At 49.1% G+C, this 71,454-nt stretch overlaps 1 protein-coding gene across 1 annotated transcript; it reads right to left on the bottom strand.

Moving 5' to 3' along the window:
* Window positions 1–35,813: 35,813 nt before the first annotated feature.
* Window positions 35,814–71,145, bottom strand: ZW10 (zw10 kinetochore protein). Its single transcript, XM_060251343.1, has 16 exons — window positions 70,963–71,145; window positions 69,888–70,022; window positions 67,305–67,406; window positions 64,925–65,002; window positions 64,682–64,841; window positions 61,434–61,583; window positions 59,168–59,359; window positions 58,012–58,178; window positions 55,716–55,898; window positions 53,373–53,611; window positions 48,885–48,956; window positions 46,359–46,528; window positions 45,097–45,227; window positions 43,694–43,825; window positions 43,409–43,611; window positions 35,814–36,838 (listed from the first exon to the last, which is right to left on the bottom strand). Exons 1-16 carry the CDS (start codon window positions 71,098–71,100, stop codon window positions 36,718–36,720), a joined length of 2,373 nt encoding a protein of 790 aa, XP_060107326.1. The 5' UTR covers window positions 71,101–71,145; the 3' UTR covers window positions 35,814–36,717.
* Window positions 71,146–71,454: the final 309 nt, after the last annotated feature.

Raw genomic sequence — 71,454 nt, 5'->3', positions numbered from 1 at the left:
CAAGTGGTACAAAGTTAAAATCCAATAGCAGAATAGTAAAATTAACAAATTCAGAAAACCTTTGATCTGGGTTGCATTCGCAAACCATAAAACAGTAACATGTCAGAATGTGAGAATGCCTGTTAAGTATTCTATTGGTAATAAACCTGGGTCAAAAAAGAAGGCATTTCTTTCCCAGACGTTTTTCCTGTCCAACTAATTTACCTTTTAACATGCAACATAAATATACACATCATTCGAGTTTGCCATTAGGAAAAAAATACATTAAAATATAGTGGAAGACGGGTTTAGTATATGTAATGAGATAAACTGCCAATATCCCGTGTTTGAGTATGTCAATACAAAAGCGTTATTCTGATACACTATCCTAAAAGAGGAAATAGATTGGAATACTGTGGATATATCGTCATACTTGGTGAAAGTATTTTTTTTCCTAATGGCAAACTAGAATGATGTATATATTTATGTTGCATGTTAAAAGGCAAATTAGTTGGACAGGAAAAACTTCTGGGAAAGAAATGTCTTTTTTTTTTTACCACGTTTATTAGCAATAGAATAATTAACAGACAAACTGCAAAAAACTGCAAAGGCAGTCCTCATTTTGGGCAAGAGCTCCGGAACCTCTAAATTTTGCTGTACTCTTTCTTTGTTACCCTCCCCCCCCACCCCGCAAATAAACCTTCATTCTGGGCTCCATTGTTTAACCCCCCTGTGAGAATTGTGCTGAACTCTTAAGATTTGTCAAACTTTCTAATATCCCCCCCCCCCCAAAAAAAAAGGGAAAATAACGAAAACATCTAAAGCAGACAAATGGAAATCTTCCTCGTGCCACTGTGGCCACATAGGAGAAAGTCATTTTAAAAGCATGATGGGAATAAGAAGGGGCATGATGGGAATAGGGGAGGACAGTGGCTCAGGGGTAGAGCATCTGCTTGGGAAGCAGAAGGTCCCAGGATCAATCCCCGGCATCTCCAACTAAAAAGGGTCCAGGCAAATAGGTGTGAAAAACTTCAGCTTGAGACCCTGGAGAAAGAGCCGTTGCCATTCTGAGTAGACAAGACTGACTTTAGGGAGGGATGGTGGCTTGGCGGTAGAGCATCTGCTTGGGAAGCAGAAGGTCCCAGGTTCAATCTCCAGCATCTCCAACTAAAAAGGGTCCAGGCAAATAGGCGTGAAAAACCTCAGCTTGAGACCCTGGAGAAAGAGCTGCTGCCAGTCTGAGTAGACAATACTGACTTTGATAGACCGAGGGTCTGATTCAGTAGAAGGCAGCTTCGTATGTTCATATATATGCTCAAGGTTTTATTATGACAATTTTAATTCAAGAAGCATTTTAAGGAGATGCTGATATCATTGAGTACACCTTCCGGTGATGTCAGAGGTGTGCGGCGTATGTGCAAGTGAGTCATGCTAGTGAGCTTCAGCACCATTTTTTCCCTACAAAATGAACCCTGCTGCAAGTAGTTTGCTAATTGGAAAGGCCATGAGAATAGCTGGTGGTCGTGGAAAGTGCCCTCAAGTCCCAGCTGAATCATGGCGACCCCTCATGCGGTTTTCAAGGCAAGAGAGGGGCAGAGGTGGTTTGCCATTGACTGCCTTCGTGAAGCAACCCTGAGCTTCCTTGGTACTCTCCCCCTGAAATGCCAACTAGGGCTGACCCTGGAGCTTACGGTAGGCCCTGTATGAAGAGCCCTGTAAGCTCCAGGAGGATTGGCTACATCAGGAGGGTGGGGCCTAATATGCAAAGGAGTTTCTGCTACCAAAAAAAAACCCCTGGGTCCACCATTCAGTGTCATCACGGGGCATGCGATCGCTTTCTTCCAATGAAGTGTGTCGGGGACTCTCTCAGGAATAAGGATGCTCTGGCAGACATGCGGAGCAGGTTCCAGGCAAACTAGTGCATAATTGCAAAAAGAAAAAAAAAAGAAAAATCAGACCTCCTTGAAGGTTGCCCCAAATGTCTCAGGGGCGAGGTTATACAGGCTGAAGTAAAACAGGAGCAATCAGATCCCGTAGGTTGAGTTTTTAAACCCCATGGCTTTAGAAGAGATTGGATTTATATCCCACCCTATACTCTGAATCTCCGAGTCTCAGAGCGGTCACAATCTCCTCTACCTTCCCCCCCCCCACACACACACACACCACACCCTAGAATCATAGAATCATAGAGTTGGAAGAGATCTCCAGGGTCATCTAGTCCACCCCCTACACAATGCAGGAAACTCACAAACACCTCCCCCTAAATTCACAGGATCTGCATTGCTGTCAGATGGCCATCCCGCCTCTGCTTAAAAACCTCCAAGGAAGGAGAGCCCACCACCTTCCAAGGAAGCCTGTTCCACTGAGGAATTGCTCTAACGGTGAGGAAGTTGAGCCGGAAACTATTCTGATTTAATTTCAACCCATTGGTTCTGGTCCGACCTTCTAGGGCCACAGAAAACAATTCCACACCACCCTATATATGACAGCCCTTCAAGGACTTGAAGATGGTGATCCTATCACCTCTCAGTTGCCTCCTCTCCAGGCTAAACATCCCCAGCTCCTTCAACCTTTCCTCATAGGACTTGGTCTCCAGACCCCTCACCATCTTTGTCACCCTCCTCTGGACCCCTTCCAGCTTGTCTATAGCCTTCTTAAATTGTGGTGCTCAAAATTGAACACAAGACTCCAGGTGAGGCCTGTGGAGTAGGTGGGGCTGAAAGAGTTCTGACAGCAGCTGCTTTTTCAAGGACAACTCCTACAAGAGCTATGGCTGACCCAAGGCCATTCCAGCAGCTGCAAGTGGAGGAGTGGGGAATCAAACCTGGTTCTCCCAGATGATGAAGAAGATATTGGATTTATATTATCCCTATACTCTGAATCTCCAAATCTCAGAGCGGTCACCATCTCCTCTACCTTCCCCTCCCCCTGCAACAGACACCCTGTGAAGTATTTTTTATTTATTTTATTTCTATCCTGCCCTCCCCGCTAAAGGCAGGCTTAGGATGGCTCACAGGTTGGGGCCAAACAATGACCGAACAAGTTAAAACAACAATAAAACTTAAGAACAATGATTAAAACATCAATATCAATAGGTTCTAGTACAGTAGTTCATACAACAGTTAAAATTTCGGTGGTAGCAACGTAACTGGATGATCGGTATTAGATGTTCCCAAGGGACCCCAGATCGCCATGGCATGGTAAGAAATCCAGAGTGATGTTTAAATTTCTGGTTTATAGAAGATGATGAAGAAGAAGATATTGGATTTATATCCCGCCCTCCACTCCAAAGAGTCTCAGAGCGGCTCACAATCTCCTTTACCTTCCTCCCCCACAACAGACACCCTGTGAGGTGGGTGGGGCTGGAGAGGGCTCTCACAGCAGCTGCCCTTTCAAGGACAACCTCTGCCAGAGCTATGCCTGACCCAAGGCCATACTAGCAGGTGCAAGTGGAGGAGTGGGGAATCAAACCCGGGTCTTCCGGATAAGAGTCCGCACACTTAACCACTACACCAAACTGGCTCTCCATAGGCCTAATCCATTGCTGTAGAAGTTACCATTATGGGAAAGCATGGTGGAAGAGTGCTGTTTTACAGGCCCTGCGGAACTGTGAAAGCTCTCACAGGGCTCTGACCTCCTCCGGCAACTCATTCCACCAGCATGGGGCAGCAACGGAAAAGGCCCTGGCTCTCGTTGACTGGAGCCTAACTTCCCTGACGCTGGGAACTGCCAACAGGTTTTGAGACCCGGACCAAAGTGCTCGCTGGGGCATATACAGGGAAAGGCGGTCCCTAAGGTATGCAGGACCCTGACCAGGTAGGTGGGGCTGAGAGAGCTCTTACAGCAGCTGCTCTTTCAAGGACAACTCCTGTGAAAGCTATGGTTGACCCAAGGCCGTTGCAAGTGGTGCAAGTGGAGGAATGGGGAATCAAACCCGGTTCTCCCACATAAGAGTCTGTACACTTAACCACTACACCAAACTGGCTCTCTTTAGTGTCTTTCAGAGTCAACAGAGAGACATTCCTATTGGAAGTGCAGGCAGGGGGCCATCCCAGCTGGTTTCCAGTATGTCACGACAGCTGGGACATCACGCTGGGGACGTGGATCTGCAGGCAGCTGGGTCATGTACGGTGAGCCTTCCCTACCCACTGTTGGCCCAGACCTTGCACCCATCTTGGTTTGCTCCAAAAATTTCAGCAGTGCAGATAAGGTTGCCAAGTCCAATTCAATAAATATCTGGGGATTTTGGGGGTGGAGCCAGGAGGCTTTGGAGGTGGATCCAGGAGCAAAGTTGTGACAAACATAATTGAACTCCCAAGGGAGTTCTGGCCATCACATTGAAAGGTATCAGGCACCTTTTAAATGCCTTCCCTCCATTGGAAATAATGAAGGATAGGGGCACCTTCTTTGGGGGCTCATAGAATTGGACCCCCTGGATTGGCTACATCAGGGGGTTGTGGCCTAATATGCAAATGAGTTCCTGCTACAAAAAAAGCCCTGGCTGTCGCAACTCGCTCTGTGGGTGATTTGAGCCCCTCCATTCTCCTGGGCAAAAGCCGTGCCCTCTTGAACTGTGTCTGTCACTCCACAGGCTCACCCACCACAAAGGTGTGAACCTCACAGACGTGAAGGTGAATCACGCCCAGGACTTTGCTCAGCTTTTGCCAAACTGGAAAGGAAACATGGAGGACATCTTGCAAATCAGGTGGGTATCTGCAAGGCAGAGCCTGTGAGGTGGAAGGCCGTGTTTTGAAGACTGTGGAGGCTTCCTGAAAAAAGAGATCAATTTCCCGCTGTGTGCTTTGCCTTTTTCCAGGTAGATATATTTGAGATACAGGTCAAGAAAAAGTCGATAGGAGACATGAGAACATAAGGGCCATGCTGAATTAAGAGAGCCAGTTTGGTGTCGTGGTGAAGTGTGCGGATTCTTATCTGGGAGAACCGGGTTTGATTCCCCACTCCTCCACTTGCACCTGCTGGAATGGCCTTGGGTCAGCCATAGCTCTCAGAGGAGTTGTCCTTAAAATGGCAGCTGCTGTGAGAGCCCTCTCAGCCCCACCCAACTCACAGGCTGTCTGTTGTGAGGGAAGAAGACATAGGAGATTGTAAGCCACTCTGAGTCTCTGATTCAGAGAGAAGGGCAGGGTATAAATCTGCAATTCTTCTTCTTCTAGACCAAAACCCAACGTTTTGTTCACACATTGGCTTACCAGCTACTCCTAGGAAGCCCCATGCAAGATGACTGCAACAGCATCCTCTCCCCGCCACCCACCGGGCTCCCCAGCAACTGATCCAGAGAAGCAGGTTGCCTCTGGGGCTGGAGGGAGTCAATAGTCATCATAGCCACTGTTAGCCCCCTTCCTCCTTGGATTTGTCCCCTCCCCTTTAAAAGCCTTCCAAGTCGGTGGCCATCACTACATCCTGTGGCAGTGAGTTCCACAGAACAAAGTTCTGGAGTCCAAACTTTGTTCTGTTGCTTCAGTTCAACAACACTTCTCCCCACCTGAATCTATCTTCACAGTGAGTTCCACAGTTTAGCTATGCACTGTGTGGAAAACTACTTCCTTTTGTTAGTCAAATCTCCAAGGGTGGAATTCTAGCAGGAGCTCCTTTGCATATTAGGCCACACCCCCTGATGGAAAGAAAGAAAGAAAGAAAGAAAGAAAGAAAGAAAGAAAGAAAGAAAGAAAGAAAGAAAGAAAGAAGGCTGCTTTGTGGTCCCTAACTGACAGATTGCTTGTTTGTTTGTTTGTTTGTTTAGAGACAGATGTCCTTCAGGAAGAATTGTGGCCCTGAAATGTTCTGGTAAGACCCCATCTCAGTGGTAGAGCATCTGCTTGGTAGAGCATCTCCAACTAAAAAGGGTCCAGGCAAGTAGGCATGAAAAACCTCAGCTTGAGACCCTGGAGAGCCGCTGCCAGTCTGAGCAGACAAGACTGACTTTGATGGACCCAGGGTCTGATTCAGTAGAAGGCAGCTTCATATGTTCATCTTGGACTGCTCCGGAAACGACTGTTCATTTTCCCTCTGAACGTCTTCTTTCCCTCCCATTGCCTCTTCTTTGGCTTCTGCTGGTCCTCCCAGAGGGATCTGACTTTACAGACCTGGATCTCTCATCTTGACAGTTCCTGCTGACACGGCCTCCCTTTTAATAACACCCTCCAAGGCAATGCAAAGTCCATTCTAGGCAGGGCAGGCGTCTGCAGAATGGCTTCTTTGCAGAAGGGCCCGTATTTCATTCCCCATCAGGGAGTGGAGCATCAGCGGCAGCGTTTAGGGAAGGGAGAGTGTGCGGCCAGAGGGAAAGGAGGGTCCCTTTTGCTTCGGAATAAGAGGGTCTCATTGGGGGAAAGGGAGGCTGTTATTGGGATATGGATATTTTTAGGGGAAGCCATTTGAGCCAAGAGTCTCCCAAAAGCCACCCTTAACCTTGTTGGAGGAAAGTGCCGTCAACAGGCAGGAGACTGCTGGCAATCCCGGAAGGTTTTCAGGACAAGAGATAATCGGGTTGCCAACCTTCAGGTGCTGGGGCTGAAGATCTCCCAGAATTCCAAGAAAGATCCATCCCCCTAGAGAAAACGGCTGGTTTGGAGGGTGCACTCTATGGCATTATTCTCTGTTTAGTTCCCTCCCCTCTCCAAACCCAGCCTCAACCTGTAAACCTCCAGAAATTTTCCAAACCAGAGTTGGCAACCTTAAGAAATGAATAGGGGTGATTTTTTTTTTTTTTTGCTATTGCCCCCTTCTGCGTAGCAACCAGGGTTGCCAAGTCCTTCGCAGCCTCTGGTACCATAGAGCAGGGGTGGCCAACGGTAGCTCTCCAGATATTTTTTGCCTGCAACTCCCATCAGCCCCAGCCATTGGCCATGCTGGCTGGAGCTGATGGGAGTGGAAGGCAAAAAACATCTGGAGAGCTACTGTTGGCCACCCCTGCCATAGAGTATTCCCTCCCAAATTGCTAAAGCTTCCAGGGAAAGCATAGAGTTTTCCCGGAAGCTCCTAGAGTGGCTGGGGCGCGATGTCGCCGGTGTGCAACATGCGATGATGTCACTGCAGGCCGGTGGGTTGGGAACCTCTTGGGTGGGGGGCCGAGAACTTGACAGCCCTAGTAGCAACCCCGGCCTTCCTCAATGGTCTCCCATCCAAGTTCTAACTGGAGCCAACCCTGCTGAGTTTCCAAGGTTGGACTACCTGGACCATCCAGATCGGGGTGGGCCTTTAACTTGGTACTGCACATTAGGGCCAAGAATCCCAGCTGCAAATACAAGTTGATGGGGAGGGAACTGGCAGAGACTGACCAAGAGAGAGATCTTGGGGTCGTGGTAGAGACCTCATTGAAAATGTCAAGACTGTGCGTTTGCAATAAAAAGGGCCAACGCCATGCTGGGAATCATTAGGAAGGGAATTGAAAACAAATCAGCCAGTATCATAATGGCCCTGTATAAATCGATGGTGCGGTCTCATTTGGAATACTGTGTGCAATTCTGGTCACCGCACCTCAAAAAGGATATTATAGCATTGGAAAAAGTGCAGAAAAGGGCAACTAGAATGATTACAGGTTTGGAACACTTTCCCTAGGAAGAAAGGTTAAAACGCTTGGGGCTCTTTAGCTTGCGGCTCTTTAGCTTGGAGAAACGTCGACTGCGGGGTGACATGATAGAGGTTTACAAGATTATGCATGGGATGGAGAAAGTAGAGAAAGAAGTACTTTTCTCCCTTTCTCACAATACAAGAACTCATGGGCATTCAATGAAATTGCTGAGCAGTCGGGTTAGAACAGATAAAAGGAAGTCCTTCTTCACCCAAAGGGTGATTAACATGTGGAATTCACTGCCACAGGAGGTGGTGATGGCTACAAGCATAGCCAGCTTCAAGAGCGGATTGGATAAAAATATGGAGCATAGGTCCATCAGTGGCTATTAGCCACAGTGAGTGTGTGTGTGTATGTATACACACTGTGTATATATGGCCACTGTGTGATACAGAGTGTTTGACTGGATGGGCCATTGGCCTGATCCAACATGGCTTCTCTTATGTTCTTCTGTGACACAGAGTGTTGGACTGGATGGGCCATTGGCCTGATCCAACATGGCTTCTCTTATGTTCTTCTGTGACACAGAGTGTTGGACTGGAGGGGCCATTGGCCTGATCCAACATGGCTTCTCTTATGTTCTTCTGTGACACAGAGTGTTGGACTGGATGGGCCATTGACTTCATCCAACATGGCTTCTCTTCTGTTCTTATGTGACACAGAGTGTTGGACTGGAGGGGCCATTGGCCTGATCCAACATGGCTTCTCTGATGTTCTTATGTGACACAGAGTGTTGGACTGGATGGGCCATTGGCCTGATCCAACAGGGCTTCTCTTCTGTTCTTATGTGACACAGAATGTTGGACTGGATGGGCCACTGGCCTGATCCAACATGGCTTCTCTTATGGTCTTATGTTCTTACTGGTGCAAAGTACCATCAAGTCACAGCCAACGTATGGTGAGCCTGTAGCAAGGCAAGAGAGACTTAGGCAGGTGGTTTGTCATTGCCTGCCTCTGCATAGCAACCCTGGACTGCCTTGGTGGTCTCCCGTCCAAGATCTCACCAGGGCTGACCCTGTTAAGCTTCTGAATTCTGCCGAGATTGGGCTCGCTTGGCCATCTGGGCCAGGGCGGGCTCTTAACTTACTCCTCACCAAAGATTGAGCTTTCTCTCATCACCCCACAGATTGTGGCCTCTCCGAGGGACGCAGGGAGCCCCCTTTGGAACACTGGCCCTGGCAAGTCAGTCTCCACCTCAGCTCCAAACAGGTCTGTGCAGGATCGGTGCTGTCACGCGAATGGATCATTACCGCTGCCCACTGTGTGCACAAGTAAGCCAGAGCAAGTCTGCGTCCAGAAGAAGAAGGACGACACTGGATTTATATCCCACCCTATACGCTGAATCTCAGAGGATCAGAGCAGCCCACAATCTCCTTTACTCCCCCCACCCCACAACAGACACCCTGTGAGATGGGTGGGGCTGAGAGAGCTCTTACAGCAGCTGCCCTTTCAAGGACAACTCTGTGAGAGCTACGGATGACCCGAGGCTATTCCAGCAGCTGCAAGTGGAGGAGTGGGGAATCAAACCCGGTTCTCCCAGATAAGAGTCCGCACACTTCACCACTCCACCAAACCAGGCACAGGGGAGGGGAAATATTTGCAGCTGGGGAGATCGTGCCTGCGTTTTCTGGCGCAGCTGGTCCCTTGGTGGTAAGGCTGCCAGTTCTGGGTTGGGAAATTCCTGGGGGGGGGGTTGTTTAGGAGTGGGAAGGACGAGGTTTCAAGAAGGGAAGGACCTCAGGGACATATGACTCCATGGAGGCTATCCTCCAAAGCAGCAATTTCCCCCCGGGGGAAATGATCTCTGCAGTCTGGGGATTGTCTAAGGGCACATGGTAGTTGTGGGGGTGGAGCTTCCCCCCATTGGCCAGCTGGCTGACGTCGGAGAGGAGTCTGCCAACCAGAGTGTCAGAACTGGAAGAACTCCAACCGAGGCCCAAGACTTTGTTACAAAAGTATAGGCGTTTATTGAGAACTACAGAGCTGAAGGTACAGGATAACACTGATACCGAAAGTTAGCATTGGTTACATTTTATGCGGCTATGGTGACAACAATAAAACGATCTTTCACACGGCTAGAGACAACTGTCTGTTTCTCAGGGCCTGTTATCAGTAAGGGAGGATGGAGTCCTGCTGAGAAAGCCCGACCGGCCCGGCTTCAAAGGGGCACCTGCAGATGTTGACCAGAGGCTATCTGTCACCCTTCAGTGATCATTGCCTTTGTCATTGGCAGTTTGTTTGAAATGCATAAGAATGTTGGTTAGTGGTTGAGGCAAGGTTGCATGGGTTAGTGTCTGGTTACAATATGGAGTCACACAGGCTAACAGCATATAGGAAAGTTACAAGTTCTGACACAGAGGATTCCCCACCCATACCTGAGAACTGGCAAACCTACTTTGTACTCCCACTGAGGTCCTTGTCCACCCCAGACTCCGTTCCCAAACCTCTAGGAGTTTCCTATCCTAGATCATGCAAACTGAACCCCCACCCCCTGCCTGTGGCCAGGGGGGAACTGGCAACCCTAGTCCATCCCCACCAAGGAAGGTTGCCAATCCCCAGATGGGGGGAGAGGATCTACCAGTTTGTAGGATACCCCCCACTTCAGAAAGCGGGGTAAGGGGGATGTCTGCTGGGCACTCCATTATTCCCTATGAAGACCAATTCCCATAGGGTATAATGGAGAATTGATCCACAGGGATCTGGGACTCTGAGGGGGGGGGCTGCGTGTTCAGGTAGATGCACCAAATTTGCAGCATAGCATCCAGTGCTTCTCCTCAAAATATCCTCCCAGTTTCAGAAAGATTGGACCTGCGGGTCCAGTTCTATGAGCCCCCAAAGAAGGTGCCCCTATCCGTCATTATTTCCAATGCAGGGAAGGCACTGAAAAGGTGTGCGGCCAGAACTCCCTTTGGAGTTCAATGATGCTTGCGACAGCTTTGCTCCTGGCTCCGCCCCAACGTCTCCTGGCTCCACCCCCAAAGTCCCCAGATTGAATTGAACTTGGCGACCCTACCACCAAGCCGGCCCTGGTTGAATTCCTCCGGTTCTAAGGCTGCTTCTCTAATCCCAGGCAGGCAGCTGGTGGCAGGCTTGTGGCCCATGTTGGGGCCAAGGAACAAGTGTGCGTTGCCATAGAGAAGATTCTTCTACACCCCCAGTACGGTGCCCAAAGCCGGGACAACGATGTTGCCATGCTGAAGCTGAAGGAAGCCTTGAATTTCTCAGGTGAGAGCTGTCTGCTATATTGTATTTATCATGGAGACTCTGAGTAGGGTCCCCAGCTCTGGATTGGGGGATTCCTGGTGATTTGGGCGGGGGATGGAGACTCAGGTGGGTGGGGTTTGGGGAAAGGGACCTCAATAAAGTATAATGCCACCCTCCAAAGCAGCCATTTTCCCCAGGGGAACTGATCTCTATTGTCTGGAGCAGAGGTAAGGAACGTTGGCTCTCCAGATGTTTTTTTGCCTACAACTCCCATCAGTCCCAGCCATTGGCCATGCTGGCTGGGGCTGATGGGAGTTGTAGGCAAAAAAACATCTGGAGAGCCAACGTTCCCTACCCCTGGTCTGGAGAATAGTTCTTTGCATGACGTTTTTTGTAGGAACAAAAAAACCACAGCAGGGCTCATTTGCACATTAGGCCACACACCCCGACATCACCATTGTTTCACACAGGATTTTTTGGGTTGAAAAAGCCCGGCAGAAACTCATTTGCATATTAGGTCAGACCCCTTGATGCGAAGCCAGCCAGAACTACGTTTCTTTGCATTCCTGCTAAAAAAAAAAAAGGCCTGGTTCTTTGAGCGAGCAGGGAAGAGAACAAAGTAGAAGTCAAATCGCACCTTTAAGACCAACGAAGTTTTATTCAGAATGTAAGCTTTCGTGTGCTAGAAGCACACTGCATCAGACAATCTAGCACACGAAAGCTTACATTCTAAATGAAACTTTGTTGGTCTCAAAGGTGCAACTTAAGAACATAAGAGAAGCCATGTTGGATCAGGCCAATGGCCCATCCAGTCCAATACTCTGTGTCACACAGTGGCCAATATAAGTGTATGTGTGTATACACACACACACACAAACACACACACACACTGTGGCTAATAGCCACCGATGGACCTCTGCTCCATATTTTTTATCCAATCCCCTCTTGAAGCTGGCTATGCTTGTAGCCGCTGCCACCTCCTGTGGCAGTGAATTCCACATGTTAATCACCCTTTGGGTGAAGAAGGACTTCCTTTTATCCATTTTAACCTGACTCCTACTTTGTGCTGTTGCTTCAGACCAACACAGCTGCCCACTTGGATCTATTGAGCAGGGAAGAGGCATTGCACTGGACTCTGTGTGCAAAGAAGGGAAGGGGGGAGGAACCAGGGCAAGGGATGCTACGGCTGATGCTCCAGAGGTAGAGAACCTGCCCCGAGCCATCAGCATTTATCCCAAGAGACTCCTAAAAGACAACCAGCTTAAGCAGCTGCACCCAAAGGAAAGCAAGTCTCAGCACCAGGATTCTCAAAGAAGGGACATTCAGTACTAGGGTGGAGAGTGCTTCTGCGGAAATGAGAGGTGCAGTTTTCAGGAGCGTATAGAGCAGATCTTGTGTAAGCTAGAGACACCAAACTCATTGGGGTCCTCCCCCTGAGGCTCCTTTACACGCCCTCCCAGTTCTCCCCCCAGCCCCCAGTTGCTTGGAAGTTTGGTAAACATTTAGGCTGATCTCAGACAGTCTTCCTGGAAATGTATCTTACTTTTAAATTTAAATACCTTACATTTAAATACCTTAAATGTGTGAGCCGCCCTGAGCCTGCCTTTGGCGGGGAGGGCGGGATATAAATCAAATCAAATTAATAATAATAACAACAATAATAATCTATTCACAAACTGCCACGAACAGTTTGAATATTCGAGAAAAGCTCATGTCAGTTAACCTGCTACAAACTTCCCTTCTCGAACCACAAACCGCCCAAAGATTCGACATGAACTTTATTCCAGTATCTGGTTCATGCCGATTCATAACCTGGAACTCTCAACGCACCCGTTGAACGATGGCTTTTCTGAAACCTCTTGCTCTTTAGCCCAGAGCTTCTCAGGAAAGTGATGGCCTCTATTCAGACATTAATTCGTCAAAACCCCAAATACAAAGACCAGTCTGTAACAATGCTTCTGCTTTACTTCTTTACTTTTTACAACCTGGGTCATTGACAGCAAACCCTCAACCCCTGGGAGGAGAACCTAAAAGTTAGTTATTGTGTCACTTAACACCAGCGGCCCAAAATTGTGCTGCACGGAGAGTGGTTTGTGTATCTTCGTCTTTGAGTAACCGGGATGATTTCGCTTCTGGAGATCAATGCAGCTCCTAGTTTTGAGAATTTAGATGGAACTAAGAGGTGATCTCTCCACGTAACATTGTTGTCATAACTAATCCAAACTGGAAATTAACAACGGTAACACAAGGAAACATTTGGGTTGACTGTTATCTTGGGTGCTTAGGTACCTGTGAACGTGTAAAGTGCCTTCAAATCACAACAACCCTATAGGAGTTCCACGACAAGAGATGAACAAAGGCGGTTTGCCTTTGCCTGCCTCTGTGTAGAGACCTTGGACTTCTTTGGCGGTCTCCCATCCCAGTACTAACCAGGGCCGACCCTGCTTAACTTTTGAGATCTGCTGAGATTCGGCTAGCCTGGGCTATCCAGGTCAGGGCAGGTTAAGGAAGCAGAAAGGAAACTGACAAGGGTGTTTCCCGATCAGCAGTCACGCACAGATCTTGCCACCAAAGAGGACTGTACTGATAGGTCTGTCTGTCCTAAGTGCTGTTTACATCAATCACTGGTTTTCAGGGAAGGGTTCTGATTTTTATCAAACAGCTGCTGTCCTCTTTGCTTGACATCCTATTCTCTGCCAGGCTGGGCACAAGTTTAAATAAACCGCTCACCCAGGCTGGCAGCCGTGACCCTGGGCATGTGTACTTTGTCTCTTTCTGAAGCAACACAGCTAAGCCCTTCTGGCACAAACTTGGCCTCTGCGCAAAGACCAAGGTGGGCCTTGAATGGGTTCTTGCATCAGTGGTTCAGCAGGCCTGTACCAAAGGCCACAGAAAGAATCATCTTCTTTCTCTTCCCCCCTCTTCCTTAGAGTCGATCCAGGCGATATGCTTGCCCAGGTTGCATCAAACCATCAACACTGGCAGCACGTGCTGGATCCCAGGAAGGGACTTCACAAGGCCAGAAAATGGTAAGCATCTGCCAGGACAACAGGGACAAAACCCCCGCCCACCCCCCGCCCCCGGGCCTTCCAGTATCAAAATGCCCCTGTATAAATTAATGGTGCAGCCTCATTTGGAGTACTGTGTATAATTCTGGTCACTGCACCTCAAAAAAGATATTGTAGCATTGGAGAAATGTCCAGAAAAGGGCCATTAGGGCTGTGATTACATACACACACTAAATAATGCACTTTCAATCCACTGTTGATGCACGTTGCAACTGGATTTTACTGTGTGAACTGGCAAAATCCAGTTGAAAAGTGCCTTGGAAATGGATTGAAAGTGCATTATTTAGTGTGTGTGTGATTGCAGCCATGAATGATTAAAGGTTTGGAACACTTTCCCTGTGAAGAAAGGTTAAAATGCTTGCAGCTCTTTAACTTGGAGAAACGTCGACTGCGGGGTGACATGATAGAGGTTTACAAGATTATGCCTGGGATGGAGAAAGTAGGGAAAGAAGTACTTTTCTCCCTTTCTCACAATACAAGAACTCGTGGGCATTCGATGAAATTGCTGAGCAGTCGGGTTAGAACGGATAAAAGGAAGTCCTTCTTCACCCAAAGGGTGATTAACACGTGGAATTCACTGCCACAGGAGGTGGTGGCGGCCACAAGCATAGCCAGCTTCAAGAGGGGATTGGATCAACATATGGAGCATAGGTCCATCAGTGGCTATTAGCCACAGCGTATTGTTGGAACTCTCTGTCTGGGGCAGTGATGCTCTGTATCCTTGGTGCTTGGGGGGCAACAGTGGGAGGGCTTCTAGTGTCCTGGCCCCACTGATGAACCTGCTGATGGCACCTGGGTTTTTTGGCTACTGTGTGACACAGAGTGTTAGACTGGATGGGTCACTGGCCTGATCCAGCAAATCCAGTTTTGTTCTCCCAACTCCCTGGTTCCATCTCATTGCTCTACTACTGAACAGAGCCCCCCCCCCCCCCGCTTTCCCCCCCCTTTGGCACCATTTTCTATCTGCTTGCACTATATCTCCTCTGTAAAATAAATAGATGTATATTTGGACATTTTATGCAATCAATCAACACTATATGTTGAACGAGAACTGTAGAATAAATAGCAAAAGGAACCCAAGGAACATGTGCAGGATACAAACAGACTGACAAAACCAATAGCAAACATCCTAGAGCCCGATCTGTTGACAAAGGTGTGCATGGACTCATTCCCGAGGCTTTATCTGTGTATGACAAAATCCTCGCCCTTTATACCCCGCCCTTCTCTCTGAATCAGAGTCTCAGAGCAGCTCACAATCTCCTTTATCTTCCTCCCCAACAACAGACACCCTGTGAGGTAGATGAAGATATTGGATTTATATCCCGCCCTCCATTCCGAAGAGTCTCAGAGTGGCTCACAATCTCCTTTATCTCCCTCCCCCACAACAGACACCCTGCATGGTAGATGAAGATATTGGATTTATATCCCACCCTCCACTCCGAAGAGTCTCAGAGCAGCTCACAATCTCCTTTCCCTTCCTCCCCCACAACAGACACCCTGTGAGGTAGATGAAGATATTGGATTTATATCTCGCCCTCCACTCCGAAGAGTCTCAGAGTGGCTCACAATCTCCTTTATCTTCCTCCCCCACAACAGACACCCTGTGAGGTGGGTGGGGCTGAGAGGGCTCTCCCAGAAGCTGCCCTTTCAAGGACAACCTCTGCCAGAGCTGTGGCTGACCCAAGGCCATTCCAGCAGCTGCTGGGGAAGAAGGCAAAGGCATCGTATCCCATGCACGATGGGAATTTTGTGCACACCAGCTCTTTTCTGTCTGCAACCACAGCGCGCAAGGAAAACAGGCTGTAGCCTTCCCCCTTGTGGAGTTTTGGGGGCTGCAAACTGACCCACGGAGCTGTAGCTATGTTCACAATGGGATTTTTTTTTAACAATGGAGCCAATAGCACCTCCATGGGCTGGTTTGCAGCCACAAAAACGATTTGTGTGTGTGTGTGTGTGTGTGTGTGTGTGAGGGGGTCTATATAGGTTTGCCATCCTCCTCCTCCTCCTGCAGACTTCCCTTAAGTACAAATGATCTCCACGATGCAGAGTTTAAGTCCCCCCAGAGAAGATGGCTACTCTGAAGAGTGGAGTCTATGGAATTCTAACCTGCTGAGGTCCCCGCCTTCCTCAGACCTCTCTCTCCTTAGGCCCCACCTCCAAATCGCTAGGATGTCCCCAACCTGGAGCTACCACCTGAGAGCCAGTCTGGTGTAGTGGCTAAGTGTGCGGACTCTTATCTGGGAGAACCAGGTTTGATTCCCCACTCCTCCACTTGCACCTGCTGGAATGGCCTTGGGTCAGCCATAGCTCTGGCAGAGGTTGTCCTTGAAAGCGCAGCTGCTGTGAGAGCCCTCTCCAGCCCCACCCACCTCACAGGGTGTCTGTTGTGGGGGAGGAAGGTAAAGGAGATTGTGAGCCGCTCTGAGACTCTTCTGAGTGGAGGGCGGGATATAAATCCAATATCTTCATCTACCTCACAGGGTGTCTGTTGTGGGGGAGGAAGGTAAAGGAGATTGTGAGCCGCTCTGAGACTCTTCGGAGTGGAGGGCGGGATATAAATCCAATATCTTCATCTACCTCACAGGGTGTCTGTTGTGGGGGAGGAAGGGAAAGGAGATTGTGAGCCGCTCTGAGACTCTTCGGAGTGGAGGGCGGGATATAAATCCAATATCTTCATCTACCTCACAGGGTGTCTGTTGTGGGGGAGGAAGGGAAAGGAGATTGTGAGCCACTCTGAGACTCTTCAGAGTGGAGGGCGGGATATAAATCCAATATCTTCTTCTACCTCACAGGGTGTCTGTTGTGTGGGAGGAAGGTAACGGAGATTGTAAGCTACTCTGAGACCCAGAGTGAAGGACAGGAGATAAATCCAATATTTTCTTCTTCCCCTCTTCCTCCTCTCCCTCCTCCCCCCTGCATGCTCTGGTCTGGAACAGAAAAGAGCCAGGCTGCATCGGGGAGGCGCAAAACTCCCATCATGCTTGCTGTTCCCCAACAAACACAAGCATGCTGTCATGGGTAGACAGAGCCTAATTCAAGCCATCTGTGACTTGGAATACAAGATGTACAAATTAACCAGTTTAATTCCAGTCACGGTTTATCACAACTATGGGGTGCTAGCAGGTGAACAGTCTCACACTGGAGAAACAACCCCAGCATCCCCTCGCCAGCCCTGGGGGGTTACTTCCCACTATTTCGTTGACCCCAGCATACAAGAAAATGCCACTGCTTATTTTTCAGCCCAAGCAGTTGAGTCGCCAGAGAAAGTGCCGGCAACTGTGATTGGTACCAAGAAATGCAACAGCTCATGTGCGCATGCAGGGGAACTCACCTCCCGGATGCTGTGTGCCACCTACCAGGGTGAAAGCATCAGTGCTTGCCAGGTAAAACGTTGTAAAAAGGTCAAGGTGGTCCCCTGTGCAAACACCAGTCGTTTCTGACTCTGGGGTGACGTTGCTTTCACAGCATTTTCACAGCAGACTTTTTATGGGGTGGTTTTGCCATTGCCTAAAAAAGAGCCTGTGGCGCAGAGTGTTAAAGCTGCAGTACTGCAGTCCTAAAATCTGCTCACGACCTGAGTTGGATCCCTGGTGAAAGCTGGGTTTTCAGGTAGCCAGCTCCAGGTTGACTCAGCCTTCCATCCTTCCGAGGTCGGCAAAATGAGTACCCAGCTTGCTGGTGGAAAAGTGTAGATGACTGGGGAAGGCTATGGCAAACCACCCTGTAAAAAGTCTGCCGTGAAAATATTGTGAAAGCAACATCACCTCAGAGTTCGAAACAACTGGTGCTTGCATAGGGGACCTTTCCTTGCCATTGCCTTCCCCAGTCATCTACACTTTCCCCCCAGCAAGCTGGGTACTCCTTTTACCGACCTTGGAAGGATGGAAGGCTGAGTCAACCTGGAGCCGGCTACCTGAACCAGCTTCCTCTGGGATCGAATTCAGGTCATGACTCATGAGCACAGGGCTCCGACTGCAGTACTGCAGCTTTACCACTCTGCGCCACGGGGCTCTTTTCAAAACGTAGTAGGGAGAAGAATTGCAGATTTATATCCCGGCCTTCTCCCTGACTCAAAGCTGCTTACAATCTCCTATATCTTCTCCCCCCACAACAGACACCCTGTGAGGTGGTAGGTCTGAGAGAGGTCTCACAGCAGCTGCCCTTTCAAGGACAGCTCTGCCAGAGCTCTGGCTGACCCAAGGCCATTCCAGAAGGTGCAAGTGGAGGAGTGGGGAATCAAACCCGGTTCTCCCAGATAAGAGAGCTCTGGCTGATCCAAGGCCATTCCAGCAGCTGCAAGTGGAGGAGTGGGGAAGCAAACCCAGTTCTCCCAGATAAGAGAGCTATGGCTGACCCAAGGCCATTCCAGCAGGTGCAAGCGGAGGAGTGGGGAAGCAAACCCGGTTCTCCCAGATAAGAGAGCTCTGGCTGACCCAAGGCCATTTCAGCAGCTGCAAGTGGAGGAGGGGGGAATCAAACCCGGTTCTCCCAGATAAGAGAGCTCTGGCTGATCCAAGGCCATTCCAGCAGCTGCAAGTGGAGGAGTGGGGAAGCAAACCCAGTTCTCTCAGATAAGAGAGCTATGGCTGACCCAAGGCCATTCCAGCAGGTGCAAGCGGAGGAGTGGGGAATGAAACCCAGTTCTCCCAGATAAGAGAGCTCTGGCTGACCAAAGGCCATTTCAGCAGCTGCAAGTGGAGGAGGGGGGAATCAAACCCGGTTCTCCCAGATAAGAGAGCTATGGCTGACCCAAGGCCATTCCAGCAGGTGCAAGCGGAGGAGTGGGGAATGAAACCCGGTTCTCCCAGATAAGAGAGCTCTGGCTGACCAAAAGCCATTCCAGCAGCTACAAGGAGAGGAGGGGGGAATCAAACCCGGTTCTCCCAGATAAGAGAGCTATGGCTGACCCAAGGCCATTCCAGCAGCTACAAGGAGAGGAGTGGGGAATCAAACCTGGTTCTCCCAGATAAGAGAGCTGGAATGACAGACTGTCTCTGGGGAAATTCGTAAATTCTGTCTGTCCGTCGGCAAACTGGTCTGGGTCTTTGTGCCCTACAAAGAAGAGAATACATCCTGGCAATATATTTTGCGGTTTCCCTCTGTGTCCCTGGCTGTCACGTTCCTGCCAGGTGTGCTTCGGCCAGGAATTCACAGAACCCAGAGCTTGACTAGTTGGGGCTTGACGCTCCTGCCTTCGATCCCCTTCCCCACTGCAAATTGTCAGCTGAGTTCCTGTCCATGGACAAAGCGCAGTCGCAGTAACTGAAATATTGGAGTGAATTCTAAGATGGAGAGCACTTTGGAAAAGGGCTGTGGCTCGGTGGAAGGACCTCTGCTTTGTACGCAGACGGTCCCAGGTTCAATTCCTGGCATCTCCAGTTAAACGGACTAGGCGGGAGGTGATGGGAAAGACCTCCGCCTGACAGGCTGGAAAGCCACTGCTGGCAACTTTATTCAAGATCAGCTTTGCAAGCTCTCAGCTGCAAAGGTTCCAAAAGAGCCTGCTTTAGGAGGCAGTGGGGCAGATCCTCACGATGCCCTTCCTTTCACAGAGCAATAGTGCCAGACCGCTGATTTGCCAGCAGGAGCAAACATGGCACTTGGTCGGAGTTGGGAGCTGGGGCTCTATCTGTGCCGTGCCCAGAAGCCCTGGAGTTTTCACTAAAGTGACAGAATTCCTGGACTGGATCCATCTTGTCATGGAGGTAAGCGGGTAGCGGGGGAGGGGGAGAATTAGTGCTGGAACGTGCTGCCAAGCCATAGCCAACCTTGTAGGCAAGAGACGTTCTGAGGTGGTTTGCCATTGCCTGTCTCTTCACGGCGACTCTGGACTTCCTCCCACCCATGTGCTCACCCAGGCCAGCTCTGATGACCTTCCGTGGTCTGACAAGATCAGCCAGCCAGGGGCATCCAGGTAATGGCGGAGACAAGCAGAAGGGATTGGCCATTGTCTGCTTCTGCATAGCAACCCTGGGCTTCCTTGGGGGTCTCCCATCCAGGTCCTAACCAGGGCTGACCCTGCTTAGCTTCCAAGATCTGACAAGATTGGGCTAGCCTGGGCTACCGAGGTCAGTGGGTGTCCTAGAACAGGCGTGGCCAAACTGTGGCTCGGGAGCCACGTGTGGCTTTCCAAGCCCCCACCGCCCTGTTGGCTGGCTTGGAGAATGCTTTCCAAAAGCTGCTTTCTTTCCACCTCTCCCTCCTTCTTTCCTTCCTTCCTTCCTTCCTTCCTTCCTTCCTTCCTTCCTTCCTTCCTTCCTTCCTTCCTTCCTTCCTTCCTTCCTTCCTCACCTTAAGAACATAAGAACATAAGAGAAGCCATGTTGGATCAGGCAAATGGCCCATCCAGTCCAACACTCTGTATCACGTAAGAACATAAGAGAAGCCATGTTGGATCAGGACAGTGGCCCACCCAGTCCAACACTCTGTGTACAATAAGAACATAAGAGAAGCCATGTTGGATCAGGCCAGTGGCCCATCCAGTACAACACTCTGTGTCACATAAGAGAAGCCATGTTGGATCAGGCCAATGGCTCATCCAGTCCAACACTCTGGGTCACATAAGAGAAGCCATGTTGGATCAGGCCAATGGCCCACCCAGTCCAACACTCTGTGTCACATAAGAACATAAGAGAAGCCATGTTGGATCAGGCCAATGGCCCACCCAGTCCAACACGCTGTGTCACATAAGAAAATAAGAGAAGCCATGTTGGATCAGGCCAGTGGCCCATCCAGTCCAACTCTCTGTGTCACACAGTGGCCAAAAAAATAGCCACTGATGGACCTCTGCTCCATATTTTTATCTAACCCCCTCTTGAAGGTGGCTATGCTTGTGGCCGCCACCACCTCCACGTGTTAATCACCCTTTGGGTGAAGAAGTACTTCCTTTTATCCATTTTAACCTGTCTGCTCAGCAATTTCATCGAATTCCCACGAGTTCTTGTATTGTGAGAAAGGGAGAAAAGTACTTCTTTCTCGACTTTCTCCATCCCATGCATAATCTTGTAAGCCTCTATCATGTCACACCTACTAATTGCAAGAGTGGAGTCCATGGAATTCTAACCTGCTGAGGTCCCCGCCTTCCCCAGACCTCTCTCTCCTTAGGTCCCACCTCCAAATCGCTAGGATGTCCCCAACCTGGAGCTACCACCTGAGAGCCAATCTGGTGTAGCGGCTAAGTGTGCGGACTCTTATCTTCCTTCCTTCTCAACCATCTGACATTGATGTCTTGCAGCCCTCAAACGTCTGACATTTATTCTATGTGGCTCTTATGTTAAGCAAGTTTGGCCATCCCTGCTCTAGAGTTATTTGTCCGTTAACAGCTCTCTGGAGCCAAGTGGGTAGAAAGGGGCTGATCCACACACACACCCCACAATATCCATCCCAGATTTCAAAACACCCTCCTCCGGAAAGAAAGTACTGACAAATCCTGAAATGTTTCCGTTCGTGATTTCTAAGGACACAGCAAACTTAGCTTCACCCAGAGCAACTGGTGGGCTACTGGGTGAGACAGGATACTCGACTAGATAGAAGGGCTCTACTTGTGTTCACACGACATGGAAGAGACTGTTTCCAGGGTAAAAAGGAGCTTTTCTGCCCGGCCTTTCTGGTTGAGGGGGGTGGGGATACCCAATTATTCAGCCTCCCTTGGTGAAGCTTCCAACTGCCCATGTTAATAAGATCTTTGCTGTGTTGGGGTTATGGCCCTGTTGCTTCCAGCCGTTTGAGATTGCTAAACCTTACTCATTTACTGGAGACCCTGCCTTTTAACTGCTTTAGCTATTTATGGGTATAATTGTTTTCAACAGCCTTGCAAAACTATTGTTGAGACCTGCCCTGAGGCTGCCTGTGTGGTGGGTTGGCTTGCCAATCCCCAGGTCTCCCGCTTTCCCAGGCTCCTTCCTGCTCCCAGTCAGCTGGCTGGTGGGGGGGAAGCCCCGCCCCCACAGCCCCCATGTGCCTTTCCACCTCCGGAGGCTTCAGACTCCCCTTGGAAAGGCTTCCTCTTGGGATGGTGTATCTGTGTCTTTAAGGCTGAATGGGGGTGGGGGGAGTAGGCAGAAGAACATGGCTGCTCCCAGACCCTCTGTTGGTTGCACAATCTTTTCAGAGGTCCTTTGCACAGGAAAGGTAAACTTGAACCTTTGGGTGCTCTGTGTTACTTTGAAGAAGTTGGAAGGTCAGCAACTGGTGAGTAGAAATGCCAATCCCCCACCTCAGAGTCGTCAGAAACCGGGGCGGGGAGACATCTGCTGGGCACTTCATTATTCCCTATGGAGATCGATTCTCATAGCGTACAATGGAGAATTGATCTGGATTTCTGGAGGGGCTGTTTTTTGAGGTAGAGGCACCAGATTTTCAGCATAGTACCTGATGACTCTCCTCAAAATGCTCTCCAAGTTTCAAAACGATTGGACCAGGAGGTCCAATTCTATGAGCCTCGAAAGAAAGTGCCCCTATCTTTCATTCTTTCTAATGTAGGAAGGCATTTAAAAGGTGAGCGGTTCCTTTAAATGTGATGGCCAGAACTCCCTTTGGAGTTCAATTGTATTTGTCACAACTTTGCTTACGGCTCCACCCCCAAAGTCTCCTGGCTCCACCCCCAAAGTCTCCTGGCTCCACCCCCAAAGTCTCCTGGCTCCACCCCCAAAGTCCCCAGATATTTCTTGAATTGGACTTGGCAACCCTAGCAGAGGGTGGGATATAAATTGAAATAAATAAGCAAAATATTGGTTTCCAGAATGCAAAAGAGAGCTGGAAAGGGCAGAGGCAGCAGAGGGAGAGCTGGCCTGCAATCCACTGGCAGAGACTTCGGGACCCAGAGAGCTGAGAAAGGCTGCTCTACAGACTGAGCACCACCCCTTCCCTAACCTTGCAGTAGCCCCCCAGTTTGGTTTTCAAGTTTGGTCAGTTCAGCAGGCCTGCCACTGTCTCTTCCTGAAGACCCAAAGCCCCTTCTCTGCACCTGCTGCTGTGAAGGTGAGACTTCCTTGCACTTCCCTCTTTAAAGGTCACGCAAGTCATCAGAGGTTCCTTGCTGCACTTGGGCCTCCATGGGTGAGGTCATGGTCCTTGCAAGGGGTTTTCATGATTCAGGCTCCAAACTAGAGCTGATGCAACAGGGCTTGCAATTAGTAGGTGTTAACTGTTTTGCTGCCTCTCACGGGGCCAGCTGTGGCGAGGCCTCCTGACTGGCATTTTCCAACCCCCCCCCCCAGGGAAAGTTAGAGAGTTTAATCCAGGGGTGGCCAAACTTGCTTAATGTAAGAGCTACGTAAAATAAATGTCAGATGTTTGAGAGCTGCAAGGAAGGCAGGCAGGCAAATAGCTGGAGGAAGGAGAGAGAGGTGGAAAGAAAGCAACTTTAAGTTTAAATGCATAATCCACAATATTTGCTGGCTTGGTTCGGAGAAGTGATTTAAAGAGGCAAGTGCCTTCTCCAAGTCGGCTGACGGGGGGGGGGGTGCTTTGAGAGCCACACAATATGTGTGAAAGAGCCACGTGTGGCTCCCAAGCCACAGTTTGGCCACCCCTGGTTTAATCTTTTTAGCAGATTTTCCTGAAGTGTGGAGCTTGGAGCTGGTTCAGCCCAAAGGCACTCCCCCAGGAGCACATAACCAGGGCGGAGGGACTCAGCAAACCCAAGCCAGCTTTTGTGTCTGGCCTGGCTTCAAGACCTGACATGAGTCAGCAAAGGAAACTTGGTGTTTTATTACTTCTCAGTACCTGCCAGCTGCTATAGAAAAGCTGTCTGTTTTTTTCACTTGTAAATGTCATGTAAACTCTGGTTTCCTCTTACAACAACCGGTCCTCCTCCTGATTATAATATCGCCTCTTGGGCATCTTTTCGCACTTAGGTCATGTCGTCCTCAGGTTTACTGTTCAGATTATTTCCTTTGTGGGGGCAGGGAGAGGCTGCTTGATATAGGGCAGGCGTGGGGAACCTTTTTTCTGCCAAGGGCCTTATGGATATTTTTAACATCATTGGTGGACCATAAAAAATTATCAACTTAAAAAACAGTGCTCTGCAGAGAGAGAATGATTCAGGCCAGCAAAATTAATGCAAATAATAGTTTTCCTATTTGAAGCCATGTGGGGAGAGCCTAATTTGGTGCGCACACGCACACACACCGGGCCCGTCACTCTTGGCAAATGCATAGGTCCAGGACTTTTTTGTAGAAAAAGCCCAGCAGGAACTCAGTAGCATATTAAACCATGTCCCCTAATATTAGCATATTAGGTCACCCACTCATTAGCATATTAGGCCACACCCTCTGGGATAATCAAGTGCAAACTGAACGGTGACAGTAACTTTTCCAGGCCCTGCAGCAATTCTGGCCGGCCAGCCAGGCCTAGGGTTGCCAAGTCCAATTCAAGAAATATCTGGGGACTTTGGGGGTGGAGCCAGGAGACTTTGGGGGTGGAGCCAGGAGACACTGGGGGCGGAGCCAGGAGCCAGGGTGTGACAAGCATAATTGAACTCCAAGGGAGTTCTGGCCATCACATTTAAAGGGACAGCACACCTTTTAGAATGCCTTCCTTCCATAGAAAATAATGAAGGATAGGGGCACCTTCTTTTGGGGCTCATAAAATTGGACCCCCTGGTCCAATCGTTTTGAAACTTGGGAGGTATTTTGGGGAGAGGCACTAGATGCTATATGGAAAATTTGGCACCTCTACCTCAAAAAACAGCCCCCCCAGAGCCCCTGACACCCGCGGATCAATTCCCCATCATTCCCTATGGGAATTGTTCATGGAGGTGCATAATGGGTGTGGGGGTGGAGCTTCCCCCGCCGGCCAGCTGGCTGGGGGAGGGGGGAAGCCTGTAATACCAGGGGATCCCCCGCTGGGACCTGGGGATTGGGAAGCCTAGCCAGGCCCCAGGGAGGCTGCCGCACAGTACATCTGGGCCCTTTGATCCCTGCCTGGCCCTGGGGAGGCTGCTGCACGGCGTGGCTGGGCCACGATTCTCACTGGCCAGCCAGGCCCCAGGGAGGCTGCCACATGGCTCGGTTTGGCCCAGCAATCCCCGAGGGCCACACCAGCGTACGGCCCTTGGGATGGAGTTTCCCCACCCCTGCTATAGGGGCTTAATTAAGGTAAACATTGCTTGGGCAACTGACTTGCAGGTGAGCATAGGACTAGTATGGCATTCATTGAAAAAACCCTGTTCTGGATCAGGGGTGGCAGCAGGGGTGAGCATCAGAGTATAGGCAAGGGGGGGGGCAGGTTTTTGCCATTCATTTGCACCCTGTTCCGAGGCGGCATTGCCAGAAACTTGTTAGAAATAGTGGTGGTTGGGGGGTGCTTCATAGCAGAGTGGGGCAACAGCACCACCTGGTGGTTGCAGCTGTGTTCTGCCTTTCCACCATCAGGAGTTGGAGTCATGGATTTTCACTTACTTGACGTGTCTACTTGCGTCAGAAATATCCTGCCTTTCTCCCCTAGTGGGGACCCGAAGTGGCTTACAGCATTCTTCTCTCTTTGCACTCGCTATAACACCTCGGGAGAGAGAGGTTAAGCAGAGGGTATGTAGCCAGCGCAAAGTCACCCAGCAAGTTTCCATGGCAGAGGAGGGATCTGAACCCACGTCTTCGAACACTCTTAACACCACTACCCCATGCAGAGGAAGCAAGAGGGGACTGGATCAATATATGGTGCAGAGGTCCGTCAGTGGCTATTAGCCACAGGGTATAGATGGAACAGGAGTCCCGTGGCACAGAGTAGTAAAGCTGCAGTACTGCGGTCCGAGCTCTCTGCTCATGACCCGAGTTCAATCCCAGAAGAAGCTGGGTTCAGGTAGCCGGCTCAAGGTTGACTCAGCCTTAAAGTGTAGAGGACTGGGGAGGGCAATGGCAAAACACCCCATAAAAAGTTTGCCGTGAAAACATCGTGATGTGACGCCACCCCAGAGTCAGAAACGACTGGTGCTTGCACAGGGGACTAGCTTTTTTTAATAGATGGAATACAGTGATGCTCTGTATTCTTGGTGATTGTGGGGGCAACAGTGAGAGGACGTCTAGTGTCCTGGCCTTACTGATGTCACCTGGGGTTTTTTTGGCCACTGTGTGAAACAGAGTGTTGGACTGGATGGGCCATTGGCCTGATCCAACATGGCTTCTCTTATGTTCATCTGTGACACAGAGTGTTGGACTGGATGGGCCATTGGCCTGATCCAACATGGCTTCTCTTATGTTCATCTGTGACACAGAGTGTTGGACTGGATGGGCCATTGGCCTGATCCAGCATGGCTTCTCTTATGTTCGTCTGTGACACAGAGTGTTGGACTGGATGGGCCATTGGCCTGATCCAACATGGCTTCTCTTATGTTTGTCTGTGACACAGAGTGTTGGACTGGAGGGGCCATTGGCCTGATCCAACATGGCTTCTCTTATGTTCTTATCTGACCTGCCAAATCCATTTTTGTCCCCCAAGTCCCTGGTTCCATCTCATTTCTCCACTACTGAACGGAGTCCCCCGCCCTCTTTTTTTCCCCTTTTGCACCATTTTCTATCCGCTTGCACTATATCCCCTCTATGAAATAAATAGACGTATGTTTGGACAGTTTATGTACATCAATCAACGCTATATGTCGAATGAGAACTGTAGTATAAATAGCATAAGGAAGCCAAGGAACATGTGCAGGATACAAGCAGCCTGACAAAACCAATAGGAAGCAGCCAGGAGCCTGGTCTGTTGGTGTAAACGCTGTGTAAGACATCCAAGAGCGTTCTTGGTGTGAATCCCTTCCACCATCTCAATTGCCGTTGCTGCTCTCCAAGCCAGCCTTTGTCCAACACACAATTTTTTAGATCAGTAAAGTCCCACCTGAGGTCAGCCCCGCCCCTCCATTCACAGATCATATTTGATCTATCCCTCCTGTAAGAGCGGCCCAACTGGCTCTTTGCGCCATCCAGTGTTCCCTCTGAGCTGCAGAGTCTTGTGAGCAAAAATTCTACTTTGTGAGCTCCTGCGTCAATTTGTGTGCTCGGGGGTCATCCTTCCCAAGACACAAATGTGTGAGCTGGGGGCTAAAAATCTGTGAACTGGCTCATGCTAACTCAGCTTAGAGGGAACACCAGCGCCGTCTCCAGCTACACTTGTTTGCTACTGGCCTTTCACCGGTTTTAAGCGATGCTTTACGACTATGTCGTACACCACTCTGAGCCCAGCTTGCCGGGAGAAGGCAGTTAAAAAATCTAATTAAATCAATATTTTTCTTACTTTTGGACCAAGCCTTGATCCTACTGTGTCCTACAGCTCACAGGCCATTCCACTGAATGCATGAAGCTGTCCTAGACTGAACCAGACCCTTGGTCCATCGAAGTCCATCTTGTCTACTCAGACTGGCAGCCCCTCTCTCTCCAGGGTCTCAAGCAGAAGAGGTCTTTCACCTCATTTGCCACCTGGTCCTTTAACTGCAGAGGCCAGGGTCTGAACCTGGGACCTTCTGTATTCCAAACAGATGCTCTACCCAGGACCGTCCCACCAGCACTCAGGGGGGACCCATGGCAAAATAGGGTGGTGAGGGCATCCATGCAGCTGGCTTCCTTTGCCTCTCTTCCAATTCCAGAAGGGAGGTGCAGTGAAGCCAGCAGTTGTCCCCTGGCTGGCTTCACTCGCCTAAGTGTGAAGCCAGCAGGGGCACAATGGCTGGGGTGGCTTCGCTTTGTTCCGGATCTGGAAGGGAGTGGAGTGAAGCCAGCTGGCCGATTGCAGGCTGAGGCATTTGCCTAGAGCCCTGGGAGGAGAGAGCGCCAAATTTGGCACCTCTAGGGCCCTGGGAGGAGAGAGCGCCGAATTTGGCACCCCTTCCCAGCCCGATACCCTAGGCAAATGCCTGATTTGCCTAGTGGAAAGGCCGGCCTTGGCTCTTCCACTGAGCCATCTTTTTAAAACCTATGAGAAGTACTGGTCATGTTATTAGGGATGGCTTTGCCGAAAAATTGGCGGTCACTTAATACAAGAATAAGTCCCCCAATATCATTTTTAATGCCATCGCTAGATGCTTACCATGACAAAGCTGAGAGGAAAAACAGAGACTTTATAACACATCAAGATACGATCTATAAACACGGGGAAATCAAATATTGTCAAATTAATAATGAAGAAGGGGAAAAGATACAATGGTTAATCGATGGTGCGGTCTCATTTGGACTACTGTGTAAAATTCTGGTCACCGTACCTCAAAAAGGATATTGTAGCATTGGGAAAAGTCCAGAAAAGGGCCACTGGAATGATTAAAGGTTTGGAACACTTTCCCTATGAAGAAAGGTTGAAACGCTTGGGGCTCTTTAGCTTGGAGAAACGTCGACTGCAGGGTGACATGATTATGCATGGGATGGAGAAAGTAGAGAAAGAGGTACTTTTCTCCCTTTCTCACAATACAAGAACTCGTGGGCATTCGATGAAATTGCTGAGCAGTAGAGTTAGAATGGATAAAAGGAAGTCCTTCTTCACCCAAAGGGTGATTAACATGTGGAATTCACTGCCACAGGAGGTGGTGGAAGCTACAAGCATAGCCAGCTTCAAGAGGGGTTTGGATAAAAATATGGAGCAGAGGTCCATCAGTGGCTATTAGCCAAAGCATATTTTTGGAACTGTCTAGGGCAGTAATGCTCTGTATTCTTGGTACTTGCGGGGGGGGGGGGCGCAAAGTGGAAGGACTTCTAGCCCCACTTGTGAAACTCCTTTTTATTTTTGACCACTGTGTGACCCAGAGTGTTGGACTGGATGGGCCATTGGCCTGATTCAACATGGCTTTTCTTATGTTCTTACGTCTGGGGCAGTGATGCTCTGTATTCTTGGTGATTGGGGGGGGCAGTGGGAGGGCTTCTAGTGTCCTGGCCCCACTGGTGGACCTCCTGATGGCACCTGGCTTTTTGGCCACTGTGTGACACAGAGTGTTGGACTGGATGTGCCATTAGCCTGATCCAACATGGCTTCTCTTATGTTCTTATGTGACATAGAGCGTTGGACTGGATGGGCCATTGGCCTGATCCAACAGGGCTTCTCTTATGTTCTTATGTGACACAGAGTGTTGGACTGGATGGGCCACTGGCCTGATCCAACATGACTTCTCTTATGTTCTTATGTGACACAGAGTGTTGGACTGGAGGGGCCATTGGCCTGATCCAACAGGGCTTCTCTTATGTTCTTATGTGACACAGAGCGTTGGACTGGATGGGCCATTGGCCTGATCCAACATGGTTTCTCTTATGTTCTTATGTGACACAGAGTGTGTTGGACTGGATGGGCCATTGGCCTGATCCAACATGGCTTCTCTTGTGTTCTTATGTGACACAGAGTGTTGGACTGGAAGGGCACTGGCCTGATCCAACAGGGCTTCTCTTATGTTCTTATGTGACACAGAGTGTTGGACTGGAAGGGCCATTGGCCTGATCCAACAGGGCTTCTCTTATGTTCTTATGTGACACAGAGCGTTGGACTGGATGGGCCATTGGCCTGATCCAACATGGTTTCTCTTATGTTCTTATGTGACACAGAGTGTTTGGACTGGATGGGCCATTGGCCTGATCCAACATGGCTTCTCTTGTGTTCTTATGTGACACAGAGTGTTGGACTGGATGGGCCATTGGCCTGATCCAACATGGCTTCTCTTATGTTCTTATGGGACACAGAGTGTTGGACTGGATGGGCCATTGGCCTGATCCAACATGGCTTCTCTTGTGTTCTTATGTGACACAGAGTGTTGGGACTGGATGGGCCATTGGCCTGATCCAACATGGTTTCTCTTATGTTCTTATGTGACACAGAGTGTTGGACTGGATGGGCCATTGGCCTGATACAACATGGCTTCTCTTGTGTTCTTATATGACACAGAGTGTTGGACTGGATGGGCCATTGGCCTGATCCAACATGGCTTCTCTTGTGTTCTTATGTGACACAGAGTGTTGGACTGGATGGGCCATTGGCCTGATCCAACATGGCTTCTCTTATGTTCTTATGGGACACAGAGCGTTGGACTGGATGGGCCATTGGCCTGATCCAACATGGCTTCTCTTGTGTTCTTATGTGACACAGAGTGTTGGACTGGATGGGCCATTGGCCTGATCCATCAGGGCTTCTCTTATGTTCTTATGTGACACAGAGTGTTGGACTGGAGGGGCCACTGACCTGATCCAACAGGGCTTCTCTTATGTTCTTATGTGACACAGAGTGTTGGACCGGCCTGATCCAACATGGCTTCTCTTATGTTCTTATGTGACACAGAGTGTTGGACTGGAGGGGCCACTGGCCTGATCCAACAGGGCTTCTCTTATGTTCTTATGTGACACAGAGTGTTGGACTGGATGGGCCATTGGCCTGATCCAACATGGCTTTTCTTATGTTCTTATGTGACACAGAGTATTGGACTGGATGGGCCATTGGCCTGATCCAACAGGGCTTCTCTTATGTTCTTATGTAACAGAAGTGATGCCTGCCCCACTCTCCTCTGCTAATCTGCAGGGGAAATGCTCCCACGTGCCCTGCCATCTCCCAGAGACATTCAACTTTGTCATTCCCCACTGCCTGCAATGGTCGGTTTCGGCTAGCTGACATCAGTTGGACTCAAGTTCTGGGGGGAACGGATAAATGCCCTGTGCAAAAAATGAAATACCCAGTGTACTGCCAGCTACTATCATGGGCATCTGTTTTGTCTCTGCAGTGAGGACCAGTGCTCTCCACCAGGCATGCGGAGGTGGAAGAATGAAGCTTCTGAATTTGCACAGTCCAGCATCCTGTCTTATCCAAACATCCCCTGCTTCAGGAGTGGTCCATTTCCCCCTCCAGCTGCAGCCCAAGAAACTGCCTGAAGAGCAAAGGGGTGGGCGGGGAGTGAAGGCCTACAGGGTGGGCAGAGAGGGAGAAATCAAGAGACATTTGCCCCTTTCTGCAAACAGAAACGCTGCTTAGTCAGAGAAGCTGCCCACTGGCATGCATCCTACTGTATATTTAGGGCCAATAAAGCCAAACAGGGTTAGGAGACGGAGTGGTGTTTTGTTGTCTTTTTCATACTCCTGAGATTATCAAGGAACACGGAAGTTCTACAGAAAGCCTCCTGTACACATAAAACGTAAGAGGCAAAAGGGACTTCATGGGAAACTCAATGCGTTGTTGCCGCACTGCAGCAAAGACAACCAGTTTGACGTGCCAAAAATCATAGGCTGGGGCTCCAAGAGTTCCACGGCTAGGCTGGGTGTTTGCAGGCCTGGGCCAGCAAGACCCCACCCCTGCAGGACGGACTAAGTGGTTTGTGGCAAGCAACAGGAAGGAGTCAGCTCTTGAAACAGTAAGTTGCGGGGGGCTGGCGCATCTCTTTGAATCTTCACCCAGGTTACCTTTCTGTTTTCCCTTAGAACAGGGGTGGCCAAACTGTGACTTGGGACCCACACGTAGCTCTTTCACACACGTTGTGTGGCTTTCGATGCCCCACTGCCATTGGCCAACTTGGAGAAGGCATTTTTCTCTTTAAATCACTTCGCCAAGCCAAGCCAAGCCAAGCGGTGGGCTTGGAGACTGCAGTTGAAGTTGCTTTCTTTTCAAGTCTCCCTCCCTCCTTCCTCCCCGTCTTCCTTCCTTCCTTCCTTCGGACATTCATGTCTTGTGGCTCTCAAACATCTGATGTTCATTCTATGTGAAAGGAAAGGAAAGGTCCCCTGTGCAAGCACCAGTCATTTCCGACTCTGGGGTGACGTTGCTTTCATGTTTTCATGGCAGACCTTTTTACGGGGTGTTTTTGCCATTGCCTTCCCCAGTCCTCTACACTTTCCCCCCAGCAAGCTGGGTGCTCATTTGACCGACCTTGGAAGGATGGAAGGCTGAGTCAACCTCGAGCCGATGACCTGAACCAGCTTCTGCTGGAATTGAACTCAGGTCGTGAGCAGAGGGCTCCGACTGCAGTACTGCAGCTTTACCACTCTGCACCACGGGGCTCTTTCATTCTATGGGAGTCTTGCGTTAAACAAGTTTGGCCACCCCTGCCTTAGGAGGTCCTTGATACACAGATCCATGAGCGCCAGAATTGTTTAATCTTGTTGCTTAAGGGACAGGAGGACTGAAATAAATTTTGCAACTGTCAGTGTAACTTTAGGATCCCTGTCACTCAAGAAAAAGACAGCCAAGATCTATTTCAGAGTTTAATACAAGGTTTGGTTAGGGTAAACAAGTGTTTCTGCCTTGAGCACTGATTCAACACAGTACCTCAACCTAGGCCTGGAAAGACTAAACCTGCATCCCACTACTATGACAGCCAGTGTGTTGGTCTAGGGTTGGAGAGATCTGTGTTTGAATCCCCAGTCAGGACACTGCAGAGCTGGAAAAAGTACAGAGGGGGAAAACCAAGATGATGAAGGGGGAGTGTGGGGGGGAGCCCCATGGTATGTGCGAAGAGTCACATGCGGCTCCTGAGCCTTAGTTTGGCCACCCTTGGTCTGGTGTCTTCAACAGGAAAACTTTTTTTGCGTGATAATTGTTTTTCCTTAAATGTTTTGGCCGTTAACTTTATCACTTCAGCTGGCACTATCCACAAAAGTCTCCTCTCATCACCATATTTCTTGTACTTTATCCACACATTTAATAAACTTTTCCTTATATAATGGTGAGAGAAAAGACCGTCCATCTTCTTTTTCCCATAATACAAATATGCATGCCAGCCGAATTTTTTCCCATGGCCTTCCAACACTAAAAGTTTTTTATTTAATAGCGTTATCCATTCTTTCAACCATACTAAACAAATTGCTTCATGATACAGTTTCAAATCTGGTAATTGGAATCCACCTCTCTCTTTTGCATCTATCAGGACTTTCATTTTAATTCTAGGTTTCCTCCCGGCCCACACAAATTCCGAAATTTTTCTTCGCCATTTATCAAATTGCTTAGCATCTTTCACAATGGGGATAGTTTGAAACAAATACATAATCCTTGGTAAGATGTTCATTTTTACTGCAGCTATTCTGCCCAACAATGACAAGTTGAGCTTGTTCCACTTTAGCATGTCTTCTTCTATTTTACGCCATAGCTTTTCATAATTGTTCCTGAACAGGTCAATATTTTTCATTGTTATCTCTACCCCTAGGTATTTTACCTTAGAGGTAACTTCACAACCCGTTAGTCTTTGTAGTTCTTGTTGTCTATTTTTCTGCATATTCTTACATAAGATTTTTGATTTTTCTTTGTTTATGTAAAGTCCCGCCAACTCCCCAAACTCTTGGTCTGGTGTCTTCAACAGGAAAACTTTTTTTGCTACAGGTTATGCTAGAGCCTTCTACTGACTCAGACCCCTGGCCCATCAAAGTCAATCTTGTCTACTCAGACTGGCAGCGTTCTCTCTCCAGGGTCTCGGGCAGAAGTCCTTCCCGTCACCTCCTGCCTCATCCCTTTTAAGTGGAGGTGCTGAGGGCTGGACCTGGGACCTTCTGCATGCCAAGCGGGTGCTCTGCTGCTGAGCTGTAGCCCCTCCCTGGAGGCTGTTCAGGAAAAGAATCCCCCCCACCCTCGCAGCTGGAGAAGGATAACCAAGTTCCATCCGCCTTTGACCCACATGCAATTATTTACCTGCCCTCTCTCAAGGTGATTCAATGAAAACACTGGATTCAAGACCAAGAGGAAGCCTCACGTCCGCCTTATTGATGAAACCACTGAAGAAGGAAATGTTAACAAAACACCTCTCTGATGTGGATAAACATGGTGGCGGGCCAAACGTTTCATGGGAAGATGAATGTCCACAATGCCCCACTGTTTGCGACCTTGGCTCCCATCGCCGATGCTTCAAGCACGCTAAAGGCAACAATAAGGAGACTGAACACGAAGTCACTGTTTTTTTTGGCCACTGTGTGACACAGAGCGTTGGACTGACCCAACATGGCTTCTCTTAGGTTCTTATGCCTGGGGCAGTGATGCTCTGTATTCTTGGTGCTTGGGAGGGGCAACAGTGGGAGGGCTTCTAGTGTCCTGGCCCCCCTGATGGACCTCCTGATGGCACCTGGGATTTTTGGCCACTGTGTGACACAGAGTGTTGGACTGGATGGGCCACTGGCCTGATCCAACATGGCTTCTCTTATGTTCTTATGTTTCTCTTGGTCTCTTTCACGCACACAGTGAAACCATAGAGAATCACAGAAGAGTTGGAAGGGACGTCCTTAACAAACACTTAGCAAATCTGTATTTAGTAAGAGGTTCTCTTGGTAGACTCTTTGCCATTTTAGGAAGCTTTTCACATATTCAGGTAAGAAGCCTATGGGGCGTTCATTGCAAACGCAAAGACTGTCATCGACAGGTTTCCGTTACTTTCTATATACCAGCGAGGTTGTTGGGCTGCTACCAAAAATGATGCCTTTGTAGCTCAAGAAAGTGACAGAATGGTAGGACGAAGCGCAACTCTGGTACGTGAAGCTGCCTTCTACTGAATCACATCTTTGGGTTCACTGAGATCAGTCTTGGCAACACACCTCCAGGGCCTCAGGCTGAAATCTTTCATATCACTTACAGTAGGGGTGTCAAATGTGCAGTTTGGGGGCCGAATCAGGCCCCTGGAGGGCTCTTATCAGACCCCCGATCAACTGGCTACCACCTGCTTCCGTCTCCCTCTCTCTTGCTTCCTTCTGCATCACAGCTTGCTTTGCAAGGCTTGCTCAATTGCACAGAAGCTGCAGAGAAAAACCTCTATTTTCTCCATTGGCTGAGGCTCCTTTTTTGGGGAGGAAGGGGGGAGGAATAGCTTGCTTTGCCAGGCTCTCTCAATTGCACAGCGGAGCTAGAGCCAAGCCTTTCTTCTGTTGGCTGAGGCTCTCCCACCACCCCGCCCCCCCAGTCCCCTGGGGAAGGAAGGAAAGAGCCAGAGCTTCCTTTGCCCAGTTCCCTGGATCCCATGGGAGAAATACAAAGAAAGCATCTTTAAGATCAATGAGTGCTAATGTTATAAGCAGGTTTTAAGTGTTTAAAAAATATATATTTGTGTTTGTCTGTTTCTTTTTTATAAAATTTCTATCTCTGCTCCCTAATCTTAAATAGGTACACCCATGGCCTAGCCCAGCCAGGCCTTATTTATGTCAGAGGCGGCCCTTGTAACGAATGAGTTTGACACCCCTGACCTACAGGCTGCTCCTTTTCACATGCTGGGGACTGAACCGGGGACCTCCGTACCAAGCAGATGTTTTGCCACTGAGCCCGTCTGGACATGCACCTCTTTCAAAAACATAGGGGGAAACCCAGAAGCAGAAATAGCTTGGTGCCACCTTCCACCAAGCCAAGTGTGAAGACTCTTATCTGGGAGAACTGGGTTTGATTTCCCACTCCTCCACTTGCAGCCCCTGTGAGGTGGGTGAGGCTGAGAGGGCTCTCACAGCAGCTGCCCTTTCAAGGACAACCTCTGCCACAGCTATGGCTGACCCAAGGCCATTCCAGCAGGTGCAAGTGGAGGAGTGGGGAATCAAACCCGGTTCTCCCAGATAAGAGAGCTATGGCTGACCCAAGGCCATTCCAGCAGCTGCAAGTGGAGGAGTGGGGAATCAAACCTGGTTCTCCCAGATAAGAGAGCTATGGCTGACCCAAGGCCATTCCAGCAGCTGCAAGTGGAGGAGGGGGAAATCAAACCCGGTTCTCCCAGATAAGAGAGCTCTGGCTGACCCAAGGCCATGCCAGCAGGTGCAAGTGGAGGAGTGGGGAATCAAACCCGGTTCTCCCAGATAAGAGAGCTATGGCTGACCCAAGGCCATTCCAGCAGCTGTAAGTGGAGGAGTGGGGAATCAAACCCGGTTCTCCCAGATAAGAGAGCTATGGCTGACCCAAGGCCATTCCAGCAGGTGCAAGTGGAGGAGGGGGGAATCAAACCCAGTTCTCCCAGATAAGAGTCCAAGCACTTAAGCACTACACCACACTGGCTCTACACCGAACTGAAGCCCCAGTACATCTATGCAAGGAAGCAAGCTGTGACTTGGGGTCGCTCTCCGTGCAATAAACGCCGTTACGTCTTTAAGGTGCCACACGACTTTTGTTTTTATTATATAAATAGCGCCCTCTGTATTCCCAAAGAACAAGAGTCCCCTTATAACAAACCAGAGCTGGTCTCGTGTTTGGTTCACAAAGCGTTTGGGGGCTGGTTTGGAGGGAGGGGCAGGGGATGGGGGCTCCTGCCTGAGGCAACAGGTTAAAGCTGAGAAGGGACAGCAGTCGGGGCCGCTTTGGGATGAACGACCCGGCCCTGATGGGAAGCAAAGCTGCCACCCGGAAGCAGCTGGTAAACTTTGACCATTTGGCACTTCAGGAGCCTTCAGAAGGCCGTTCGAGGGGGTTTTCAAGTCTCGGGGGGCTCTAGAAGCCAGGTGCAAGGGAGAGAGAGAGATGAGGTACGGAATGCAACGGGTGCATCCCCTTGAAAGAAGCTGCATAGATGCTTGTCTGTCAGGACCCTCGACCAAAGGATGCCAGAGCCGCACCACCACCACCCCGCCCGCCGGCAGAGGCAGCTCACGGGGCCCAAAGTCCTCCTGGACCCAAAGCGGTCCCCCAAATACCCAAAGAAGGAAATAAAAGCATCAGGAAGATCTACAAAGACTTCTGAAGTCCAGGAATTAAAACAGGGGTTAAAATAAAAGTCAGATTTCCCTTCCAAGTAGCAAATCCTGTATTGTCAGGCACCTATCGGGGGGGGGGGGGGGGGGGACGACGACACGGGGAGGCAGTTGCCGCTACGCCCCCAGAACTGCATGAGACGAGGACACTCCCACTTTCTTTGGGTCTCCAGGAAGTACCTGCACACAAAGCCAGAAGAGGTCTTCCAGTGTGTGTGTGTGTGGGGGGAGAGGGGGGTTGTGTCCCAGGGCTGACCGCCGCCCTTCCTGGAAGACATTTTCAGGAACAGAAGTGAGGCTGAAGCTACTTGATCTTTGCCAGGGCAGCGGCCCTCCGCTCTGTGTTCTGGAACAAGGCTCGGATGAGATTCTTCACCTCACTCGGGGAGAACTCAGCAGCGAGGGGTCCTTTGCTGTCCGCCCACCTAGGAAGCAAAACAGAGAAGAAGATATTGGAAGACGGAGGATGGCATGGCAGAACAGCAGGAGTGGGGCGAGAAGGGGGAAGAGGCGCCTGGATCGCTTCTACAAGGCATCAGTCCTTAACCCTCCAGCGGGATGATGCTGTGACCATCCCGCCACACCCTCCTAGAATCACAGAATCATAGAGTTGGAAGGGACCTCTAGGGTCATCTAGTCCAACCCCCTGCACAATGCAGGAAACTCACGAACACCTCCCCCTAAATTCATGGGATCTTCATTGCTGTCAGATGGCCATCCAGCCTCTGTTTGAAAACCTCCAAGGAAGGAGAGCCCACCACCTCCCAGCTCTTGCTTTCTTTCTCAAACCTTTCTAAGTTGGGCATACACACGGAGAGAAGGAACAAATCAAATTCTTTAAAAATCTGAAAGGAGAAGCCGTATTCACATACATCAAAGGACAAAATCCACAGAGAATACGCAGTGTAACACAGGCAAGGAAACAGAAAGCTGTGCAACCAAATATACTCAAAAGAGAAATACTTCTGTGATGTTGTCATTTCTAATAAGTAAAAATACTGTAACCAAACATCTCCAATGTCTTCACTGAGCCAGTTTGGTGTCGTGGTTAAGTGTGTGGACTCTTATCTGGGAGAACCGGGTTTGATTCCCCACTCCTCCCCTTGGACCTGCTAGCATGACCTTGGGTCAGCCATAGCTCTCGCAGGAGATGTCCTTGAAAGGGCAGCTGCTGTGAGAACCCTCTCAAGCCCCACCCACCTCACAGGGTGTCTGTTGTGGGGGGGGGGGGTGGGGAGGAAGGTAAAGGAGATTGTGAGCCCCTCTGAGACTCTTAGGAGTGGAGGGCAGGATATAAATCCAATATCTTCATCTACCTCACAGGGTGTCTGTTGTGGGGGAGGAAGGCAAAGGAGATTGTGAGCCGCTCTGAGACTCTTCGGAGTGGAGGGCGGGATATGAATCCAATATCTTCTTCTTCTTCTTCCTCCTCGATGGTCCTGTTCACTCTCTCCTTCACTCTCTTCTGAGAGCCAGTTTGGTGTAGTGGTTAAGTGTGCGGACTCTTATCTGGGAGAACCGGGTTTGATTCCCCACTCCTCCACTTGCAGCTGCTGGAATGGCCTTGGGTCAGCCATAGCTCTGGCAGAGGTTATCCTTGAAAGGGCAGCTGCTGTGAGAGTCCTCTCAGCCCCACCTACCTCACAGGGTGTCTGTTGTGGGGGGGGGGAGGTAAAGGAGATTGTGAGCTGCTCTGAGACTCTTGTGTGGAGGGCGGAATATAAATCCAATGTCGTCTTCTTCTTGTGGTCCAGCATAGTTCTATTGTTTTATTGTATTCTGTATTATAAGCCAATATGTGTACTTACCTTTCTGATCTCTGAAGAAGACCAGTCTAGGTCGAAATGCGTCAGGTCAAGTTGAGTGGGTTCCCATTGTGGTTTTATGGTTGTACGAAGGATAGAGGCTCAACGATAGGCCCTTAAATGGTTTTAGCTTTCTACAATAAATGCATGTATGTTGGTACATGTTTTATTTTACAGTGTGTTTTTAACGTTTGGCCCTTTCATTGCATATTAACCTTTCGGGTTTCTCACTCCAGTTTTTGGGTTAAGTTTCTTTCCCTTATCTGTTTTTCCTATGCTCTTATTTAAGCCACTGAAGAAACTGGATGTCAAGCATCAGTATTTCGAATCGTCGAGCTATTGTTTAAATCAAAGACTCGTTTTATTGATAATCCAACACTTGCCCAAGGTACGATACCTTGGAAGTGATACAGAATGTTACATGGCATGGCATCTTAAAGGCTACTTCAAAGACAAAGTTCAGATAACTTCAAAACATACAGCTGTGAATTGCATAGAAGGTTCAAAGCATACTATCAACTACCCATTTGGATACTATAACATCTCTCGGTTCCCACACATTCCTGACTCGCTGATATGTATGGGAACTTGGGGGAGAGGAGCTTCTACTTTACAATAGGAAGAGATTACTTGCATATCCCGCATCCTTGAGAATCCACAGGTGGGGGAACTCTGAAGAGAGATGTTTATTCAGAAAAGAGGGAAAATAGGAAGGAGGAGGGGGAAAGTATGAGCACAAAATGCATACTAAATTAATACTCAGAAATATCATGCTCGACACTGGAGACATTTGGTTACAGTATTTTTGTTGCTGTTCAGTCGCACAGTCAAGTCCGACTCTTTGCGACAGTATTTTTACTTATATATATAAAACCCCCATGACGATATTATAAATGTCATGCCTAGCAGGGATCGCGCCTTCTCAGTAGCAGCCCCCTACTGGTCGAACCAGCTGCCAGAGGAGCCTTGCGGGACCTTGCCCAATTCTGCAAGGCCTGTAAGACCATACCCTTTCAGCTTGCTTTCGGCTGACTTTGAGACTTGTAACAGCGGAAGGGAATATTGACGTCATCGAACTTGAATAATATCAAAATAGGCAGCCGTGTTGGTCTGAAGTAGTAGAACAAAATAGGAGTCGATTGCACCTTAAAGAACAACTTAGTTTTATTCAGAACGTCAGCTTTCCTGTGTGCATGCACACTTCTTCAGACGAGGAATGAGGTACAGTAAGCAGAGCCACCTATAGCTGGTGGGGTTTGGAATGCCAAGTGGTACAAAGTTAAAAACCTCTAGCTATATGGGGCTCTGCTTACTGTACCTCATCCCTCGCCTGAAGAAGTGTGCTTAGAGCACACGAAAACTTATGTCTTAAAGGTGAAACTTGACTCCTGCTTTGTTCATCTGCTTCAGACCAACACGGCTGCCTGCTTGGATCTATCTACATGGAATGCACCACATTAAGCCGCATGGAATGGAACTCCATCAGCCTTACAAGGAAACTTGCACAGGTACAAACTGATATTTCCTTTCTTAAATCTGTACCACGTTGCATTCTGGGCCACTGCCTACCAGCTCTGTATGGCTCTGCTCACCTCTGTATGGCTTTGCTCCCTGTGCTGGATTCCTCGTCTGATGAAGTGTGCTTAAGAGCACATGAAAGCTTACATTCTAAATAAATATTGGTTGGTTTTAAAGGTGCCACTTGACTCCTGCTTTGTTCTGAATAAAACTAAGTTGGTCTCAAAGGTGCCACTTGACTCCTATTTTGTTGAATAATATCAGAGTTAGCACCAGCCGTTTTTAAATTGTTTTGGATTAAATTGATTTTATTATGACGATGCACTGTTTTATGATGACTGCTGTAAGCTGCCCTGAGCCTGCCTCGACGCGGGCGGGGTATAAATTTAATAAAACCGAAACCTACAAAAGTATTTCTCTTGGAGCATATTTGGTTGCATTGTTTTCTATGTTCATGCCTCTGAAAGGAGAAGCAGAAGAACTGGGGTCGGATTGGATAAAAATATGGAGCAGAGGTCCATCAGTGCTATTAGCCACAGTATCTATATGTGTGTGTGTGTGTTTGTGTGTGTCTACACACACACACATATATAGGCCACTGTGTGACACAGAGTGTTGGACTGCATGGGCCATTGGCCTGATCCAACATGGCTCCTCTTATGTTCTTATGTGACACAGAGTGTTGGATTGGAGGGGCCATTGGCCTGATCCAAAATGGCTTCTCTTATGTTCCTACGTGATACAGAGTGTTGGACTAGATGGGCCATTGGCCTGATCCAACATGGCTTCTCTTAAATTCTTATGTGATACAGAGTGTTGGACTGGAAGGGCCACTGGCCTGATCCAACATGGCTTCTCTTATGTGATACAGAGTGTTGCACTGAATGGGCCATTGGCCTGATCCAACATGGCGTCTCTTATGTTCTTATGTGATACAGAGTGTTGGACTGGAAGGGCCACTGGCCTGATCCAACATGGCTTCTCTTATGTTCTTATGTGACACAGAGTGTTGCACTGGATGGGCCATTGGCCTGATCCAACATGGCGTCTCTTATGTTCTTATGTGATACAGAGTGTTGGACTGGAAGGGCCACTGGCCTGATCCAACATGGCGTCTCTTATGTTCTTATGTGATACAGAGTGTTGGACTGGAAGGGTCACTGGCCTGATCCAACATGGCTTCTCTTATGTTCTTATGTGACACAGAGTGTTGCACTGGATGGGCCATTGGCCTGATCCAACATGGCGTCTCTTATGTTCTTATGTGATACAGAGTGTTGGACTGGAAGGGCCACTGGCCTGATCCAACATGGCGTCTCCTTTGTTCTTATGTGACACAGAGTGTTGGACTGGATGGGCCATTGGCCTGATCCAACATGGCGTCTCTTATGTTCTTATGTGATACAGAGTGTTGGACTGGAAGGGCCACTGGCCTGATCCAACATGGCGTCTCTTATGTTCTTATGTGATACAGAGTGTTGGACTGGAAGGGCCACTGGCCTGATCCAACATGGCGTCTCTTATGTTCTTATGTGACACAGAGTGTTGGACTGGATGGGCCATTGGCCTGATCCAACATGGCGTCTCTTATGTTCTTATGTGATACAGAGTGTTGGACTGGATGGGCCATTGGCCTGATCCAACATGGCGTCTCTTATGTTCTTATGTGACACAGAGTGTTGGACTGGATGGGCCATTGGCCTGATCCAACATGGCGTCTCTTATGTTCTTATGTGATACAGAGTGTTGGACTGGAAGGGCCACTGGCCTGATCCAACATGGCGTCTCTTATGTTCTTATGTGACACAGAGTGTTGGACTGGATGGGCCATTGGCCTGATCCAACATGGCGTCTCTTATGTTCTTATGTGATACAGAGTGTTGGACTGGAAGGGCCACTGGCCTGATCCAACATGGCGTCTCTTATGTTCTTATGTGATACAGAGTGTTGGACTGGAAGGGCCACTGGCCTGATCCAACATGGCTTCTCTTATGTTCTTATGTGACACAGAGTGTTGCACTGGATGGGCCATTGGCCTGATCCAACATGGCGTCTCTTATGTTCTTATGTGATACAGAGTGTTGGACTGGAAGGGCCACTGGCCTGATCCAACATGGCGTCTCTTATGTTCTTATGTGATACAGAGTGTTGGACTGGAAGGGTCACTGGCCTGATCCAACATGGCTTCTCTTATGTTCTTATGTGACACAGAGTGTTGCACTGGATGGGCCATTGGCCTGATCCAACATGGCGTCTCTTATGTTCTTATGTGATACAGAGTGTTGGACTGGAAGGGCCACTGGCCTGATCCAACATGGCGTCTCTTATGTTCTTATGTGATACAGAGTGTTGGACTGGATGGGCCACTGGCCTGATCCAACATGGCTTCTCTTATGTTCTTATGTGACACAGAGTGTTGCACTGGATGGGCCATTGGCCTGATCCAACATGGCTTCTCTTATGTTCTTATGTGACACAGAGTGTTGGACTGGAAGGGCCATTGGCCTGATCCAACATGGCGTCTCTTATGTTCTTATGTGACACAGAGTGTTGCACTGGATGGGCCATTGGCCTGATCCAACATGGCTTCTCTTAGGTTCTTCTGTGACACAGAGTGTTGGGCTGGATGGGCCATTGGCCTGATCCAACATGGCGTCTCTTATGTTCTTATGTGACACAGAGTGTTGCACTGGATGGGCCATTGGCCTGATCCAACATGGCGTCTCTTATGTTCTTATGTGACACAGAGTGTTGCACTGGATGGGCCATTGGCCAGATCCCACAGGGCTTCTCTTATGCTCTTATGGGGCTGTTCTCTCGATGCCCCATTTCAAAAGTAACGCTTTTCTCAAAAGAAGTTAACATTTTCAACATGCGCCCCACTGTGATAATCAACCCCCACAGTCCCACCTTCTCCAGAGTTCTGAAACAATCCTTGTGATTTTGGCCCCCGAACAAATCCAGGGTATCTGAAGAAGACAGCAGTGACTCCAAGTGTTGTCATTCAGGTGCTCCTGGGCTTGTTTCTACTGCTACGGACAGACTAACGGGGCTCCCCATCGTGTCAAACCCAAGGGGCTGTCAGCCAATCAGAGCCCATGGAACCTCACTGGATGGGAGGGGCTGAGCAAGCCTCCTTTTGGCAGGGGGGAAAGCTGGCAGCACCAAAAGGGGAGGGAAAGTCTTCCTCGTTGCTTGTCCCGTTTGTCCTTGCATTTTATGAAGAACTTCCTGACTGAGCTATTCCTCAGTGGAACAGGCTTCTCCCTCGGGAGGTGGTGGGCTCTCCTTCCTTGTAGGTTTTTAAACAGAGGCTGGATGGCCCTCTGACAGCAATGAAGATCCTGTGAATTTAGGGGGAGGTGTTTGTGAGTTTCCTGCATTGTGCAGGGGGATGGACTAGATGACCCTGGAGGTCCCTTCCAACTCTTCTATGATTCTAACAGGCTTCCTCCTTGGGAGGTGGTGGGCTCTCCTTCCTTGGAGGTTTTTCAACAGAGGCTAGATGGCCACCTGACAGCAATGAGGATCCTGTGAATTTAGGGGGAGGTGTTTCGTGAGTTTCCTGCATTGTGCAGGGGGCTGGACTAGATGACCCTAGAGGTCCCTTCCAACTCTTACAATTCCCTTCGGACATTCTGAACAGCTAGCCAGAGGCTACACCACACTCACCGGTCCATTATCTCTTGGAGACTGGCCTGCAACACCAACATGAGCTCCTTGAACGTCATCCACTTGGGGACGTAGAGTGGGACTTCTTCTTGGAAGCGCCTGTTCTGCTTTTCTTCGGGCAGAGGCGCAAACACCTGGGGCCCTTCCACCACTACCATCTGGCAAAGCGCGTACAGCCTGTCCGCGCTCTCGGCAGAGATATCCTGTAAGGGAGGCACCATGAGCAGACGGGACAGGATATCTGGGTGAGAGATTACCTGGCAGTTTGCTGAGTCCAGCCCTCACCTCTAGCATGAGGATCCTGTGAATGAGCTCTGCCAGGGCAGTGTTGAGCAGAGTCCCCATGGCCCTGCAGTACACATTCACGGGAAGGATGCCCTGCCAGATCTTGCCGAGTCTCTTCAACTGATGCAGGACCTGGAATGGAAGAGCATCACCTTACAGTGAGGCCTGCACACCGGAGACACGTTGACTGCGGGGTGACACGATAAGAGGTTTACAAGATTATGCATGGGATAGAGAAGGTAGAGAAAGACAAGACTTTTCTCCTTTTCTCACAACTCAAGAACTCGTGGGCATTCGATGAAATTGCTGAGCAGTCGGGTTAGAACGGATAAAAGGAAGTCCTTCTTCAACCAAAGGGTGATTAACACATGGAATTCACTGCCACAGGAGGTGGTGGTGGCTACAAGCATAGACAGCTTCAAGAGGGGATTGGATAAGCATATAGAGCAGAGGTCCATCAGTGGCTACTAGCCACAGCGTATTGTTGGAATTTTCTGGGGCAGTGATGCTCTGCATTCTGGGTGCTTGGGAAGAGCACAGTGGGAGGGCTTCTAGTCCCACTGGTAGACCTCCTGATGACACTTGTGGGTTCTTTGGCCACTGTGTGACACAGAGTGTTGGACTGGATGGGCCATTGGCCTGATCCAACATGGCTTCTCTTATGTTCTTATGTGACACAGAGTGTTGGACTGGATGGGCCATTGGCCTGATCCAACATGGCTTCTCTTCTGTTCTGTGACACAGAGTGTTGGACTGGTTGGGCCATTGACCTGATCCAACACGGCTTCTCTTATGTGACACAGAGTGTTGGACTGGATGGGCCATTGGCCTGATCCAACATGGCTTCTCTTATGTTCTTATGTGACACAGAGTGTTGGACTGGATGGGCCACTGGCCTGACCCAACAGGGCTTCTCTTATGTTCTTATGTGACACAGAGTGTTGGACTGGAGGGGCCATTGGCCTGTTCCAACATGGCTTCTCTTATGTTCTTATGTGACACGGAGTGTTGGACTGGAAGGGCCATTGGCCTGATCCAACATGGCTTCTCTTATGTTCTTATGTGACACGGAGTGTTGGACTGGAAGGGCCACTGGCCTGATCCAACATGGCTTCTCTTATGTTCTTATGTGACACGGAGTGTTGGACTGGAAGGGCCATTGGCCTGATCCAACAGGGCTTCTCTTATGTTCTTATGTGACACAGAGTGTTGGACTGGAGGGGCCATTGGCCTGATCCAACATGGCTTCTCTTATGTTCTTATGAGATCTTGTAAGAGCTGTACAGGACCTGCTTTACAGAGGCATACAAGACACTAGTCACAAGCCATGGGGCTCAGAGAGAGCGCACAGCACTCCCTGTCCTCCGTTGCCCAACTCTGCTCCCCCCGCCCCCCGCACTTGCCTGCCGCACAGCTTTGTTTGCTGCAGCGTAGCTCTCCTCATCGTCGACGGTGGAGAAATTCCTGGCGCTCAACAGTCTCTCCAGGAGCTCTCCCTTTTGCACTTGCATCTGGGCTAGGAAACATTCTGTGCCTGGGGGACAGAGATAAGACGACCGTAGAAAACGACCGTAGATTTCTACCCCGCCCTTCTCTCTGAATCAAGAGTCTCAGAGCAGCTCACAATCTCCTTTCCCTTCCTCCCACACAACAAACACCCTGTGAGGTGGGTGGGGTAGAGAGCTCTGACAGAAACTGCCCTTTCAAGGACAGCTCTGCCAGAGCTCTGGCTGACCCAAGGCCATTCCAGCAGCTGCAAGTGGAGGAGTGGGGAATCAAACCCGGTTCTCCCAGATAAGAGAGCTATGGCTGACCCAAGGCCATTCCAGCAGCTGCAAGTGGAGGAGTGGGGAATCCAACCTGGTTCTCCCAGATAAGAGAGCTCTTGCTGACCCAAGGCCAATCCAGCAGCTGCAAGTGGAGGAGTGGGGAATCAAACCCGGTCCTCCCAGATAAGAGAGCTCTGGCTGACCCAAGGCCATTCCAGCAGCTGCAAGTGGAGGAGTGGGGAATCGAATCCGGTTCTCCCAGATAAGAGTCCGCACACTTAACCACCACACCAAACTGACTCTCTGGGACCCAGCGGCCTGGTTGTGTGTAGAGCTCCTCACTGTGGCACAGATGCCAAGGTCACAAACAGTGGTGCATTGTGGACATTCATCTTCCCATGAAACGTTTGGCCCGCCACCATGTTTATCCACATCAGAGAGGTGTTTTGTTAACATTTCCTTGTTCAGTGGTTTCATCAATAAGGCGGACGTGAGGCTCTCACAATCTCCTTTCCCTTCCTCCCCAGCAACAGACACCCTGTGAGGTGGGTGGGGCTGAGAGAGCTCTGAAAGAAACTGCCCTTTCAAGGACAACCTCTGCCAGAGCTATGGCTGACCCAAGGCCATTGCAGCAGCTGCAAGCGGAGGAGTGGGGAATCAAACCCCATTCTCCCAGGTAAGAGTCCGCACACTTCACCAAACTGTTTCTCCAAGGGAGCACCGAACTTTGACTCCTCCCTTGGAGATTCTCCAGGATCTGATCTGCCCCCAGTTTGTTTTTTGAGATGCAAATCCTCCTCCAAAAGCATTGTCAGTGGCCCCAAGGTGGTCCCCTCCACCCTCCAGGGAAGCCCCACGCCAAGATGAGGCAAAGGCAAGAGGCGCCCCAGACTCACCAAGCCTCCTGAAGACCGGCACCAGGTCGACAAAGGTGGGCGTCCCGCCACACAGGCAGCTGCTGAGGCACCTCTGGAACTGGTGGCCCAGGGTCATGAGATGGTGGGCGATGTACAGGCAGTTATTGTGGTGGATGGCAGCCAGCTGGGGGAGCTTCTGAAGTTTTTCCCTAGCCAGGAGAGAGAGGAAGGGGACAGGAGCCATTCCTACGCATTCAGAGGGTCACAAAAGCACCTTCTCTATTTTCCTTGGCATTAAAGGTAAAAAAGGTCAAGGTAGTCCCCTGAGGAAGCACCAGTCGTTTCCGACTCTGGGGTGACGTCGCTTTCACGACGTTTTCACGGCAGACTTTTTACGGGGTGGTTTTGCCATTGCCTTCCCCAGTCATCTACGCTTCCCCCCCGCCAGCAAGCTTGGTCCTCATTTTACCGACCTCGGAAGGATGGAAGGCTGAGCCAAACCTCGAGCCGGCTACCTGAACCCAGCTTCCGCCGAGGATCGAACTCAGGTCGTGAGCAGAGCTTAGGACTGCAGTACTGCAACTTTACCACTCTGTGCCACGGGGCTCTTTGGCATGAAAAGAAACCAAAGGAAATGGCTCCCTTCAACCAGAGGGACATAAGGACATCAGAGAAGCCATGTTGGATCAGGCCAATGTCCCATCTAGAGCTACACTCTGTGTCACACAGTGCCCAAAACCCAGGGGACATCAGGAAGTCCACCAGTGAAACCAAAACTCCAAAAGTCCTCTCACAGTTGCCCCCACTCACAAGTACCAAGAATACAGAGCATCACTGTCCTAGACATAAGGACATCAGGGAAGCCATGTTGGATCAGGTTAATGGCCCATCCAGTCCTACACTCTGTGTCACAAAGTGTCCAAAACCCAGGTGCCATAAGGAGGTCCACCAGCAGGGCCAGAACTCCAGAAGCCCCCATGCACCAAGAAGACAGAGCATCACTGCCCCAGACAGAGTATTCCTTCTAGACCTCATAGCCACTGATATACCTCTGCATCCAGAAGAAGTTACACAAAAGCAAGTGGTGGTGCTTGGAAGACACACGTGCACAATCTTTTGAAGGTGGTAGACCCAGAAACTAATTTTTATCTTGCCCGCCAAGGACCTCAGAGTGGGATAATGTTATTTTCTTCATTTGTACCCTGCCTTTCTCAACAGAGATCCAAAGAGGCCTACATCATTCTCTCCTCCTCACAACAACCCTTTGGGGTGGGTTAGACTGAAAGGATGTGACTGGGCCAAGCTTCCCCAGAAGGAATGGGGTTAGGGGGCCCTAATCCACTACACCACATAGGGAAAGGCAGAAAGACTGGCCCACAGTAGGCCAGTGACCTTCATGGTGCCATGGGGGGCGGGGCAGAAAACAATTCTGCACCATCCTCTCTATGACAGCCCTTCAACTACTAGAAGATGGCGATCCTCTCACCTCTCAGCCGCCTCCTCTCCAGGCTAAACATCCCCAGCTCCTTCAACCTTTCCTCACAGGACTTGGTCTCCAGACCCCTCACCATCTTTGCTGCCCTCCTCTGGACCCGTTCCAGCGGGTCTGTATCCTTCTTAAATTGTGGCGCTTCTGTTGATACAGCCCAATACTGAATTTGTCTTTTTAGCCACTACATCACACTGCTGACTCATGTTCAGCGTATGGTCCACCAAGACCCCTAGATCCTTTTCGCACATACTACTGCCAAGACAAGTCACCCCCATCCTATAATTATGCACTGGATTTTTCCTACTTAAATGCAAAACTTTACATTTATCCCCGCTAAAATTCATTTTTTTTTAAGCCAAGTTTTCCAACCTGTCAAGATCATCCTGTATCCTGTCTCTTTCTTCTACTGTACTTGCGACCCCTCCCAATTTAGTATCACCTGCAAATTTAATAAGCATTCCCTCGATTCCTTCATCCAAATCATTTATGAAGATGTTGAACGAAACAGGTCCCAGGTCAGATCCTTGAGGCACTCCACTTGTCACTCCTCTCCAAGAATTGAGGAACCATCCATAAGCACTCTGTCTATCAGTTACAAATCCAGTTAACAGTAACAGGGTCCAAACCACATTTTACCAATTTGTCAATAAGGACAGTATGTGGAACGTTATCAAAAGCCTTACTGAAATCAAGATAAACTATATCTACAGCATTCCCCTGATACAGCAAGGCAGTAACTTTCTCAAAAAAGGAGATCAGGTTAGTCTGACATGACTTGTTCTTGAGAAACCCATGCTGGCTCTTAGTAATCACAGCCATCTTTTCTAAATGTTCAAGGACTGACGGACTGATGATTTGTTCTAAAACTTTTCCAGGTATAGACGTCAAGCTGACGGGTATACCAAAGGACCTTGGCACATTCCTCCATTCCCCCCAGCCCCGATATTTTGCCCAGCTCCTGAAGCACCTGGGAGAGCTTGAGACAGCTGAAGGAAACAAGGGGAGAAACTCAAGCAGACAAAGGAACCCCAAACCTCTGGAGGAGAAGCATGGTCTTGCAGGGCTCCACTCACTTATGATACATCGGTACGACGTCCCAGAACATGTAGAAGATGTCCCGCACCAAGTAGAAGAGCTGGGTGTTGCTGTAGGAGGGAAGCAGAGAGGTCATTGGCCTCATCCCACGACAGAAGAAGATGAAATTGGATTCATATCCCATCCTATACTCTGAATCTCAGAGTCACAGAGCGGCTCAGAATCTCCTTTATCTTCCTCTCCCACAACAAACACCCTGTGAGGTGGGTGAGGCTGAGAGGACTCTCACAGCAGCTGCCCTTTTAAGGACAACCTCTGTGATAACTATGGCTGACCCAAGGCCATTCCAGCAGGTACAAGTGGAGGAGTGGGGAATCAAACCCGGTTCTCCCAGGTAAGAGTCAACATACTTAACCACTACACCAAACTGGCTCTTTCTGACAGAATTCACTTGTAGCACAGAATCCCAAGGCTTCTGCCAGATGCAGAGAAGATGGAAGATGCTCGCTTGAAGAAGAAGACTGAAGATTTATACCCCGCCCTTCTCTCTGAATCACTCAGAGCGGCTTACAATCTCCTACATCTTCTCCCCACATAACAGACATCCTGTGAGTGGGTGGGGCTGAGAGGGCTCTCACAGCAGCTGCCCTTTCAAGGACAACTCTGCCAGAGCTATGTCGCAAGGCCATTCCACCAGCTGCAAGTGGAGAAGTGGGGAATCAAACCTGGTTCTCCCAGATAAGAGTCTGCACACTTAACCACTGCACCAAACTGCCCAGTTTAAGCCTGCTCCCCTGCAGGTACAACAAATAAACTCAACACCAGGCAAAATTAATAAAGAATTCAAGTCCCAAGATGTATTTCTTCTAGCCTGCATAGTCCATATGAAGACCCTTGTTTTTTATTTTCTCCGTTTCAATATCAACCTTCCACAGCGGCATAGGCTAGAATGAATTTAACATATAGTAATATTATAACAGAAATTATTATTTTTATACACTGTATTAATTTATAAATATGATTATTTTACAGGCTGACCTTCAACAACTGAATTTAAATTGTATTATAAGGATTGTTGAATTAATATGATTAATTAATTTTATTATTTGTCATTTAGATATTTGAGAGCGACATAAATAATTTCTGTGGTGACAACTGGATCAGTGAGGTTGAAATTCATTTGTTGAAGGTCAGCCTGTAAAATAATCACAACTTATAAATTAATATAGTATATAAAAATAATATATAACATAATAATTTCTATTATAATATTATATGTTAAATATTCTAGCTAGCCTCTACCACTGTGGAATGTTGATACTGAAACAGAGACAATAAAAAAACCCTGGGTCTTTGTATGGAGAAGACGACTACAGATTTATACCCCGCCCTTCTCTCTGAATCAGGGACTCAGAGCGATTCACAATCTCCTATATCTTCTCCCCCCACAACAGACACCTTGTGAGGCAGGTGGGGCTGAGAGAGCTCTCTCCGAAGCTGCCCTTTCAAGGACAACCTCTGCCAGAGCTATGGCTGACCCAAGGCCATTCCAACAGATGCAAGTGGAGGAGGGGGGAATCAAATCAAAAAGGCCAATGCCATGCTGGGAATTATTAGGAAGGGAATTGAAAACAAATCAGCCGGTATCATAATGCCCCTGTATAAATCGATGCTGCGGTCTCATTTGGAGTACTGTGTGCAGTTCTGGTCGCCGCACCTCAAAAAGGATATTATAGCATTGGAGAAAGTCCAGAAAAGGGCAACTATAATGATTAAAGGGCTGGAGCACTTTCCCTATGAAGAAAGGTTGAAACGCTTGGGCTCTTTAGCTTGGAGAAATGTCGACTGCGGGGTGACATGATAGAGGTTTACAAGATAATGCATGGGATGGAGAAAGTAGAGAAAGAAGTACTTTTCTCCCTTTCTCACAATACAAGAACTCATGGGCATTCAATGAAATTGCTGAGCAGACAGGTTAAAACGGATAAAAGGAAGTACTTCTTCACCCAAAGGGTGATTAACATGTGGAATTCACTGCCACAGGAGGTGGCGGCGGCCACAAGCATAGCCAGCTTCAAGAGGGGTTTAGATAAAAATATGGAGCAGAGGTCCATCAGTGGCTATTAGCCACAGTGTGTGTGTGTATATAAATTTTTTTGCCACTGTGTGATACAGAGTGTTGGACTGGATGGGCCATTGGCCTGATCTAACATGGCTTCTCTTATGTTCTTATGTTCTAAACCAGGTTCTCCTGGCTGACCCAAGGCCATTCCAGCAGGTGCAAGTGGAGGAGTGGGGAATCAAACCAAGTTCTCCCAGATAAGAGTCCGCGCACTTAACCACTACACCAAACCAGCACTACACCAAGTTGGACTACGTGGGCTAGGAAAAAATATATCGTGGGACTTGAATTCTTTATTAATTTTGCCTAGTGTCAAGTTTATTTGTCATTTACTATATCGTTATACCGTCACTCCATACAGTTGTGTACGTATGCCCATGCAGGTACAGACAGCTGTCCTTTCGTCTGCCCCACAATGGCCTTATGAACTCTGGTCTTCCGGGCTGCCAAGGGTACCATGCTGTGCCCATGGCAGAGCATAATGAGCTTCCCAGGGTCAACAGCAGCTGTCTCTCCTGGCTGAAAATAAACGGGCGAGGGGGCTTCTGCATACAAAGCAGGGGCTCTATCAGGCACGGTCCCTCTATGCTGCCTTAGCCTAGTGCTCCAACCAGTGCCGGATTAAACCCTGTGGAGGCCCCTAGGCAGGCAAAATCTCAGGGGCCCCTTGCAAAGTTGGAGCTCCCGCCCCACCACCTGCAGCCTGAAGGCACCTTCTCCAAAGCCCCTTTGCCAAAGCTGCGGGGGAGAGGCAGAGAGAGGCAAACTCGGCGACGACACCAGCAGCGGCCACACCAGGCAAGTCGGGCAAAGAGCCGCTCAGTTGCTGGCTGCGCACAGAAGCCGGGAGGGCTGCAAGCAGGGGGGAAACGGGAGGGGGAGCCGGCCCGGGGCCCCTAAAGGCACAGGGGCCCACGGACTAGTGCCTGCTTGGCCTAATCATTAATCCGGCCCTGGCTCCATCTGGCCTGGCGCGACACACTCCAAATGCCAGCCCTCTCCAGGGCTGTTCATGGCTCCCTGTGCCCAAGGCCCTTTTTGACGCACAGAGGGGAAATCTCTCAGGCAGCGACAGGGACTAGGAGGCGGGGAGGTCAACCCTGCTGCTAAACCTTTGCACTTATTTATTTGCAGGGCCGGCCCTGGCACTAGGCAAACTAGGCCATTGCCTAGGGCGCCTGCCTTTTAGGGGCGCCAAATCGGGTGCACCCCATGTGACTCAGTGATGTCATCAGTGCGGGGGAGCGGAGCACCAGAAAGCCTTCCCTAGGGTGCCAGACAGTCTAGGGCGGGTCCCATTTATTCATCTCCCACTTTTCTCCCCACGGTTGGGCCTCAGAATGGCTGAGGGCATCACTCTCGTCTCCTCTTCACAACAATCCTGCGAGGCGGGCTGAGCCGAGAGCTTGCGATGGGCATGGTGGAAGTGGGGGTTCAAAGCCGGGTCATCCGAGGTACCGGTCTGCCCTTCTGCCATGAGGGCTTTGCCTTCTGTGCTGGTCTAAGGACTCATCATAGAATCCTAGAGTTGGAAGGGACCTCCGGGGTCATCTAGTCCAACCCCCTGCACAATGCAGGAAACTCACAATCGCCTCCCCCTAAATTCACAGGATCTTCATTGCTGTCAGATGGCCATCTAGCCTTTGCTTAGAAACCTCCAAGGAAGGAGAACCTACCACCTCCTGAGGAAGGTGCCGCCCTGAGCCTGCCTCGGCGGGGACGGTGGGATATAAATAAAAGCTTATTATTATTATTAAGCCTGTTCCGCTGAGGAACTGCTCTAACGGTCAGGAAGTTCTTCCTAATGTTGAGGCAGAAACTCTTTTGATTTAATTTCAACCCACTGGTTCTGCTCCTACCTTCTGGGGACACAGAAAACAATTCCACACCATCCTCTCTCTGACATCCTCTAAGTACTTGTACTTGAAGATGGTCATCATATCACCTCAGCCGCCTCCTCTTCAGGCTTAACATCCCCAGTTCCTTCAACCTTTCCTCACAGGACTTGGTCTCCAGACACCATCTTTGTCGCCCTCCTCTGGACCCGTTCAGAAATGTCTCTATCTTTCTTAAAATGTGGTGCCCAAAACTGAACACAAGACTCCAGGTGAGGTCTTACCAGAGCAGAGTAAAGTGATACCATCACATCACGTGATCTGGACACTAGACTTCTGTTGATACAGCCCAAAATTGCAATTGCCTTTTTAGCCACCGCATCACACTGTTGACTCACGTTCAGCGTATGGCCCACTAAGACCCCTAGATCCTTTTCGCACATACTACTGCTAAGACAAGTCTCCCCCATCCTATAAACATGCATCATTTGGAACTCTGCAGGCCCAAGAAAAAAGCCTCCCCCAAAACCTCCCCCCCCATCTTCGCCCAAACTCTCCAGCGGCCTTACTACTGTTCGGTGCTGGCCGAGGCCTCCTCGAGCGTCTGGTAAGCCAGCGCCACCAGGTCCTGGACAGATTCGCTGATGCAGCAGGCGGGGAAGGAAAGGGTGTGGGGGCTGAGCTGGGCTTTGGTCTCCAGCTCCCCCCCTGGGACAGGAAGCGCCTTGAACGGCACCAGCTTGCTGGAAGGGTCGCCCGCTGCAGGCTCAGGTAGCTTGGGCAGTGCCACCGAGGACTCGGGGGTGACCTGAGAGGGGAAAAGAAAGGGAAGCGGGAGCTCTATTCGCCACCTCCACGACGGAATAAAGGTCAGCACAAAGAGAACAAGAAACCTGAGTATGTGCATGTTTGCGCCGTAGCGACAAATTCCGGAAGGGGAGACAAAGAACGCTCTTTGGTATCACAAAGACCACCAAGTCTTTCTGACCTGAGTTTCCTAGGAGTCTTCTAGAACAGGTGCCTTCTTCATTCCCACCCCCCTCCCCAAGAATGGCCTGTCCCAGGAGGTCAGAAAGGCTCGTGCTCTCCTGGCTTTCCGCAAACTTCGCAACGCTGAATTATCCCGGAGGACTGGGGAGCACTGCATGAAATGACTCACAAAGCTCCCTGGATAAAGGATGAGCGACTGGGGTGGCCAACGGTAGCTCTCCAGATGTTTTTTGCCTACAAGTCCCATAAGCCCCAGCCATTGGCCACACTGGCTGGGGCTGATGGGAGTTGTAGGGGGAAAAACATCTGGAGAGCTACCGTTGGCCACCCCTGGCCTATTCGACTGCAAACAGGATGCAGCCAAGTAATTGTGGCGTCATTTCGTGCATATGAACATATGAAGCTGCCTTCTACTAAATCAGACCCCGCTTGGTCCATCAAAGTCAGTCTTGTCCACTCAGACTGGCAGCGGCTCTCCAGGGTCTCAAGCTGAGGTTTTTCACGCCTACTTGCCTGGACCCTTTTGAGTTGGAGTTGCCGGGGATTAAACCTGGGACCTTCTGCTTACCAAGCGGATGCTCTACCACTGAGCCACCGTCCCTTCTCTAATATGGTCATATGAAGCTGCCTTCTACTGAATCAGATCCTGGGTCCATCAAAGTCAGTATTGTCTTCTCAGACTGGCAGCGGCTCTCCAGGGTCTCAAGCGGAGGTTTTTCACACCTACTTGCCTGGACCCTTTTTTGGAGATGCTGGAGATTGAACCTGGGACCTTCTGCTTCCCAAGTAGATGCTCTACCACTGAGCCACAGTCCCATTCATGGCTCTCCAGGGTCTCAAGCTGAGGTTTTTCACACCTACTTGCCTGGACCCTTTTGAGTTGGAGTTGCCGGGGATTAAACCTGGGACCTTCTGCTTACCAAGCGGATGTTCTACCACTGAGACACTGTCCCTCCCCAATCCTTATGTTTGGCTTCATTTCTCTTTTTTAGATTTCTGGTTGGTCAACAACCTCAAGCCTATTGCATGGTTTACTGGCCGTCCCATCCTGTAGACTGTGCTGAAGCCATCTGTGCAAAGGGAGAAATGTGGACTACAAAACTCAGAGAAATAAAAATTAACGCTATAGTCAACACGTCGTTCTTTTAGAGTCTAAACCAGTTTGACTTGCACGGCTTTCCACAGGAAATGGACCATTATAGGGTTCCGAGATTGCCAGCAATCTAGGAACTTGCAAGACTGTCACTTTAAAAATTTCAGTTTAGGAAGAGAACGACTAAGGGGGGGGGACATGATAGAGACTTACAAAACTATGCCTGGGGTGGGGAAAGTTGACAAAGAGAAATGTTTCTGTCTCCCAAAGAACTCAAGGGCATCCAATAAAGCTGACGGGCGGTAGGTTCCAGGTGGACAAAGGAAATACTACTTTACACAGAGAGCGATTAAAATGTGGAATTCACCAGCGGATGTAGCGATGGCCGCCACAGCAGGCGGCTTTTAAAAGGGGATTAGACAGATTTAAGGAGGATAAGTCAACAGCTACTAGCCATGGTGACTGAACAGCCTCTCTGCCCTGTTGCTGGCCCTCCAGAGGAACTAATGTGGCTACTGTATGAGACGGGATGGTTGACTAGATGGACAGGTCGGATCCAGCAGGGCTCTTCTGATGTTCTTATCATCTGCACTTCTGCCTTGATAATCACAGGCACGCTAAAAATCTAGCTACCCTCCAGAGATTGGACATGTCCTAATCCTGGAACATATATCATTGTGTCCCAAAACATAGCCTCGTATGCAAACTTTGGTAAAGGAAAACGTTCCTCAGCTTAAAAGAGGAGAGTCGCGATAGCAAGGGGATTTGCATAACCAATCTGGGGAAACCAAGCATTCGGGAAGAGTAAGAAATCCTGCCGCTCACCTACCTTGACAGTGTTGTGTATCTCCGCCATCATCAAACGTCTCGCAGTCGTTATCACATCCTGGCACTTCTTATTGGCGAAGTGACGATTGACGTTGCGGGCGTACGTGAGCAAGTCGGTGGACTCCTCCTTTAACAACCGCATGTCCTTCAAGGCTTGCTCGAACTGCTCCGTGGCGTGAATAACCTGGAGAGGCAGACGCAGTCAGTGAGGGAGCACGACCGATGGGTGGGGGCAGAGGGCTCAGAGGGCCCTTTGGGTATCTCTCAGCAGCTGGAACACGCACAGGTGAAGCTGCCTTCTATTGAATCAGACCTTTGGCTCATCAAGGCCAGTATTACAAAGAAAGCAACTTAATTTTGTTGAATGGCTAAAACGTGAATCTGCAGACGTGAATCTGATAAAGACTCTTATAGCGCTAACTTTGACTCAGTTTGGATGACGTTTATAAACTTACATTTCTATTCTGAACAATCCATCTTGGTTATCAAACAATACTTCTTATTTACGAAGAGAGCAACTTAATTTTGTTTAATGGCTAAAACAGCATCTGTTATACGAGAATCTGATACAGATTCTTATAGTACTAACTGTGACTCGGTTTGGATGCCGTTTATAAACTTACCTTTCTGGTCTGGACAATCCATCTTGGTTATCTAACAATACTTCTTATTTAAAAGGTAACTTTCCAAATCAACCATTTCGTAACCATTATTTATTTATTATTATTTTATTTAAGGGTTTTTGTAAATGCTCAATTTCTACTAATACTTTTGTAATTAATCCTCCTATGATTATGTTAAATTGACCCACCTATTATTGTCAGTGTTACTGTAATATGAGTTTCTGAAAAGACAATAGAAGTTTATTTAAAAAAAAAAGCGGGGGGAAGGCCAATATTACCTACTCAGACTGACAGCAGCTCTCCAGGGTTCCTACTTCCTGGTCCTTTTTAACTGTAGATGGCGGAGATTGAACCGTGCATGCCAAGCAGATGCTCTTCCACTGAGCCAGGGTCTCAGGTCAAGGTCTTTCCTATCACCTCCTGCCTGGTCCTCTTAACTGGAGATGCCAGGGATTGAACCAGAGACCTTCTGCATGCCAAGCAGATGCTCTTCCACTGAGCCAGGGTCTCAGGTCAAGGTCTTTCCCATCACCTCCTGCCTGGTCCTCTTAACTGGAGATGCAGGGTCTCAGGTCAAGGTCTTTCCCATCATCTCCTGCCTGGCCCTCTTAACTGGAGATGCCGGTGATTGAACCTGGGACCTTCTATATGCCAAGCAGAGGATCTGCCACTGAGCCAGTGTCTCAGGTCAAGGTCTTTCTCATCACCTCCTGCCTGGACCTTTTAACTGGAGATGCCGGGGATTGAACCTGGGACCTTCTGCATACCAAGCAGAGGCTCTGCCACTGAGCCAGTGTCTCAGGTCAAGGTCTTTCTCATCACCTTCTGCCTGGTCCTTTTAACTGGAGATGCCAGGGATTGAACCTGGGACCTTCTGCACACCAAGCAGATGCTCTTCCACTGAGCCATGGTCCCTCCCTAGCTTTAAGACAGGATTCTTTTCCCTGAATTGTCAAAGGCTTCCCTTTATGCTAATACAGCATTTGGAACTTCAGGATAGCAGGGATGATTGCCCCAGAAGGGAAGAAAAAACACAGTGAGGTTTACCTTCACCACATCGCGGTACAGTCAGGTTAGAACTGATAAAAGGAAGTAACCCAAAGAGTGATTCACATATGGAATTCACTGCCACGGGAGGTGGTGGCGGCTGCAAGCACAGATAGCTTCAAGAGGGGACTGGATAAACATATAGAGCAAAGGTCCATCAGTGGCTATTAGCCACAAGGTAGTGGATGGAACTCTCTGTCTGGGGCATTGATGCCCTATATGCTTGGTGCTTGGGGGGGCGGGCACAGTGCGAGGACTTCTAGTGTCCTGGTCCCACTGATGGACCTTTTGATGGCACCTGGGGTTTTTTGGCCACTGTGTGACACAGAGTGTCTGACGGGATGGGCCATTGGCCTGATCCAACATGGCTTCTCTTATGTTCTTATGTCTGGGGCAGGGATACTCTGTGTTCTTGGTGCTTGGGGGGGGGACAGTGGGAGGGCTTCTAGTGTCCTGGCCCCACTGATGGACCTCCTGACGGCACCTGGGTTTTTTGGCCACTGCGTGACAGAGTGTTGGACGGGATGGGCCATTGGCTGATCCAACATGGCTTCTCTTAGGTTCTCTTATGTACAGATCTGACCACACCATGCACGGAGCAATGTGGGAAGAGGCCACCGCACTCACCTCGACGTACTGCCCCAGTTTGCTGCTGCTGTTTGGGATCGAGTGCACTAAGCAGTGGGACGTGAGGCAGTCAGAGAGCTCCTTCCAAATCACCTGGCCCAGTGCCTCCGCCAAGACGGGACCGGCGTCGCCCTCGGTGCCTTCCGCATTCGGGTCGGCGGGATCGGCTGGTGTAAACAGACGAGGTGACTCAGAACGCTCAGCCTCAAACACCCGCAGCTGCTCTGAGGCAGGCAGGCGGGAGGGAGCCCCCCCCTGCAAATAAACCACCCCCCATCCTTCGGCAGCCAGAGGAACCGTTTCCTTCCTGCCGTATGGCTCCGTTTGAGAAGCCTCTTCCTTGCTAGTCACTAGCCAGTTTGGTGTCGTGGTTAAGTGTACGGCCTCTTATCTGAGAGAACAGGGTCTGATTCCCCACTCCTGCACTTGCAGCTGCTGGAATGGCCTTGTTTTGTTTTAAGGTTTTAACTGTTTAAATATTTAACTGTTTTATACTTGAAATTGTTTAAATTTTATGTTTGATTGATTGTTGTAAGCCGCCCTGAGCCATTCGTGGGAAGGGCGGGATATAAATCTCGAATAAATAAATAAATAAAAATAGCTCTGGCAGAGGTTGTCCTTGAAAGGGCAGCTGCTGTGAGAGCCCTCTCAGCCCCACTCACCTCACAGGGCGTCTGTTGTGGGGGAGGAAGATAAAGAAAATTGTAGGCTGCTCTGAGACTCTGTCCTTGAAAGGGCAGCTGCTGTGAGATCCCTCTCAGCCCCACCCACCTCACAGGGTGTCTGTTGTGGGGGAGGAAGATAAAGGAGATTGTAGGCTGCTCTGAGACTCTGTCCTTGAAAGGGCAGCTTCTGGGAGAGCTCTCTCAGCCCCGCCCACCTCACAGGGTGTCTGTTGTGGGGGGAGAAGATATAGGAGATTGTAGGCCTCTCTGAGACTCTGTCCTTGAAAGGGCAGCTTCTGTCAGAGCTCTCTCAGCCCCGCCCACATCACAGGGGGTCTGTTGTGGGGGAGGAAGGTAAAGGAGATTGTGAGCCGCTCTGAGACTCAGAATGGAGGGCGGGGTATAAATCCAATATCATCATCATCTTCTCCTCCTCCTCTCATGACCCACCCACCCTGGACCGCCGCAACAAAGACCCTGATGCTCCGTACCCAACAGGTGCTTATGAAGAGCCTCGAGCACCAGCCGGAGCTTCATGAACACCTCCGTGGGGGGCGGGGGGCCTGGGGGAGAGCCCACGGACTGCAACTGCAGCGTGACGGCATCAGACTGTTCCTTCAGCACGAGCTGCAACGACGCATGACACACCAACGGCTTCAGGATGTAACTCAGCAGGTGCTGGCCTGGCGCAAGAAAAGGGAGGGGGGGAGACAGCAGTCAGAACTAAGACACAAGAAGGGCACGCAGGAGGCCTGGGGGGGGCACTGCCCTACCCTAGGGATGCCCTTCTTTGAACTGGCCTGGCTTGCCTCGATTCCCACAGGCTGCATTTATGTAAAACACTTAATGCTCCAGACATCGTTTATCTTGATTTCAGTAAGGGTTTTTTTTTTTTAATTTTATTACTATTCAGTTATAATAAACATACATAACAATAAACATGACAAAAAAAACTTACAGGATTAATGTCATCCTATACATCTAAACAAAGACTTATTTTTATATTAAAAGAGATGGATTATGGTTAGATAACTGAGATTTTAAACCTTCTTCTTGCTCGAGTTAAATACTTATATCAAACACACAAAGCAATGGTATAAAAGGAAGATCACTTTTTTCCCAACCAAAAATAGAATTTTTCCCATTTTTTAACTGCATCAACGTTTTGCATCCCTTTAAGTAAATTAGATAGAATATCCATTTCTGCTATTTGAAGTATTTTCTGAACTACATCATCCCTTTGGGGGATAGATTTCTGTCTCCAACATTTGGCAAAGAGTATTCTAGCCGCTGTCAGAATATAAACTATGATATATTCGTCCTCGCGAGAGACTTCATCTCTGACTAACGAAAGTAACATCATTTCTGGTTTGAATGATATATTTGACTTAGATATATCTTTTAACATTTTATGGATATCCACCCAGAATCTTTTCGCCAGGTTACAGGTCCACCATAGATGATAAAACGAACCTGACATATTTTCACATTTCCAACACTTAGGGGATACAGATTTATCAATTTTATTTAACTGGACCGGAGTAATATACCATCTGTGGAAAAGCTTGAAAAATTTTTCTCTAAAATTGACAGGTTTCATAATTTTGTCATTATTTTTCCATAGAAGTTCCCATTGTTCTAGAGTGATATTTTTCCCCAGGTTTTTTGCCCATTTTACCATAGATTCCTTAACCACTTCACCCTCCAATTTAATTTGCATCATGTAATTATAAACCTTCTTGATTACTTTTTCTTGTCCAGTGGCTAGTATTCTATCAAAGTCAAAATTATTCTTAGTGAAACCTAATATTCTATTTTTGTTGTATTTTGTAACAATTTGTATCATAACCCACCAGTCAATATTAATCCCAATGGCTTCTAAATCTTCCTTCTTTCTCAACTTTCCATTTTCGTCTAATAGCACGGAGTATCTGATCACCTTTTTAGAATCACATAATTGCGGCTTAACCGAGGCCTCTACTGGGGAGAGCCACCTAGGTGTTTTATCGTATATTAGTCTCTTAATTTTTATCCAGACCTCGTAAAGAGATTTTCGTATTAGATGATTTTTAAAATATTTTTGAGGCTTTTCAATGTACCATAAATTTGCATGCCATCCGGCATGCAGATCAAAACCTTCTAGTACTAGTAACCGTTTATCTTCCAGGGTTATCCAGTCCTTTAACCATAAGACTGTACATGCTATGTGGTAAGTTTGATAATCCGGGAGTCCTAACCCTCCATTTTCTTTTTTATCCATTAAGCTCTTCCATCTCACCCTGGGTTTCTTTCCCTGCCATATAAAGGATCTCATCAGGTGATCTAGTTTATCAAAGAAGGGTTTTTTAGCTGCAAAATTAACCATTTGAAGTAGGAATAAGACTTTTGGAAGTATATTCATTTTGAGTATTGCCGCTCTACCCATAAAAGATAAACTTAGATTACTCCATTTTTTTAAATTGGATTCTACCTCCTTTAACAGAGGTAAGTAATTGTTTTCGTATATAGTGCTGCATCTATTTGTTATTACTATTCCTAAGTACTTTAATTTTTTTTCCATCTTGAAACCAGTTTTTTCTTCTAATTCAGAGACTTCCTTTAATGTCATATTTTTAGTTAGGATTTTTGATTTCTGTTTGTTCACTTTAAGACCAGCCACCTCTCCATATTCTACTAAATCTTTTAGCAAAAAAAAAAAAAAAAATCAGGCACGAACCCACAGCTGAATAACTGCTCCTGGGACTCACGCTGACTTACCAAAGACCTTAAACTTGTAGTGGAGCTCGCCCAAGATCGCAAATCCCCGCAGCACTGATGCAGCAGATGGACCGATCCCCGTGTCTTCCCCGGTGAGAGCTCTGCGCAGGCGCAACTCCGTCTGCAAGGCTGACTCCAGGCTGCCAGGTTCTAAGCGATGAAAGGCACAGACCAGCTCCTGTCAAAGGGGGCGTCAAGCTAGGGAGGCTTTCGAGACAGCAAAGGCAGCCGAATCGCAGTGACGACGCCTTGGCCCTCCCGTGCCCCTCCAGCCACAACTGCAACCCACATGCGGCTTCAAAACAAAAGAAGAAGCCTCCAGAGCCTGTCCAGCAGTGGCAGACGGGATGCAAACCCTGATTCTCAACAGCTATTCGTTGTCACCTGCTCTGACCTCTCAGGAAAGGCAGGATAAAACAGGCATAAAACCTTAGACAGGCAAGGGAGAGCTCCTATTTCCTGAAGCCCATCTGTCAGTCTCCTTCCCAGCTATGCTCTGCTACAGTCACACCACACGGCTCATCGAAGAAAGGAAGGAAAGCACCAAAAGACATAAAAAGCTAAAGACAGCAACTGTCAGAATGTGCCCAAGTGACTCTGGAATGAAGAATCCCAAGCAACTCCCCTTTGACAACTATAAAAAGCCCGTCTGGCTATGAGAGGTAACACTGGGATGAAAGAAACAGCACCAGAGTTGGAGATTGGGGAAGTTGGTGACTCATCAGATGGATCACACTCACCCGCCATGGATTGAGACCCACAAAGCACTTTTGCTGTACCAGGCCTCAAGTAAGAAGTTTAGAAAGCCTCCAAATTCAAGATGGGCAGTCTTCACAGTGGAGGACGGTAAGCAGTGGAGTGCTGCAGGGCTCAGTACTGGGTCCCATGCTCTTTAACTTGTTCATTAATGATCTGGAGTTGGGAGTAAGCAGTGAAGTGGCCAAGTTTGCAGATGCCACTAAATTGTTCAGGGTGGTGAGAACCAGAGAGGATTGTGTGGCACTCCAAAGGGATCTGTTGAGGCTGGGTGAGTGGGCATCAATGTGGCAGATGAGGTTCAGTGTGGCCAAGTGCAAAGTAATGCACATTGGGGCCAAGAATCCCAGCTACAAATACAAGTTGATGGGTTGGGAACTGGCAGAGATTGACCAAGAGCGAGAACTTGGGGTCATGGTAGATAACTCACTGAAAATGTCAAGGCAGTGTGCGATTGCAATAAAAAAAGGCCAACACCATGCTGAGAATTATTAGGAAGGGAATTGAAAACAAATCAGCCAGTATCATAATGCCCCTGTATAAATCGATGGTGCGGTCTCATTTGGAATACTGTGTACAATTTTGGTCATTGCACCTCAAAAAGGATATTATAGCATTGGAAAAAGTGCAAAAAAGGGCAACTAGAATGATTAAAGGGTTGGAACACTTTCCCTATGAAGAAAGGTTGAAACGCTTGGGGCTCTTTAGCCTGGAGAAAAGTTGATTGCGGGGTGACATGATAGAGGTTTGCAAGATTATGCATGGGATGGAGAAAGTAGAGAAAGAAGTCCTTTTCTCCCTTTCTCACAATACAAGAACTTGTAGGCATTCAATGAAATTGCTGAGCAGTCCTTCTTCACCCAAAGGGTGATTAACACCTGGAATTCACTGCCACAGGAGGTGGCGGCGGCTACAAGCATAGCCAGCTTTAAGATGGGAGTTAGGTAAAAATATGGAGCAGAGGTCCATCAGTGACTATATATTTGTGTGTCATGTTGGCCACTGTGTGACACAGAGTGTTGGACTGGATGGGCCATTGGCCTGATCCAACATGGCTTCTCTTATGTTCTTATACCTTGAAATCCACACTGGCTCCTAAATCTCATTTTGGCGCCTGGAAACATCATTTCCCTGCAGTCCAAAAAGGCAGCTCCCAACATTTACGGCAAGGATAAAAACCAAGGGTTTACACCATCACAACAAACTCATAAAGCTGTATCTTATGCCAAGACAGACATTTGGTTTTTCAAGGTCAGCGTTTCCTAACTGGACTGGCAGGGGCTCTTAGGTAGAGATCTTTCCCATCACCTGCTATCTGAACCTTTAAACGAAAACAACTGGAATTGAACACGGGACCCTCTGCATGATGTTCACAGCCTCTCCTTTGCGTTGTTGACCCCTGCAGTCTTGGAAAAATTCTAAAGACGTGCATAGCTACTCCGGGAAAAATGTTTCAGAGTAATCATGTTTGCCTGCAATAGAGGAACAAGATTTGAGTCTGGCAACGCTGTACAGACCCACAAGATTTCAAGAACTTAAGATTTCGAGAGTTAAAGTTCTCTTTGTCAGATATGAAGGTATCTGAAAAGCTTGGTAGGTTTTTTAGGTTTTACTCGATTCAAGGCTCCCAGGGAAAAACGCTGCTGTTGTCAGTTAATTATTGTGTCTACTATGCTTCTAGAAGCTGCAAAATGCTTTAAGATTGCTCATTTTATCCTTTCAACATCCCAGTGAGATATGCCACCACTGCAAAGACACAAAAAATTGAACCTGGGCAATCTGTCCGAGGCCACGAAACAACGGATATTTCAACCCAGATCTGAGTCATGATAATCTGCAGCATAAAAGCCATAATGTGTTTTGCAAATAAATCTTAAGGAGTTGCATTTCCTGAGCAGCTTTTTCTTCCCTTGGTGCCAGTGTTCCCTCTAAGCCGAGTTGGTGTGAGCTAGCTCACTGCTTTTTACCCTCTGGTTCACACATTTTTGTCTTAGCTCAGGGAAAATGGCCCCAGAGCAAACTAATTCATGCAGTAGCTCACAACTTTAACGCCAGGAGCTCAAGATGTAGAATTTTTTTGCTCACAAGACTCCACAGCTTACAGGAAACACTGCTTGGCGCTTTCTCCTTTCCCATGGTGACATGCTGTCTAGTGGGACAACCACAAAATGTCACTGCCGCTCCCTTGCCAGTCTTGCACGCTCAGACGATAAGCAAAAACAAAAGACTTTGCAGCTATTTGTGCATTAAGGTCTTATTTAAATCATGGTTTCCATGTCTGTGAGCCGCCCTGAGCCCGCCTTTGGCAGGGGAGGGCGGGATATAAAAATAAATTTGACTTGACTTGACTTAATCCTGCAAAGACATACGTGCCAAAACAATGGTGTGAAAAAGGGAGTATTGGCAAGACTACCATTTCCGTTAGGGAAATGAAGGCTCCCCCCTGCCAGAGCTAGACACACAGACACACCAGCACCAAAAAGTCCCCAAACCTTTTGACTGAGGAAGTTTCCAAACGACCAGCTGCTTCCACTCCTCTCCCAAAACACTGAGGAGGTTCTCGGTTTGCGTCACGAGTTCGACGCGAAGCGTTTTCAGAATCTTCAGCTCAAAGCCCCGACGGGACTCCATCAGTTTCAGACGCCTCTGAGCCTGAAAGAAACAGAGATCTCTGTCACTGGCCTGAATGGCCCCTTCCTACGGGAATGCCAGCAGTCCAAGGAACCCGGACTTACCTTTTTCAAGTGACGGGCTGCAGGGACGTACTTCTTCTCCGGCAACATGGCCAGGGACTGCTGCAGGGCACAATCAAACTTTTTGGAAGGAAAAGGAACAAATATTAGAAGAACAAAAAGAAATTGGATTCATACCCCGCCTTTTGTTACCCAAAGGAGTCTCAGAGCAGCTTACAAATCTCCTTCCCCTTCATACAACAAACCCCTTGTGAGGTAGGTGGGGCTGAGAGAGCTCTTTCAAGAACAGCTCTTGAGCAGAACAGCCTCGAGAGAACTTGTCACAGTAGTATCGGGATCACGGAGAAGGAAAAGCTTCAGAAATACATAACCGACTCTCCTTGCACCAAAAATGCAATAGAAATGTATCCCCAAATATAACATCAATTGTCACCATGCATCATCACAGAACACAATGGAAAAAAATACAAAAGGAAAGCCATGTCAGTTGCTTGGCGCAGCTACTGCCCACATAAGGCAAAAACGATGATGATGAGTTTGGATTTATATCCCGCCCTCCACTCTGAATCGCAGAGCGGCTCACAATCTCCTTTATCTTCCTCTCCCACAACAGACACCCTGTGAGGTAGATGAAGATATTGGATTTATATCCTGCCCTCCACTCCGAAGAGTCTCAGAGCAGCTCACAATCTCCTTTCCCTTCCTCCCCCACAACAGACACCCTGTGAGGTGGGTGGGGCTGAGAGAGCTCTCACAGCAGCTGCCCTTTCAAGGACAGAGGCTCAGAGCGGCCTACAATCTCCTTTACCTTCCTCCCCCACAACAGACACCCAGTGAGGTAGATGAAGATATTGGATTTATATCCCACTCTCCACTCCGAAGAGTCTCAGAGCGGCTCACAATCTCCTTTCCCTTCCTCCCCCACAACAGACACCCTGTGAGGTAGATGAAGATATTGGATTTATATCCCGCCCTCCACTCCGAAGAGTATCAGAGCGGCTCACAATCTCCTTTCCCTTCCTCCCCCACAACAGACCCCCTGTGAGGTAGATGAAGATATTGAATTTATATCCCACCCTCCACTCCGAAGAGTCTCAGAGTGGCTCACAATTGCCTTTCCCTTCCTCCCCCACAATAGACACCCTGTGAGGTAGATGAAGATATTGGATTTATATTCCGCCCTCCACTCCGAAGAGTCTCAGAGCGGCTCACAATCTCCTTTATCTTCCTCTCCCACAACAGACACCCTGTGAAGTGGGTGGGGCTGAGAGGACGCTCACAGCCAAAATGCCAACATCTCATATGTATCCTTGCAGACAGTCCAACGGCAGGAAACCATTTCGGATATGAAATACTTCTTCTCGGGACCTTTTATATTAGTAATAAAATTTAATTGGTACAGTTAATTGTGACGATCCTCTATATTGATCCAGGCTTCCTCCAGTCTTTATACACAGAACCTGCTAATTACCTTCCGTATCAGCATTGAAGGCATCCACCAACAGTTAGTCACATTACAGTATAAGAACTTGTGGCTGCCCCAAGGTTACATCAGCGGGTGTGTGAAGAGGAGTGGGGAATCAAACCTGGTTCTCCCAGATAAGAGTCTGCACACTTAACCACGACAACTGGCTCTCTACAAGAGTTATGGCTGACACAAGGCCATTCCAGCAGGTGCAAGTGGAGGAGTGGGGAATCAAACCTGGTTCTCCCAGATAAGAGTCTGCACACTTAACCACGACACCAAACTGGCTCTCTACGAGAGCTGTGGCTGACCCAAGGCCATTCCAGCAGATGCAAGTGGAAGAGTGGGGAATCAAACCCATCCTCCCAGATAAGAGTCTGCACACTTAACCACGACAACTGGCTCTCTACAAGAGTTATGGCTGACCCAAGGCCATTCCAGCAGGTGCAAGTGGAGGAGTGGGGAATCAAACCTGGTTCTCCCAGATAAGAGTCTGCACACTTAACCACGACACCAAACTGTCTCTCTACGAGAGCTGTGGCTGACCCAAGGCCATGCCAGCAGGTGTGAGTGGAGGAGTGGGGAATCAAACCCAGTTCTCCCAGATAAGAGAGCTATGGCTGACCCAAGGGCATCCCAGCAGGTGCAAGTGAAGGAATGGGGAATCAAACCCGGTTCTCCCAGATAAGAGAGCTCTGGCTGACCCAAGGCCATTCCAGCAGGTGCAAGTGGAGGAGTGGGGAATCAAACCCGGTTCTCCCAGATAAGAGAGCTCTGGCTGACCCAAGGCCATTCCAGCAGGTGCAAGTGGAGGAGTGGGGAATCAAACCCAGTTCTCCCAGATAAGAGTCCGCGCACTACACCAAATGGATGAAGGCAAGAGGGATTTAACTCAAAGCCTACTGGAAGACCAAAGGAAAGGGAGGAAGGGGAAGAGGGTGGTGCCTCTGTTTTTACCTCCTGCAGCTGTTTCAGCACACTCAGGATGAGGGTGTCTCTCTCCAGCTGTTGTTTCAGCTCTGTGAATTCCGCGATGGCCACGTTCAGGTCCTGCTGCACCTGGGGAAGAGCCACAAATCCAAATGTGAATCGTCGCGGCAAGTGAACCCTTTTCATACACAACTCACACTCCTCCCAAAGGGCACGGGAGACAACAGAAAGCTGCCCATCCACTTCCAATTGGTGACGGTGGGAAGCGCCGCCAGGTCGCAGCCAGTGTTCCCTCTAAGCTGAGTTAGTGTGAGCTAGCCCACAGTTTCTTAGCTTCCAGCTCACACATTTTTGCCTTAGCTCAGGAACGATGACCCCCCCCCAGAGCAAACTAATTGATGCAGCAGCTCACAACTTCAATGCCAGTAGCTCAAAAAGCAGAATTTTTGCTCACAAGACTCTGCAGCTTAGAGGGAGCATTGGTTGCAGGCAGCTTCTGTCAACCTGTAGGGCAGGGGTGGCCAACGGTACCTCTCCAGATGTTTTTTTTTTTTTGCCTACAACTCCCATCAGCGCCAGCCAGCATGGCCAATGGCTGGGGCTGATGGAAGTTGTAGCCAAAAAGCATCTGGAGAGCTACCATTGGCCACCCCTGCTGTAGGGCACTCAAGGAAAGAGTCGTTCAGAGGCGTTTGGTCATCGCCTGCCTCTGTACAGCAGCCCTGGACTTCCTTGGGGGTCTCCAAAGCAAGCACTAAGCAGGGCAAGCCCTGCATAGCTTCTGAGATTTGACCAGATCAGGCTAGGTTAGGCCAACAGACAGACCGACATAACCTTCATTGGCGTAACAGAAAAGAAATACAAGATCCAAAGGAACTTCAAAACGGGACGTGCAAACCACAGCAATTTGCAAGCCCGACCAGCATGGGAATACAAGGTTACAAGCAAAACTTAACTAAGCGAAGTGGAGCGAGGTATTCCCCTACCTGACTTCATTTTTAATTTCTTTCTCAGTCACTGCTAGGAACAGAAATTCTGCAACCTGCTCAGTAATTGAGGGACATCTGTTAGCCGACAAAAACTCTGTTTGTCACCAAGTCGGGGGTTAAGAGGAGAGGTTTGATCAGGCGGCATTGGTGATGGGTAAGCAACGGGCAGACTAACAGAATGTGTTGTATAGAGTCAGGTTCTCGACCACATCTGCACTGTCTCTGTTCGTAAGGGATACCCTTCTATCTACCAGAAACCACGGACGATGGAAATACGTTGAGTCTGGCCAACATAAAAGCTCGGCATTGATGTGGGTTTATTAGATTCGAGAGGTGCTGAGCCAGGAAGGGGGAAGGTCTGTCACGTTCTCAGGGTGGAGGCAGGCAGGAGTCCAAAGCCAGCCCAAGGTCAAAGTCCAGGAAATCGAGCAAGAGCCAAGTCACCAATGCAGAATCACAAACCGGAATCAGAAGTCAATGTCCAAAAGCCAAAAGGTCAGGGTGCCAAGGAAATCAAGCAGGTCAGGATCAGGAAGGAGTGTGGATGCAAGGCAGAGAATAGACTTGTTGCTTCCGTATGGGTCCTGGGTGGGAGCTATATGGGAGTCTCAATCAGCCTGCTCCCTGGGTGGCAGTGACTCTGCTAGAACTCAGGGCTGAGAGATCTGAAGCATCGCCGTGCCTCATGTCTTCGCTCTGAAAGTTCTTTCCGGAGCCTGCTTCGAACTCTTGAGATGGGAGGAGAGCTTGGAGGAGATTGATTGTCAACAGCTGACACAGGTGCCTGGAGAGTGATTGATGGGCCAGCTGCTGTTTGTTCAGCTGAGGAACTGGCTGGCAACTCTTCCAGGTCTGTTAACCCTTCCAGCTCCTCCTCATCAGGGCTCATGACAAGGTCCAAGAAGCGGGGTGGCTAGGTTAGGCTTCCAACCACCACTTCCCAAACCGGTTAAGGCAGCCGCCAGGTACCTTTCACAAAGAGCATTCATTTTCTGTTAAGTTTAAAGCTATTTCAGTGATTTAATATCAATGTTTTTAAAAAAAAACACACACACTTTGTGGCATATGAACATAGCAAATAGTGGAAGATGGGCTGCCGTGTAAGTCTGTCCACAGCAGCAAAAAACAGCCAGAGTCCAGAAGCGCCTGAAAGACTAACAAAATCTATGACAGGGAAGGAGTTTTCTTGAAGGGAGCATGGGGCTCTTGCTGCTTTCTACTGCTGTAGCACAGCAGTAGAAGAGAAGTGGAGACCTGCGGATGTTTCTTGGGAGGCTAGTATTTTCAAAAGCAAAGCAGAAACTTTTTGCGGGCAAAGAAACAAACACTCAAACCAACAAAAGTCACATGCTGTGATGCAAGGAAGCCAAGACGACAAATCCTGTTTTTGCAAATCTCATTCTCTCCAAAGACAAGGGCTCTCTGCGAACCGGATTGCAGTTCCGGCTGGCTTGGTGTCTGGGGTGTGGCCTAATATACAAATGAGTTCCTGCTGGCCTTTTTCTACAAAAAAAGCCCTCCCAAAGGCCATCCCATTACTTTACTACAGCTATTTGGTTGAGCGCTTTAGTAACCAGTCTCAAATCTCTCGGCCATTTAGTGTCTACAAAGATGGTATCACCTCTGTTTCGATTATAGCTTTCAACTGATCAATGCTGTTGGATAGTTCCGCTGCTTCCGACTCCAGTTCTTTGGCATTCTGCAAGCTGGGCAGGAACTCCATGTATCGCTCGTTGATCATGCAGCAAACCTCACCCTAGAATAAGAGGAGAGAGAGTCATCACAAGCCCATCTGGAATCCCACAACTACCTCCACAATATGTGGCTAACAGCCAGCCTCCAAGCACACACACAGTCCCATAGGAAGGCCCTCGGACCTCTCCCTCCCCCCAAATGCCAGGGCTGAGAATAATCACTTTCAGAATCTCGAATTCTCTTTGCACACTCAATAGCCAGTTTGGGGAGAGAATGCAGGAACTCTGCACATGCTTTCAGAAGCACCATTAAATATCACACACCCGGGCTCAGCTCTAAAGGACTCTGCCTGTTAAACCCCACAGTTCAGGCTGCCAACCTCCAGGTGCTGTCTGGAAGTCTACTGGAATTAGATTTCCAGGCAACAGAGATCAGTTGTTCTGGAGAAAACAACTACTTTGTCAGGTGGACTCTATGGCATCACATTCAGCTGGGCTCCCTCCCAGTCCCCACCACCAAATCTCCAGGAATTTCCTGACCTGGAGTTGACAACCCTGCAGTCAGCACCATTCCCCATGACAGCAGTCTGCGCACGCTCAGAGTCACTTATCCTTTCAGAACAAGGGGCAGGGCTGAAGGACGGCAGTGACAGGAGAGGTGTGGTGCTCTTAAGCCCTGCGCAGAATCTCCAGGAATTTCCCGACCTGGAGTTGGCAACCTTGCTTCACCACCCACACCAGCAGTCCGCACATGCTCAGAGTCACTTATCCTTTTAGAACAAGGAACAGGGCTGAAGGACGGCAGTGACAGGAGGGGTGTGGTGCTCTTAAGCCCCGTCCAGAATTTCCAGGAATTTCCCGACCTGGAGTTGGCAACCTTGCTTCACCACCCATGCCAGCAGTCCGCGCATGCGCAGAGGGCTGAAAGACGGTGGCGACAGGAGGGGGCGTGGCGCTCTTAAGCCCCGCCCAAGCAGGCTCGTTGGCCCCGCCCCCCAGCACCTTGAGCTCCTCCACTCGATCGGAGAGGCGGGAGATGCGCCCGCCGAGTCCCTCCTTCTCCAGGCGGCCCGAGGAGCCCTGCACGGCCTCCAGCACGGCCGCCACCAGAGACGCGCTCGTCGCCTCAGTCTCCGCCATGAGGCCTCCGTCAGCCACCTCCTCAGCCGCGCAAGGCACCACGGGAAGACGGAGGCGCGCCAGGCTTTTCCCGCCCACCCGGAACTACCACTCCCAGCGTGCATCGCGTGATGTAACCCGTACTTCCCCTCTCCGCCGGAACTGGCTGCCTTGATGGTTCCCCTCATGCAAATTTGAAGGCAAGTAGGCGGCCCGAGAACTACAATCCCCATAAGGCGAAGCGCCGGCTGTGGGCGTGGTTGGGGAAGTCAGCTTCAGAGCGCGCTTTTTTAACCCATGAAGAGCCGGGCAGAATTAAGCAAGCGCCCCCCTCCCCTGCCTTGAATTTTAGAAGTTTAGGAGAAACCTCAAAAG

The sequence above is a fragment of the Heteronotia binoei genome, chromosome 12 (assembly GCF_032191835.1).
Source record: "Heteronotia binoei isolate CCM8104 ecotype False Entrance Well chromosome 12, APGP_CSIRO_Hbin_v1, whole genome shotgun sequence".
NCBI classification, from domain to species: Eukaryota; Metazoa; Chordata; class Lepidosauria; order Squamata; family Gekkonidae; genus Heteronotia; species Heteronotia binoei.
This window is presented reverse-complemented; position numbering and strand designations above follow the sequence as displayed.

Coding starts and splice junctions, on each gene's coding strand:
- ZW10 (XM_060251343.1), bottom strand. CDS start 71,100: ATGGCGGAGACTGAGGCGACGAGCGCGTCTCTGGTGGCGGCCGTGCTG. Junction 65,003..67,304: donor TGCTGAAACAGCTGCAGGAG/GTAAAAACAGAG, acceptor CCTTCCAAAAAG/TTTGATTGTGCCCTGCAGCA. Junction 55,899..58,011: donor AACTGGGGCAGTACGTCGAG/GTGAGTGCGGTG, acceptor CTGCCTCTCCAG/GTTATTCACGCCACGGAGCA.